This window comes from Lissotriton vulgaris, chromosome 8 (genome assembly GCF_964263255.1).
Source record: "Lissotriton vulgaris chromosome 8, aLisVul1.2, whole genome shotgun sequence".
NCBI classification, from domain to species: Eukaryota; Metazoa; Chordata; class Amphibia; order Caudata; family Salamandridae; genus Lissotriton; species Lissotriton vulgaris.
This window is the reverse complement of record NC_141696.1, coordinates 1,150,069,655-1,150,141,743: the sequence shown is the minus strand read 5'-3', so window position 1 is coordinate 1,150,141,743 and position 72,089 is coordinate 1,150,069,655.

Sequence of the window (72,089 nt, the reverse complement as noted above, 5' to 3'; positions counted from 1 at the left end):
GGAGGGCGCTCCTTTAGTGTGAGGGTGCCCCAGCTTTGGAACACTTTGCCACTGGCCTTACGCAGTACCTCTAATCTGCTGTCTTTTAGGAAAGGCTTAAAAACTTGGCTTTTTACCCTCTAGTTATGTTATCTTGCTCTTCTGAATGTCCTCATCTGCTATGTTTTCTTTTTTGAGCTGCCAATATAAAGCGCCGGGACACTCCGTTGGAGTAGCCGTGCGCTATAGAAATTAAACATAACATAACATAACATAACATAACTGTGCAGACAACTTATAAACGATTGTAATAGAAAAACATTGGGCACTGGGCCACTTTTGCACCTATTAAACTTTATACAGGAATTTGCTGTGAGCTCCCACAATGGAAGTTACATATGGCAGTTTAATGTCTGGAGGCAGTCTCACTCCTCTCTTGGGGTCCTGCATGGAGGTTTCACCCCACAATGCTGAACAAGAAATGCCCCCCAGCTCTTGGTTGTCCGGAGCCCTCCGGTCAAAGAAAACAGAGCCGCCCATGAAGGAATGAAAGACAGCTTTGTCGCTTTTCTGGGCCCAAGCCACTTCACAGGCTGTTTTTGGGTGCAGGATTGCTGTACAAGGCTAAACCACAACTTGCTAGCAAAACAGAGCTGCCTGCGAAGGAGCATGGGATGGCTTCAACCCTGTTCTGGGATGTGAACACTAGCGTGGTCAAGCTCTGGGGTTTTCTGTGGGGTGGAGGCAAGGTAGTGCTGCCGTCAGCAGGAGCTTTCCCTTGTGCCTCGGCAACTCTCTGCCCTTGGAGGATGAGGTATTATCGGGGGGGAACCAAATCACTGAGACAGCACTGATCTGGGGAAAGAAGCGAGTGCTCAACATATGCTGAGAAGCCCCAACGCGCCCATTATGCACTGATCTGGGGGAAGAACCTTAAGGGTATCCATGCACGCATGCTGACCTCTGCGATAGGTGAAGCGAGAGGCGATGATCATGCTGCAAGTGAGAATGTTGTTTCCAGACTTCACGGCAGTGCAGGCAGGAGGAATCTTTGATGGCTGTGAGACGGCACAAGAAAAAGGGGCAAGCCAACAAGCTCTTTGAGAACATCTGGAGTTTTAACAGAGCACGGAGGTAGCAGGCAGCAGGCCAGCACAACAAAGCAAGTAGCAAAGTGGCAGTCCATCCTGATTCCCTGCAAGTAGCAAGCAGCAGGCGAACACAGCAGAACAGTTAGCCGAATACAGCAGATCCTTCCGGCATTGTGCAGACGTAGAGCCAGCGTTGTCAGATTACATGTCCAAAAATTGTCTAAATGGGGTCAGCACCCCAGTACTCATACTCTGAAATGCTGTTGATGTAGGGGATGACTTCAAAGGAACCCGTAGAAGTGTGAAACAATCCCTTTCAGCCCAACCCTGGCTCCAGGCAAACAGTAGGGGGCAAACAAGCCCTTTGTGTGAGGGCAGAACACAACCTATTAAATGGTAAGTGTAAACCACCTCTCCCTGCCCAGAAAGACTATCAGTATGCAGATGTAGACCCTCTCACTCCCAGCCCTTCCTGTCTTGAGGCTGTCTAGAGAGAATGCAGAAATTGAAGCTGTCACCCAGATGTGTATTTGAGACTGACTCCAAGGCACTTACAGCCAGATTCATGAAGTTACCATTCTGCGATTAGCAAATTGCGAAAATTTGTGAATCGCAATTTGAGAATCGCAGAATGGAATTCATGTACAAATGCGAGTAAAAAATGCGATTCGCAATAGATTGCAATTGGCGATTGCGATCTTGCTGCAATCGCAAAATAATCGCAGAATCGGCAATTTCATACGCCAAAATAGCAATATCGCAAATTGCGATATCGCAAATTGCGATATCCCAAATTGCGATCTCGCTAACTGCGAGATCGCAAAATCGGGAAGTTGCATTTCGAGCCCACTGATGACATCACAACCAGGAAGTAGGCTCACCACACCCACAAACAGAACACAGAGCCAGGGAGTGGCAGCAGAAAATTGAGGAGCACCAAAACCAACACTGTGCAGCACCCCAGCCAGAAAAAAGTATCCAAAGATATCCCAGGATGCAGCAGGGAGCAGTGGGAAGGAGAGAAAGAGGAAATTAAAGTTTTCTGAATACGAATTGGAGCACCTAATTGAGGGGGTCTGCAAGGATCATGCCAGGCTCTTTGGAAAAGACTCCCGGAGGGTGCCAGAGGCAGAGAAGCGCGGGATCTGGCAGCGCATCCGCGCAAAGGTCAATTCTGTTGGTGTGACCCAGCGCTCCATTGATGACATAAAAAAGCGCTGGTACGACCTGAGAGGACGTTCTAAGGAGCGGATTGCAGAGAGGCTTGGGGAGCGACTGGCCACCGGTGGAGGGGAACCTGTAGCCACACCGAACACCCCATTGGAGGACCTGATTGAGGACACCATTGCGCCTGAAGCCTGCGTGGGGGTCCTTCAGCTGGACTCATCTCGACCCAGCCAACAACCTGAAGGTAAGTGCCATGCGACTGCGACCCAGTCCCCTAACAATGCCCTTAAGTCCTGAGCTAGCAACATGACATCCCCAACAATGCAGCCCATGCTCACCAAAAAAGCCCCATTGCATTGTGGAAGTTGTAGTGTAATCATGTACCCGCAGTTAGCCCAACACTGCCAGAGCACTCAATGCAAAGTAAATCCAAAAGCCAGTCAGGGAAAGCAAGGCTGCATGCATGTATCAACATTGCCTGCGAAAGATACATAACTTTAATCATGCACCCTTTCACATTACAGGTGAGCAACCAAGCACAGACAGCGAGGCGCTGCACATCGCATGGAGCCAGGAGGACACTGAGGGTGAGGGCCAGTCCTCCCAACGACCCAGCCCATCACAGCCACCAGCAGTGCACCCACCACCACCAACACCACCACCACCCCGTGCAGACAGGGCCACCCCTGCAGCCACAGCTGTGCAGCCAGCCCCCCAGCAAACAGCCACAGCAGTGGTACAGGCTCCACCACCAGCGCCTCGGAGGCAGACGAGGCGCACAGCTGGTGCCAGGTCACACACCAGCGCACTGAGGCGCCAGCAGCGCCAGGGCCCAGCAGGCACCTCCAGGGCACTTGAAACACCCGATCCAGGCCTGGCCATCGAACGCCGCATCCTGGCGGTGCATCGCACACAGGCGCGCCACATGGCAGCAATGCTCACACCGATGCAGGCAAACGGCTATCACATAGCCCAGATGACCGCTGCAGTCCGTGAAAACAACCAGCTGCTTGTAGCCCAGCAGGACATGACCCGTCGACGCCACCGCCAACTACTGGCCCGCCTATCGGCCTACACTAGGTCCAATCATGTAGTTGGTAATGCTACATCTCAGCTGGCACGAAGGTCACTCGCCATGCAGGCCCAGATGGTGCAGTGCTGCCAGGATGTGGCCAGGTCACTAGACCTACTCACCGCAGCAGTGCTCGGCAGACAGTCCACTGCCCATGAAGAAGCAGAGGGGGCTGACGACGCAAGTGAGGCTGCGTCAACCAACAGCAGTGCATCCTTGCCACCGATGCCTGCACATCGCCGCAGCAGCAGGCCAGCAGCAGCAAGTAGGACCACAGGATGCGGAGAGACGACTTGTGGCATCTCGTCGTCACCGTCCGTGAGGACTCTGACACTCAGAGGGAGGCCATGCAGTCAACCCCTGCAAATCCCCTACCCCAGCATGGGGAGGTATGGAGCAATACTCTCTCCATCAGACAATGGAATACTTAAAGGCCAATTTACTGTGAATTAACAATAAAGATTAATGGTCATACTTGATACACACTCATGTCATTATTACATTTGTCATGCATGGGTGCAGTGTTGTGATAGGGGAATGTGTGCACTAGAAACAGTTTGTAGTGATGTGGTTGTGGCACCTGTGTCCTTCAGCAGGGTCTTCTCCGCGTGCATGACATACATGTGGATTTGGCCGGTTGTCACCTTCAGACTCACTGCCAGATATCTCCACTGGTATCCTGCGCTTGGTAGCAATGTTGTGGAGTATTGCACACACGGCCACGATGCGGCAGCAGACCTCAGGTGTGTATTTCATGGCCCCACCAGTCTTGTGCAGTATGCGGAAACGGCTCTTCAATAGGCCAAATGTCCTCTCTATGCAATTTCTTGTCCGTATGTGTGCAGCATTGTAACGCCGTTGCTGTGGTGTAGCTGAGTTGAGGTGTGGGGTGAGGAGGTACTCACGTAGACCGTAGGCGCTGTCACCTGCAGGTAATGAGCACAGGGTGAATGCCTATTCTGCCCAGATACATGATCAAAGTGTAGTATTTGGGGACATGTGTACTTATCCAGTAGGTGTCCTTCGCCAAAGTCTCCCCTTGCCAGTCGTGTGTGAATGCCGCTGTGCCAGAAGATGAAGGAGTCATGTGTGCTGCCCGGATATTGTGCCTCTATGTCCGTGATATAATTCTTTGCGTTGCACACCATCTGGATATTGAGGGAGTGGTAGGACTTGCGGTTGCCGTACATGTATTCCGTTTGTGCTGGTGGGCAGATGTGGATATGGGTACAGTGAATGCATCCAATAACATGCGGAAAATGTGCAATGTTGTAGAATTTCAGCTTGGTGTCATTTAAGTCCTGTTGGGTGGTTGGAAATGAAATGTAGTGGTGTAGCCGGGTCAGCATTGCATCCAGAAAACTAATAAGGCAGAGGGACATGGTGGGCTGGGATATGCCCCCAGCGACAGCAACTATCCCCTGGAAGCTTCCGGAGGCCAGTAGGTGCAGGCTGCACAATACCTGTACATGGGTGGGGACGGCATTGGTTCTCCTTGTTGGATGCTGCAGCAGGGGGTCTAGGTCCTGGATCAGCTTAATGATCATTGGGCCACTTAGGCGGTACTTGGCATAGATTTGCTCCCTGGTTTGGCCCAGAAGGGTGACCCGCTGCCGGAATATCCGCTCCTGGATCCTACGCCTGTTCTGTGCTGCTCGCTGCAGCCTACGCCGCCTGACCACCATGTTGAGTCCTGGCATTGTGGGAGTCCTCAGTCTCCAGCTGCATGTCCTTTAGTGTGGTCAGGCCGGCACCTGTATGCAGTTAACTTTAATAATTTTTTAATTTTTTTGTTGCTGGTTACCACCTGGTTTGAGTTCTCCTTAAATTGCGCGTCGCTAATTGCGATTTTTGTGTTTTTCGCAATCTGCGAATTTTCATGAATGGCAATAGCGATTATTAAGCGACTTCGCTAATGATTTTGCAGAATCCTTGGTTTCTCACTATTTCCGAATCGCAAATGGACAGGTTTCAGGATTCTGCGATTTTATTTGCGAATTCACTATTTTTATTTAGCGAATACGCACTTTTGCGATTTTAAATGACATGAATAGCTTTTACTCATTTTGTGATCGCAATTGCTAATTCGCAGCAATTGCGATCGCAAACTAGCTTCATGAATCTGGCTGAAAGAGTTATAAGCACAGAGAAAGGCCCACTTTCTAAAAGTGACATTTCTAATATAGTAGTGTAAAATCTATCTTCACCAGTAAGTAGGTTTTATCACTACCATTCTAAAACATATGAAAAATGGCAACACCACTCCTTTTTGATCATCAATTACCACTTAAAAGTATGTAAGGGCCTCACAGTATGGAAAACAAAATCGACTGTCACTACCAGGACATGCAAAACATAAACATACATGTCCTTCCTTTTACTTAGACAGCACCCTGCCTGTAGGGCTACCTAGGGCCTACATCAGGGGTAAACTAGGTGTGACAGAAGGGGAGTTTAAGGCTGGGCAACTCGTTTTTTTTAAAATGACCAGTGGACATGGCAGTTAACTGCACACGCAGCCCTTGTGGCAAGCCTGAGGCAGGTTTTAAAGGCTACACCTGTGGGTATCACAATAAGTGCTGTAGGTCCCCTTCTAGCGTTTTATTTACAAGCCCTTGTAATATGGTATACCATTTTTCAAGGGTCTTACAAGCAAATCAAATATGCCAAACAGGTGTAAACCATTCATAACATGTTTAGAGGTGAGAGAACATTAGCAGTGGAAAAGTGCCCAGAACCCTAAAGCCAACAATAAAATTGTGAGAAAAATAGGCAGAGGAATGCAAAAAATGTATGGATAACCCTGCAGAAAAGGCCAGGTCCCACAGGAATCATCTTGTTTTTTAGCATTCTCCATATCAGCACAATATAGAGCCTATTGTATTGCATATATAAGCCAGTTTATATTTATATACATAAATGACTTGTATATAAAAATGAAGACCATACATTGAGTACCATTCTCTTAAAGGAGTGCCTAAATGGCCACTTTTGTAGTTATATTGAATTATTGCTGTCCTTTCCACAATGCAATACACCAATGTAGTTACTGTCAAAAGGAACAAGAAAGCTCGGGATTGCAAAAGATTCAGAAAACGTTCTGAATGAAAAAAGTGAGCAATGTTGGTTTGCGCAGTTACGCCCCATCATTGGAAATTCAACACAGATAGATGCATAATGTTGAATTATCCAGCTCCAGCAACTGATTCTCGGCGTCATGAAATAAGTGCATTAGAAGGTTACTAGTACTGGTCTGCCAATGACAGGGCACAGCAGAACTGTGCATAGTAAATCCCAGAGTGCCTTATTTATGGGTCTTTTGCAGTAGGGCAACACAGCAGACCTTGCTGCTGCTTTGCCCTACTGCAAAAGAAAAGGGCTGGAATGCGCCATATCTATTAGATATGGTGCTTTCCTGTCCTTTTCCTCTGCACTTGAGCACAATGGGCTACTGTGCGCCAATGCTGGCACCTTTGCCCCTTTGCAGAGAAGATTATTTATGTGCAGGAAAGGAAACCTTCCTGCACAAAAACAATCGCAAGAGGCTTTTTCACCTTTGTATGTGTGTTGCAGAATACAGCACACATAGAAAGATGAAAAACGAGGAGAAATGTTTACATTTTCTTGTAAATCTGGGGAAGTGTCAAAAGCCATGGATGTGCTGGGAACGCCCCTAGCAACACCCATAGAATGCTCCTTTCAAGCAGTTTTCTACATGAAAGGGCCACATATTTATAGGGCCATAAAAAGCCACATAACGTGGCTTTACGTGGCCTTATAAATATGCCAGTGGCACATTGCACCACCGGAACACACAAAAAGTGACATTCCGGCATAGCATTAGTGCCGATAGGACCTCAGAAATGAGAGCAAGAATGTCTTGCTATCGAGTGGACTGGTGTTCTCTACTTGTGGTTTTGACTACAGGTTTCAGGCAATCGCAATAATAATTCTGATTTGATCAAAATACTGTACATGTCTATGTTTGTTCGTACAATTAAATCTGCACAAATTAAATTTGCGCTGCTCTATGTGTATGTGTATCTGTTTGCACTTTTTTGAATTGTGAAATGCTGCTGTTCCATGTAAAGCGCTGTTGGGCCTTTTCTAACAAAAGTGCTAAATAAATAAATTAATATGATTTTTTTTTTATTATTATATATAGCGCAAACTAGACCCGAAGGTATCAGAGCACTTTATATGAGCACCAGTTACAATACAGACCGGCATGTTGATTTTTGTTAGGCACAAAAGATTCCAGTAATAGCTTTATAAGGCGCTAAAGTCAGACAATCACTGACAAAAGCAGAGATCAATTGATAACACAAGTGAATTGGAATTTGCAAGAAAAATACAGCTTTTTTTATATAAAGTAGACTCCACCAGGATTCATGATCAAGCAATTAATAGTCTGGTCCTAAGCACATTACAAAGGGCTATATGTAAGTCACATCATATACCATTATAACTGGGTGTTGGAAATTGTGGGTTGATATACAATAGTCTCTAAATGTAATAGAAGTATTATATTTTGAGAGGTGCTTTGCAAACCAGTCAGTCACCCAGCTAAGCATCCCTTTCCAGTGTACTGCATAAAATAGCGCCACTCAAGGTTGATCATTGATGCTAAAATAGGCCACAGATGCTCACTGTTGCAGGGGTCTTTGTCTGTGCCTGCTGATTGCTGAGTGTGCCCAAGCTGTTGCTGAAGGCGCTAAGACTGCCATAGGGTTACTTAGTCCCTTCAGACACTTGAGTACAACTATTGCCATAATGCAGTGTTCTCATTTTCAGTGGGGGGTAATGCTGCTTTGATTTTTTTAGATCTCTCTGGAGCATTCAATACTGTTAATCATGGCGTCCTTACTGATCCCTTCTTTGCCATCAGCATTGGAGGCACAGCTCCTAAACTCCTTAAATATTTTCTCTCAACTAGCGAACAGTTCGTTGATCTCAACTGGTTAAAGTTTCCCTCCTTCTCCTTTGCCTTGTGGGGTCCCTCAGGGACCACCATTGAGCTCGACCCTTTTAAATCTGTATTTAACTCCCCTGGCCAACCTCAAATAATGTTTTGGTTTTGCACTACTGTCCTATGCAGGCCACACCCAAATTGTGGTGTTGGTAGTCAGCCTCAAGATTCCATGATGTATGCTCCAAATTAGGAAGTGGATGTCCAGCAACTGTTAAAAATTGAACTTGGGAAAAGCGAGGTTCTGCTATTCGGTTCAAATACATTGTTTTATACACCCAAGTGGTGGCCGCAGGAAATGAGGGGACTACCTACTTCAGCTCCTGAAGTAAAAAATCTCAAGGTTTACTTTCACGACAAACTCTCTTTTGAAGGCCATGTTAACTCTAACACCTCTTCTGGCATTTTTATGCTTAAAACCCTCAGAAACATGTTTACCCATATTCTCCCAAAATTGGAGATGGATGTGTTCTCTGCGCTCATTTTGTCAAATCTATTACTGCAATCCTCTCTTTCCAAATATCCGGAAAAGATTATTATATAAGCTGCAGATCTCACAGAGTGCGGCCACCCAGCTGCTTCTGGACATTCCTAAGCACCATTCAGTATGGCATGTGCTTCCACATTTACACTGGGTACCTATCAAGAGAAAGAATGAATTTGGAGGCCTCTGTATTGCTTTTAAAGCACTACGGGCCATACGTATGAAGCAGTTTTGCAATCGCATACACTGCGAACCGCAATAAACGGTGTTTACGATCACAAAACGCAGCTTTGCTATGTAAGAGACGCATTCTGTACACAAAATTGCTAATCACAAAATCTGCGATTAGCAAATTTGCAATTCATAGTCCATTGCGATTTATTTGCGAAATCGCAAAATGTGACACAACAATAGCCAAACTCGCAATTGTCGAGCTCGCAATTTACGATTTCGCAAAACGGAATACATGAAAAAATCGCAAATTAAGAATTGCCGAAATTCGCAAATTAGAGAATCGCAATTACCACCAAGTCTGAGCAGGTGGTAACCAGGCGCAAACTATTTAAAGAGGCCCACAATGCAACAGATTTTTTCCACAATGGCTGGGCTGTATGTGATAGCCACACAGAGAAGGAGACGCCAGGAAAGGATCTTTCGAGCGCGTATAACCCTGTTCCAGCGGACTGAGGAGGAGATCCATACAAACTACAGGCGGGATGCAGAGAGCATCCTGGAATTAATAGCGTAGCTCAAACCTATACTTGAACACCCCACATGCAGGGCACACACCATCCCCACCCATATCCAGGTCCTGTGCTCACTGCACCTCTTGGCATCAGGTAGCTTCCAGTGGGTAATAGCCTCAGCAGGAGGGGTCTCACATAGTGCATTGTCGCGCTTTTTACACGCGTTCCTTGATGCCATTGTACAGAGGCTGCATCACCACATCCACTTCCCAAGCACACCACAGGCACTAGACCAGACCAAACAGGAGTTCTATCAAATTGCACAATTTCCCCACGTCATTGGATGCATAGATGGGACACATGTTGCCATATCCCCCCTCCCAATTCAATTCCTTTATTATGTTTTGGAACTCCGAGGAGATCCACATAAAAATCATACACAATACAAAACCCATTCAATGCAAAATAGACATCTACAATGTTTACAAAAATACAGAGTAATCAAATTTCACCAACTACAAAAGTCATCAATAAATAGCTAAAAAACATTTAAAAAAGTTAAAAATATTAAAACAGAAGATTTCATTTGGGGGATTATACAGTGCAAGTAAGAAAGAGTTAGCATTTAAGATACCCAATTGCAGACATATATATCTTAACCACTTACGCCGAAATGGGCGCAATATAGGGCATATGAAGAGAACGTGCAAGCAATCCTGGGTGGACAAGTTGCAAAAATTACAAATTGCAGGAGTACCATACCATTTTGCCAATAAATTGTTTAATGGCAACAAATCCTGTCTTAGGAGAAACCAAAATCGCCGAATGCCATGTGGTAAATTCCAGGCGACATAGGGTTGGATAGCTTTCCTCATATACGAGTCAGTAAGATGGTTAGCTCCCTTCTTAGCGTAAATAGCCTCCTTGTCCATTTTAAAGCTAAGAACCCAGGATGCCTCTTTCAGAAGTGACTTTAATTGTGCAGCAGAAATAATGAAAAGAGTGCTCTCTTCCAATTGAAGAAGGGGCACTGCCTTTCTGAAATTCTTAACAATTTGCGAGTACTCCTTTAAGCTGCCCAACAGTTCAATCTTCATAAGATCTCTTAATGAACCCTTTTCTCCTCTAGCCAAACTAGCCACCCACCGTACTACCGCTGCTAGGCCCTGCACCCGGCTACTGCGAAGGCCATATTCAAGTCTGCAGGCGGCTGCTGAGCAAGCAGTGTTAAGAGAAGATATAGATCTTAACAACTTCCCTTCTATAGAATGTAAGAAATTCCATTGCCTTACATCAACCAGTTCCATTCCATACAAAAGGGAAGATGGAATTTTTGCCCTAAACACTTCCAGTAGGCAATCGAAATGTCTTCTCCCTGTGGCTGAATATAAAGCAGTCAAGCCTTTTCCCTGGGACAAAGCTTTGCGGGAGTTGTTATCAGTGTGGCGTTTGTCGCTCAAATTATTGGAAATGATTTTTCCTAGAAAGACATATGTCTTTACCACCTCCAATTTGTGGCCACCAGCTGACCAAACAAAGTTCTTATACTTTAACTTTTTTCTCCCTGCAATACACATAATTTTGTTTTTTGTTGCATTTATCCTCAAGAAGTGGGCTTCGGAAAAAAGATCTAGTGCACGAAGACGATTGGCCAATCCTTTAGGTGTTAAATCTAATATTATAATGTCATCTGCATATAACAAACAGAAAATAGGGGTTCCCCCTACAACTGGGGCTATACCGTCACTTGAGGAGAGAGATGCAGGGAGATCCGCAATATACAGGGAAAAGAGCAGTGGAGCATGGAGACAACCCTGTTTTAATCCATTAATTGATGGAATAACTCGTGATAACCGCCTTACACCACCTTGCAGGACACGACACCATGTATCGGTATGTAAATCCTGCACCAGGTCTAGCAAATGAAGAGGCATGGCCATTGCGGATAGCTTTCTCCACAGTAAAGCGCGATCCACCTTATCGAATGCTGTGGAGAAGTCTATAAATGCCGCATACACAAAACCCCCACAGGCCTTTACATATTTATCAGAAATGATCTGTAGTGCGGTAAGATTATCTAAGGTGCCGTGCCCTTTACGGAATCCAGTCTGTTCTAGGGGTAATATGTGGTTTGCATCAACCCAATCATTAATCAAGGAAAGCAAACATTTGGTAAAAACTTTTCCAATTGCGTCAAGGAGGGCTATTTGACGATAGTTCTTCGGATTATCCCTATCTCCCTTCTTAAATAGTGGCACTAGTATGCTCCCTTTCCAAGAGGAAGGGACAATTTTCTTCATGAAGCAAAAACTGAAAACAGGAAACAGTATTTTGCTCCATAAAACTGGCTCCTGTTTCAGGACAGATATCGGGAGTTCATCAGGTCCCACGGCTCCTGAAGTACGCATGTCCTTAATCACCTGTTCAATAGTTTTTTCTGAAGGGGGCTCTATTGTGGAATCAAGCTCAATACTAAGGTCCCTAAGCTCAACCGACTGTCCATTCAAAGCGTATAAGGTGGAGATATAATTGACCCATGACGATTCAGGGATGGGAATTGGGAGGGGACCAACTCTTGCACCGCAGCCCTCCCCAATAAGAGACCAAAACTTTCTAACTTTGCCATGAACCACTGCCTCCCGTAGACTTATCCATAGGGAATCTTCTTTTTCTTTTTTTATCTTTTTCTTAATCCTACTTCTCCTTCTTTTTAAGCAATCAATTTTATGGAGTCTTTCAATTGATCTGCACAAGTATTGCTCCCGCACTAGCTTATTTATTTCCTTATTGAGGAGAATAATCGATCTTGGGAGAAGACTCTTTTTTGGTGGCAAATTTGATTTTTTAACATCCAGAATGATCTTCTCCATAAGATCCTCAAAATGGATTAATTCAAAGCCTTTCCAGTTGTTTAACTCCAATATAGTTTTATTCAAGATACGCCCCAGGCCCTTTATGGCTTTAAAGTCCCAGAAACATCTACCAGACTTCTTATGAATATTGACCGCCTCACCATTAAGTGACCAAGGGTCAGATTTAGGAGGGTGTATTGAAAGGGTTAAAGTTATCAACATATGATCACTAAATATGTTCTCTGAGACTACCAGATCTCTCAATAAATAGAAGGAGCAATGGTCTATAATTACATAATCCAAAATGGACTCACTTGTGCTGGATTTGTGGGTATAATTTGCTGGAACATCAGAAGGGAGCCTACCATTCACTATTAAGACCCTCCGTAAGAAACAATTCTTCCAGCAGGATTTTCCCTCTTTTATTAGTTTTAATTTTGTCAGGGAAGAGGGCTTGAGGAATCAAAAAAGCTTCCTCTTTAGGCTTATTTCTAAAAAGCTCTAAGCGGAAATTAGAAACTCTGCAATTGAAATCCCCCACTAACAAAACCAGGGGAGTAAGTATTGCCTCCTTAATCTTTTTAATAAAAATAAAAACCTGCTTTAGTACACTACTATAACAATCATCAGGGGGAATATAAGCATTTATTATAACCAGTGGGTTTTTATTTTCCCCATTGCCGAGGCTACTAAATGTAACCGCCTGAAAAAGGTTACTCTGATCCACATAATGAGAATAGTTCCACTTTATTCTATTAGAAAGGAGGCACGCAATTCCACCTTTTGCATGCCCTCTCTTCGAAGGGGAGGCTGCGACCTCAAGAACAAAATAGTCCTTCCCCACGTCCATTCTGTCTGTACACCAGGTCTCTTGGATACAAATCACATCAGGGTTCAGCGAGAAAAGATACTGTAAAAGCTTTGGGTTATCTTTTGATTTACTTAAAAGGCACCAGGAAGCCAATCCCATTGTTGGTTATCCTCTCTTGGGATGCTGTAAATTTTTTGCGGGGCAGGAATTACATGGGACACTAGTCGTTTAGTTTTTGATACACAAATCTTTAAATCCTCAAAAGAGAAAGGGTGACCTGATTGACTAGGTCGATTTTCACAAAATCTATCTCCACAATTCGCCAAAACAGTTAACACATCAATTCCTCCACTTTGAAAATTTTCAGCTTGATTCAAAATGAGGTTCACTATTAATTTGGAATAGAACGTTACCCTAATGTATGATATATTATTGATTCTTAACATAGAAACCAAATCAATATCATTTGATTGAATTAAGTTTAGGCTCTCTATATCTCTAAAACATTTAAGTAACAATGTTCTATTTAATGCCAGATCGTTGTCAAACAACGGTAAAAAGTCTAGGATCAGTGTATCTACAGAATCTTCCAAAATCTTTCTAAGAGGTTCTTGCGAACAAGCTGTACCTTTGACCCGGGAATGGAAAATAGGCGCAGCGGGATTGAGGACCACTGAGGCAGAAGGGCCTGACTTTGTCACTTCTGTTTTAGGAAAGAGAATCGTAGATTTCCCCACATCACGGGGGGTTCCTCCTGTAGACAAAATAGAGCAATTAGGGAGAATTTTATTGCAATCTGGTACTTGGATATCAGGGATACAAGTGTTAGACTCCTGTTTCGAGACCCCATTAACTGACTCTTCCGTACTAGGCAGATCATTTGGCTGAACTTGAGAATCCTCAAATATTATTTGTCTCAGCCTTTTTTTCTTATGTCTGCGGATTGGTTTTCTCTTTTTCCCTCTACACCTTTTGTGTTTGCCTATTATCACTTTTTCTCCTTCATCTGTCCCCTTGGATTCCGTCATGAAAATTGGGAAGAGCGCTTTATCAAGTTTACAGTCTGCAGAAACCACCTCTTCTTCTACAATTTCAAGATCAGAATCCCTTATACAATTGTAAGCAGATGATTTAGGGACAGGAGAGAGCTCGCTTCTAGCTGGAACCCCCGGAATAATTTGATCACAGTTATAGGGTATGAGCACTGGATTATTTCCAGAGGGAGATGCAACAGGGGAAACTGAATCCTGTGGTCCCACTCCAGGATTTAGTTCCAGGGTCTTCTCTGGAAATCTAAGTAATAAAACCTTTAATATCTGAGTGACAGATTCCACAACACAATAACAGTAATATCGAAGACAACAAATGCTCCAAAGCTATCAATGACTCCGAAATGGGCTTATCATGTCGATCCAAGCCTGGAGGTATAATAGGATCGATACCTGATATGTTGAGCTCAGGGCTTTTTGAAAGATTGGACTGCATAGATGAATCTTGAGATTTAAGGGAAGGGGTGCTACTATAGAGCTGCAAACCAGAAGGAGTTGCGCCCTTCGGGGTCTTAGTGGCTTCAAATAATTTTAATGAACCATCTGCTAAGTAGCGACTACACAATTCCAAGTCAATATCTAACCCTTGAGAGTCCCCATTACATATCTCCTTTTCCTGGATACATCCTAATAAATCATTAGTCAAACACATTTCAAGCTTTGGAAGGACATTATTTTGATGCACATTCTCTAATGTAGAAGTGAGCAAATTAACACTACTGGAGCCTTCCATGGGTTTTAGATTATGCCCCACACAGGATTGTAAGGCAAGAAGCGATTTTTCCACTAAGACATGCCCCTTCTTTAGAGGCGCAGGTTCTACGCCAAGTGAGGGCGTTACCCCTATGTTCTTATTTATAGTAATTTCTTCAGGGTCAGCCTCCTTCACCAAGTTTTTATCCGTTGTCTTTTCCCATAGCTGGAATAGCTGGCAATGACCCTTTAGTTGGAGATTTTTTGAATCCTTGTTTCTCAGAGGGTTGGATCTTGTCTTAACACAAGACCTTCCCCCCAAGAGTCTCCCAGAATGTAGCTTTTTAGCAGTCATCTTTAGAAACAATGAATAGCAGCTTAAAATATATAAATTAAAGCAATTGCAGAATGTAAACAGAATTCCTGTATTAGTCAACAAGCCAAAGTCGATAAGGGCATGAAAGAGTAGTAAAGATATGACAGACTAAACAAGCAAATAAAACAAAAGAAACGATAAAATGTAAATATGTGGGCCCAGCCCAGCCTACTTCAGCCACTGAGGGCCACAGAGGGCCCGCCCTTTGTCCGAGCTTAGTCCGGCGCGTCCCGCGCGCGTCCTCGCGGGATGAGGGACCTGCCGGTGCTTTATGCTCCTCCTGGCGCGCTGGATACTGGCGTCAATTCCCCCTGGAGGCTGCTGGGAAATGCAGTTCGACCGGCGGAGCCAAGCCCGGCCGGTCGATTTCGCAAAGGATATGGTGGAGCCAAGCCCGGCCGCTGGTGACAGGAATGAGGAGCCTCACAAAGTCTGGCAGCAGAGGTTAGTAGAACAATGGGGAACTCGGCCCCTGCCGGTGCTTTATGCGCCTCCTGGCGCACTGGATACTGGCGTCAAATCCCCCTGGAGGCTGCTGGGAAATGTAGTTCGACCGGCGGAGCCAAGCCCGGCCGGTCGATTTCGCAAAGGATATGGCGGAGCCAAGCACGGCCGCTGGTCACAGGAATGAGGAGCCTCACAAAGTCTGGCAGCAGAGGTTAGTAGAACAATGGGGAACTCGGCCCCTGCCGGTGCTTTATGCGCCTCCTGGCGCGCTGGATACTGGCATCAATTCCCCCTGGAGGCTGCTGGGAAATGCAGTTCGACCGGCGGAGCCAAGCCCGGCCGGTCGATTTCGCAAAGGATATGGCGGAGCCAAGCCCGGCCGCTGGTCACAGGAAGGAGGAGCCTCACAAAGTCTGGCAGCAGAGGTTAGTAGAACAATGGGGAACTCGGCCCCTGCCGGTGCTTTACGCGCCTCCTGGCGCGCTGGATACTGGCGTCAATTCCCCCTGGAGGCTGCTGGGAAATGTAGTTCGACCAGCGGAGCCAAGCCCGGCCGGTCGATTTCACAAAGGATATGGCGGAGCCAAGTCCGGCCGCTGGTCACAGGAAGGAGGAGCCTCACAAAGTCTGGCAGCAGAGGTTAGTAGAACAATGGGGAACTCGGCCCCTGCCGGGGCTATATGCGCCTCCTGGCGCGCTGGATACTGGCGTCAATTCCCCCTGGAGGCTGCAGGGAAATGTAGTTCGACCGGCGGAGCCAAGCCCGGCCGGTCGATTTCGCAAAGGATATGGCGGAGCCAAGCCCGGCCGCTGGTCACAGGAATGAGGAGCCTCACAAAGTCTGGCAGCGGAGGTTAGTAGAACCCCCTCCCAGAACAAGTATATATAGGAGCACAGCCTGTGTAGCACACAATGTTTTGTTCAATGCCCAGCATATGTTAGATTCACAGTGCAAATGAACAATCTGGACCAAGTGTCCCTGTTCACTGGGTTGATGCACCCATCTCCATGTCCAAGTCTGGGCACCCCAACTCCGGCGCTGTCGGCCCCTAGCCCCTCGCTGTGTGCCCTCTTCACCTGTCTCAGAAGCCCATCTGTGATGCACACTACGGCGCCTATCGGGGGGGGGCAGGGGTGTAATGCTGCTCCTGCCAGATTGGGCGTCCTCGTCTGTTGGAGTGAGGACTCCTGGGCCGGTAGTGCCAGCTGCCCGCAGCTGATCCACAGCACATGTAACCTGTACCAGGACCCTTGCCACGTCCTGGCTGCAGTGTGCCACCTCATGCTGCGGCTTGACAGCACATTGGTCGGTTGACCGCCCTGGTGTAGAAGTATAGGCGCTGCATCTCCCTGCGCATAGAATCACAATCCGCCCTCAGTTCAGCACAGGGTGCCTCCAGGGCACCCATCATACCCATGAAACCAACCCTGATTTGCCTCTGTATTGACCGTATATTTCTTGCCTGCAGGCGCTGGACGTCTAACATGTGGCCCTCCAGCCCTCTGAAGACTGTGTCCTCTCCTGTGACTACTGCACTGGTGGATGCATGTGCCCTGTGCCTGGATGGTATTGTCGATATTGGATCTGCACGTGCTCGAGCACGGTGTTGTGGCGCAGACTGTCCCAGGACTGGTTGGACATCGACATCGATGTCCTGAGCTTCCTCCTCCAGCGGGGGCAATGGTGGCACTGCAATACGCCTGCTGCGTTTTGGAGGGGTAACTGGGCTGCCCTCCTCCTCCATTTCCTCCTCCTCCTCTCGCTCTGTCACCTCGGGTTGGGGGATTCATCCTCGACTCCACTGACTGTTCCCTGTGTTTCTGCTGGTGCTGTGGATGTAAATGCACACATTAATTTTCTGTCCTGCCTTGCATTTGTCATGCATTAAATTTCACTGTTACATGGTTCCTGTCTGTCTGTATTTTGCCTTTCATGATGTGCTCATTCTGGTTGAGACTGGCTGAGTGTCAATGCTCCACTGTTAGGTGCATGCGACTACATCTCCCATAATGTATTGCTGTGTGTGCTAGTGTACCTGCACTGGACTTATAGTTTTGTTGTGCCCCTGGGTCTCTCCTGGGTGTGTGGGGTAAGTAGGGGGTTTCAGGGCTGTGATGGCATGCTTCTTACCTTGTCTTGGTTCTGGGGGGTCGGAGCTGTCCAGGTCTGCCACGCCCATAACACTCTCCGGAAGCAGGGTCCCCTCAACCATTTCCTCGAGTTGTGTTTAAGCGGTGGCAGTAGAGGTCCCACCACCCGTCTTCTTAGCCTGCTCCAATATGGCAGCAACCTTCTCCTTTGAGTGCTGGCGCATGTCATACCAGCTCTTACTGAGGTCTTCCTCGCTTTGTTGGGTGACGCCAATTGCGTTGACTTTACGCTGGATGTCTGCCCATATCCTTCGCTTGAGTGTCTCAGGCACACGCAGGGACTTTTTGCCAAAGAGGTGCTCATGGCTAACAACCATTTCCGGAATCAGGACCTCCAGCTCACTTTCTGAGAACGTTTGTTTCCTTTTTCAGGGTGTCTCCCCCTCCTTGCCAGCCATGTCTCCAGTCTCTGCCATTGAGTGTAGCACTGCAGTGATCCCTCACCACAACTCCTAGTCTCTCACTGTGCTTCTGATACTGGGATGCAGCATGGGTAGTCATACTTCCTGGTTGTGATGTCATCAAGCTGCACCTGAGTTTCTGATTCTCAGATTTGCGAATTCGCAATTTTGCGATTTTTTGATTAAGGAATCGCTATTTGACGCATCGCATTGGTAATAGCGATTTTTTTTACGGAATCGCTATTTTTTGCGAGTTTTTATTTACATACTGTTTTGCGATTCTCAATTTGCGATTTGCAAAAAATCGCTAATTGGGAATCGCAAAAAGGGAGTTTGATACATATGGGCCTACAATACTCAGGACCTCATTACTTGAAACAGCGTTTTCAACAAAATATTCCTAGTAGATCTCTGCGCTCCTCTACTGCAGCTAATCTTGTCATTCCCAAAGCCAGGATAGTGAACTGGGGAGGCAGAAGCTTCACCGCTTGCACGGCTAGGCTGTGCAACTCCTTGCCGCAGCACCTCCAAAATATGTCAAATTTCCTTTCTTTCGGTAAAGCTCCCAAAACGTAGCTTTTCAATCGACAGCTCTCTCCCAGCATGTATGTATATTCTGTTTACTATATTTTCTCTCTCTTCTTACTGAGCAGCAGCGTCAAGACATCCCAGGGTAGTAGTGCACTCTATAAAATAAATTTTCAGTTAATTTTCAAGCAGGCACTGTCATGCCAGTTTCTATATTGCAAAGGGCCCATGTGCTAGTTTCTGTATTGCCCAGGGCCCAGTTTTTAACACACCATTGCCAAGTAATTTTTCTGAGTTTTCTAACTATTTAAAGAACATGCCTGTTCCGACACACTCCTAATATATAACTGTTGTGGACTTTCCACAAAGCCCAACATATAAAGAAGCACTGTCATGCGATATTACGCAGCTGTGAAGAAGGAACAATGATAGGCATTATGTCCTGTACAGTATTTAAAATTGGAATTATTTCCCATAGTCCTCTATAACTTTTCGGGAATACACTACATAGTTTACATAGATGACACCACTAACAGAAATAACTAACTGTGCGAGTTAAGCGAGCCTTCTGCTGACATCTGTACACCATGCAGGACATGTGTCTTTCAAATTTCTCAAATCCTTTTGGTGCTATCTCATTCTGTTATTCTTCCATATTTGAGTAATCTTACACAGTCAATAGTAACACCTATTATGTACAGTGCTTAGAATCAAACAAAACAGTAGCATTAAGTCTTATGTAGAAAACAGGTCATTATAGGTGGTCACCTTGATTATAATGTGAAAATACTGAACATTTGTGAGAGAGCTTCAGCTCATTGGCATTGGCAGTCCTGTGTATCTTGATCAACACCGATTCATTATACTGGTGCATTTTTCCTTTGGATGTAGGGTTATGACTTTGTTTGTCCTTTTTCTACTAATGTCTTTCAAGAGGGATGTTTTATTCAGCCACTCTATGTGGTGATGAGTTAAAAAATAAAGGAACATAACATTTCAACTGCATTATGAGGAAATGTATTTATACAGTGAAAACATATAAGTGCAACAGGCTTTGAAGTTCAAATTGGAGTGAAGGTGCTTCAAATTTTTTTAACTCAACCAATAATTCAATCAGTTGATTTGTAGAGTGCTTCTTGTCACCCCTTAGGGTGTCCAGGCGCAGACAGGGTCGAGTTGATTAGTCAATTATCCAGGTCTTCAGGGACTTTTGGAACTCTGAATGAAATATAGAGGTCTGTAGATGAAAGGGTAGCTCTTTCCATGTCTTTGCTGCTCGGTAGGAGAAAGAGCGACCTCCTCATCTACTACATTGGTTAGAGAAAGAGACGTGGAGCAGAGGTGTCTGGTGGGCTGATTGAAGTTCAGAAGGTGGTTGAAGTAGGCGGATCCACAATTCTATAGGGCTTTGTATGCATGGGTCAATAGCTCGAATAGGCATCTTTTCTGTACAGGGAGCCAGTGGAGTTCTCTGAGGTAGGGGGTGATGTAGGTTCATCTAAGGAGATTTAGGACGAGCCTGACTGCAGTGTTCTATGTAGTCTGTAGCTGTCTGAGGAGGTGAGCTGCGATCCCTGAGTAGAGAGCGTTGGCATAGCCCACTCGGCTGGAGATGAGAACATGTGCGTGTTGAGCTTTGGGGTTGCCATTTCAATATCTTATTAAGAAGTAGGAGGAGGCGATGGAGGTGACCTATGTCAACATGGTTGGCTTGTTGTCCAGAATAAGGCCTAGGTTCATAACGTGGTCAGAGGGGGTAGAAGTAGGTCCGAGTTATGAGGTCCACCAGGATGCGTTCCATGGGAAGATTTAGTTTCTGAAAATCAGTACCTCTGTCATGTCCGAGTTGAGCTTCAGGCAGTTATCCTTCATCCAGATGGCAATGTCTGTCATGTAGTTGTGGAAGTTGGTCTTTGTGATGTCTTTGAAGAAGGAGAGGATGAGTTGTGTGTTGTTGACGTGGGATGCATTGCTGAGTCTGGGGTTTTGGCGATGCTGGCCAGAGGTATCATATAAATGTTGAAGAGGGTAGGGTTGAGTGAGAATTCTTGGGGCACTCCACAGATTGTTTCCTTGGGTTCGGAGGTGAAGGGGTGAAGGCTAACATTTTGCATTCTCCCAGTGAGGAAAGAGGTGATCCATCTAAGAGAGGTTCCTTGGATGCCTATTTTGTGCAGACTTGTTATGTGTGTAGTGGAAGATAGTATCGAGGGCTTCCAGGAAGGCTAGAAGGATCAGAGGTGCAGTCTCTCCTCAATCAAGTAGGACTTGGATGTCGTCAGTAGCGAAGGCTGTCTTAGTGCTGTGGTTGCTGCTGAATCTGGATTGGGAGGAATTGAGTAAGAGGTTCCTTTCCAGATGTGAGGAAGGTTGTTGGTTGATGGCTTTTTCTAATACTTTGGCCGGGAAGGGGAGCAGGGAGATCGATCAGTAGTTGGTGAGTTCACTGGGGTGTGCTGGTGGTGTCTTAAGTTGGGCAAGGACTTCTGCATAATTCCAGCCCTTGGGGAAGTTGGCTGTGGCAGTTGAGGTGTTGAACAAGGTGGCAAGTACGTGGCTGATTCTGAGTTCCCCTAGGCTGAAGATGTGGTGAGGACATGGGTCGGATGGGGCACCTGAGTGGACTGAGTTCATGATGGATATATTGTCCTGTGGGGTGAACTGGCTCCATTTGGTTAGTTGGATGTTGTGATGGTGGTCTGTTGTGTTGCTTGAAGAAGTCGGTGACCTTGGGCTGGGGTATGAAGTTTCTGTAGATGATGGCGATCTTGTCGTGGAAGAAGTTTACAAGGTTGTCACAGAGTTCCTGTGAGGGGGTAATCCTGTTTGTTGCAGCTGAGGGTTTGGAGAATTGTTTAACAATGTTGAAGAGTTTTTTGCTGTTATTGGAGCTTGATTCAAAGCATGAGGTTAGGGCCTTTTTCTTTGCTTCCCCCAACTGTCTGTGGTAGAGGTTGGGGGCTGTCTTGAAAGCGGTTCTGTTGGCTGTGTCCTTGCTGCTGCACCATCTCCATTCCAGTTTTTTCCTGTGTCGTTTAATGGTTCTGAGGTCTGCAGTGTACCAACTAGCTTGATTAGTGGACCTTCTGTGGGTATTGTTGCCAATAGAAGTGATGCTGTAAGCGCAGTTGGGGATTCAATTGTTGACATTCTGGTCTAGGTTGTTGGAGGAGATGGCGTGGGGTTGTTGAGAGCGTTAATCCATGCCTCCTTTAAGGCTTTGCTCCAGCGACACCAGGGGGCATTGGGCAGACTGGGGCGGAGGCCTATGAGCTGCTAATGTTGAAGTGGACAATAGAGTGTCCGGTCCAGGTGAGTTCCGTGGTTTGGCTGTACCTGATGCGGTGGCTGGAGGTGAAGGTGAGGTCTAGCTTGTGGCCTTCAGTGTGTGTAGGGTTGTGGACGAGATGGGTAAGTCCAATGTTGTTCATGCTGTCAAGGAGATTGGTAGTGTTGATGTCATAAAGGTCATGGAGATGGAATTGGAGGTCACTGAGGAAAATGTAGTTGTTGTGACGTTGAAGACAGCTGGGCATGGTACTAGAGGACAGTAGGCAATGGCGCCCCTGATGGTGGTTTTGCTGTCTGTTTCGAGTTGTAAATTGAGGTGTTCCATGGCTGCGGTGATGTCGTAATTTGTGGTGGTTAATGGGATAGATGCCTTTTGTATGATGATGATCCCTCTGCCAGGCTTGATGCGGTTGTGGTGGATGATCTTGTATCTTTTGAGTATTGCGGTGACGATGCCGGGTGCGGAAGTGGGGTTGAGCCAGGTCTCAGTGAGGAAGACGACGTCAGGTGTGAGGGAGGAGATGAGTTCCCAAATTTAAGTGGTGTGTTTGCATAGTGAGTAAGAACCAGAGTCTACTAAGAGTGATATTACAGGGCTGCACTGAGAAATCTGTCGCTTGCGTTGAGAAATCTGACACTCGAGGAGAATGTTTACTTGAGTAGCAGAAAGCAGCAGCATCCTGTAGGGCAGGGGTCTTCAAACTGTGGGGCTCGACCCCCAGGGGGGCCGTGGAGCGATGCAAAGGGGGTCGCGTCTTCACAGTGTCACTTCTGCCCTGGCCTCCAGGGCTTCAGCCCCCTCCTCCCCCATCCTGTGTCTCAGCCCGGGCTGCTGCAGTGCAGCTCGCGCTCCTGGGGCCTCGGCTGGGCAGTGTCTGGAGTCTTATCTCCAGCAAGTTTTTCACAGGTCTTTAAAGACCATTAGCATATTTACATGCCTTTGTTAACTGATTACCAAAGCTTAGTTTTTGTGTGGTTCCAGTACCCCCTGGGCCCCCACTCTGCCTATTCCTTACATTTGTATTTTTACACTTACTGCTGTAGTGTGACAATGCATTTAATGAAAAGAAATATAAAGCTGGGTTGCCAAAAGAAACATGCCTGCTATCTGTTTAAAGATCCTGCAGAGACCTGCTCTTGACACTAAATTGATATAAATAATAAAAGTATGTATTAATTAGTTATGTGACTTTTCTGTCTTTATTCTCTTTAATTATCAGTCATGGATCATTGAGGCATCCCTAGAACACAATTAAAAGTGCTCTATATTTATATTTGCTGTTCTAAGTATTCACAGATAAGTGAAAAATATACAGCTGTAGGTGACTGCTTATTACTGGGCCATCAAAATAATGAGCTGGTAACCCTAATAATTAGACTGGAAGTTTGTTGCAGGATCAGCACATTATTTATTTCCGCCACCCTCAAACCCTGATGAATGCCATTATAGCAATAGTTTAACTTATATCTGAAACGCTACGCTTCAAGTTTCTGGGAATGCACCATACTTTCATACTACTCACTTCTCATTCTCGCCTTCACTTTCACGCTCACCCTGCACTCACAGCGATCACAATGCACTTGTGCTGATCACAATGCACTCACAGCGATCACAATGCACTCACACTGATCAGCATGCACTCACAGCGATCGCCATGCACTCACAGCGATCGCCATGCGCTCACAGCGATCGCCATGCACTCATAGCGATCACTATGCACTCATAGCGATCACTATGCACTCATAGTGATCACAATGCACTCACACTGATCACCATGCACTCACACTGATCACCATGCACTCACACTGATCACCATGCACTCACACTGATCATCATGCACTCACACTGATCACCCTGCACTCCCACCAATCACCATGCACTCACACCAAACACCATGCACTCACACCACTCACCATGCACTCACACCGTTCACCCGCTCACCCTGCACTCACAGTGATCACAATGCACTCACAACATTCACCTGCTCACCCTGCTCTCACAGTGATCACTCTGCACTAAAAATGTGCTTGCATTGTTCACTCTGTACCTCACCCTGCAGTCACACAAGCCCACTTCTCACCATGCACTCATGTGACACTTCACTCACCTGTCCCCCCCCCCCCCTTACTGCTCAATCTGTAGCTCACTCAAACAAGGCCATCACTAACCATGCACTAATTTGTCCCACTCTATACTTACAGCCAAACCCAAATTCATATGGTCACCTCACTCACCCTGAAGTCACTCCTTTTACCCTACTCTCACACTGTTGCATTGCTCACCGTGCAGTCACATGGGCACTCTTGTCACCCACACAGTGCAGAAGGTTAAAGGGCCCGGTACAAAGAAGATGTACCATGCACATCACAGAACTGAGTGTGAGTAAACTAAGAGTAGCGCTGTAAAAAAATGAAATGTTTGTCAGACAGGTGCTATAGAGAGATGACGTGTATTGTTGATGAGTGGTAGTGAGGGAATTCATGGAGAAGGTGGAAAGACTGTTGCACCGTGTGCGACCAGTGCTTGGACAAGCCCTGGCTGGGAGTGTTAACCCCCCCCCCCCGAAGTTCGGGTCTAGTGGATCCCCTGCTTCTGCCTATTATTTACATTTGTAGTGCACTACTGTTACCAAAAGGTGTCCTGGGGCTAATAACCATCTGCCTGAAATGTGAGAGAGGGATCCGGGGTTGGGAGAGAAGAGAGGGATGGAAGGAAGGGGGTGAGAGGAAAGGGGCATGGGTAAACTGATTAACTCTGCACAAGACCGCCATGGTTTGAATGCACCCTTGCTGCTCCCGGCCATGGCCAGGTGAGCTTAATGTGGCAGCGCGTATTCCTGCGGATTGGGAGGCCCTTCACAGAGGTTGACTAGACATCTTTCTGATGTTAATTGCTGTATTTTGGTTATAAACTGGTATTGATGGGGTGAAATCTTTCCTCAGTATTACTGTGTTTAAAAAAATTCTAAATAATAAAGCAATACTACCCCAAAATACGCAGCATCACAGAACATTATTTACATTTTCTACTCACACAATTTAGTCAAGCCTGTCGCATAATTTGGTCCTCACCTTCCTCATAACCTAGAGGTTTAGAAATTTTTGTCAGGAGAGGTCCTTACGCTTAAAAATGTTGACAGGGGGTCTCGGCAGCCAAAAGTTTGAAGACCTCTGCTGTAGGGTGACCCGAAGTGCCATTCATGCTAATTTTACAGCGTGGGATAATCTCCTGGCACTACAAATCAGTGCGAGCAGCATAACTTAACCAGTTCGGTGCTTTGGACGTCCAACGTCACAGTGGGCGTGTGCGGAGGATGGCCAAGGGCCGTCCGATACACTCCCACTCATTAATTCACCGCTCTGCGGCGGAATTCACGCTGCGGTCAACAGGTTAATGGAGTTTGCCACTGGTGGAACTTCATGGAGCATGGCAGAGTTTTTTTTCTGTCACTTTGCGGAGTTCTGCAGAGTAGAACTTCGTGAACTCTGCCCAGGCTAGTTATATGCCATACATTTACTATCTCTAGGCAGCTGATAGCACACGTTATCTGATTGTGTCTTTAGTGTCTTAGTAATCAGTGCATGGAGAGAGGTACGGTGAAATGGAGCCAGATTTTCAGAGTTTCCGCCAGATTCTGCCTGCATAATTCTGATTGGTTGCAGTTGAGAAATAGCATGGCCTGGAAGAGCTTTTGTTCCCTCCTGTTGTTGAATGTGTAGGACACAAAATCGTTAACCTCTGCTTTGAATTAGGTGATGAATGAAATGGGAGGCTTCATTTGAGTAATCTGAATTGTTACACCCCACATTTAAGACTGCTTGATCTGTGGGCCTAGTTATGGTTCATAATTGACTGGAGTATTAACTTGAAAACTAGACTGGCACATTCAATGAAGCCATAAAGGAGTGTCCCTCTAGGATAAAGCAGCTGAAATCAGCTGGATCTCAGACTTTAAGATTTTAAGATTTAACTGACATCTATCATTGGATTGCATTAAATAGCAGGTGATACTTGAACTTTGTTATTCTTAAGGCTGAAAACCAATTGTGTATCATTGGTGTACATGAGTAACCTCACCACATATTAGTGGAACTTGGTTTGTATAGGTCACAATAAAAGTTGACTAAGAGGGAAACAATTAAAGTGAGTGCCTTTTGGCACAATGCACCATCCAATAGATGCAGTCACTGACTCAAAAGAAGAGACTCATCAATGGCAACCACATTTAAATAAACATACCTATACCTGTGAGTGCTCCACAATGGGTTTCTACTTTAGAAAGATAATCTCAGCATGTTAATGGTTATCAAAGATTGTTCACAAATTTGAAAGGATCAGAGCCTCGGCATCACAGACATCTGCTTCTACCCTCAATTTTCATTTATCAGTAAGATCAAGCTTCTCGTACTCCTGCTTGGTCCAAAGTTTCCTTGAACCACAATCTAGGATGGTATATTTCTCAGAATAATGCTGCAATTGTATAGTATTGTAATTGTGTTATATTGAAGTGAGATGGATTGAAGGAAGGACAGGTTGTTAGGATCCCCAGTTAGACACTGTTCTACAGAGTCATCAGCTGGGCTGACCAAGTGGTAGTACACTTATGATTAGATGCCCAGCAACCGGGGCAATGAGTTTGCCCAAAGCTGATCATTGATTGTGAGTGTCTAACTATCACTGTACAAAAGAGGAGCAAGTTGACAAAGAGGTGCCAAGAGATTGATTCAGCTCAAACTGGAAGGATAAAAAGATTCTGGGGCAGATTTACGAATATTTGGCGCAATACAATACAGCAAGACAACTTGCTGCACTGCATCAATTGGAGAGGGCAGGAATGTGCCATATCTACTAAGATATGGCACATTCTTGCTCTCCCTCTCCCTCTGCCAATACAGGCACCCTTTCGCTATGGTGCAAGGGAGCCTGCATTACAGCCAGGATTGTTTTTGCGCAGGAAGGAATACCTTCGCTCCACCCATGGAACACCTTCCAGGGCAGAGTAATGCCAGGTAGTGACTTGCACTGCCTTGCATTACCCCAGACTTACTATGCCATGCAGACCCATTCAAGGTGGCTCTGCATCGGATAGTAAAACGCTCTTTAGGGCTTGTGTTGCCCTTGTGTCACCCTATGTGATGCAAGGGCAACACAAGTCCTTGATAAATCTGATACTCAGTTTACTAAAGTTTATCAGAGGAGAAATAAGATATCCATTTGCATTGATTCAGAGAAGGAATTACATTATCTTATATCTAACCTCTGATGCTGATGATCTTTGTATTTACAAAGGTACTGAGAAACATTTCAGAAGTATATAAAATCTCAAGGGTTTTTCATACAGCATTCCAATGCCGTTTATTATAAAATGTGGGCTTTTCATATATTGTACCTTCCATTATTTCCGTATTCCCAGTGGTGCTGGCTTCTTTCCTATCTATCTTTGTGTACCATCGTAAAGTCTACTTATCATATCCCACCTCGGGCAACGTCAAATCTTCCTCATTTGCACTGTACTCAACATACCACTATGATCAAGTTATAAGATAACAACTCACTCTTCTTGCCATGAACCTGACTATCTAAATCTGATATTCTTAGGTAGGGGTGAAAGAAGCTTCTGCAGTTTCTAGATCAACCGGCTCTTCAAAAAAGGAGGAGGAAGACTTATCACATATACTTCATATACATTAACCCTTTCGATGCTGATGACGAGCTCAGCTCGTCATCACCCACGGGTGTCGTGTGCTGATGACGAGCTGAGCTCGTCATGGTGCCACTAAAATGGCATTTTCCAGCACAGGGGGGGAAAACGCCCAGCAGCCATGTGGTTAAAAAATAACCACCCTTCCTTAGACTCATGACATGACTTGAATTGTAGCCTCCATTAAATGCTTCTTATGTTCAGCACCCTCAAGCCCACACATGTCAGCCCTATCAATGTTCCTACTGATATGATGATGAAACTAGGCAGCACCCCTTTGAGTAGGCTTTCTTATTACAGAGCTACATCATACTCATCAGAGATGCAGGCTTGATGTAAATGAAACAATTACTGCCAGAGGTCCGTCACAAAGCCTATCATGTATTAGATCTTAGCTTCTAAAAACAATTAACTTGTACTTTAAGCCTAGCCCACTCATTAATGTAAAGGTACTGCATATTTATCCTTTTTAAGATGCCTTTAGAACCTAACACTAAAAGTTACATTCCAAATAAATTTCACAGGGAGGGATCTATGAACAAAAGCAAGAGCTCACTTTACCTATCCGACTAACCCTCCATAGTGAAGACTAATTTCTCATGCAACTCACCTCATACTTCAAACAATATTCAGTTTCTTTCTTTCCTTTATCACAATGTATGTCAGAGAAGTACCTGCCAAAAAAACATAAAACTACAACCAAAGAAGAAATGGATATTATGTGCAGCATTATCCAAAATAATTGAATGTTACTTTGATGCTCTACAAAACCTTTGTGGAAGCATCTTCGAGTAGAATGAGTGGTAAACATCCATTCATACTCTACATATACCCATGGTAAACATCTAAACTTAATTCTCTTGTCTACAGCCATTAACCAGTTCCCTTCTAGCATCTAACCTTCTTCATGTGGCAATGCCATCATTAACTTATTAGCCACTATACTTGCCAATTCTTTGTCAGCATTACACGCACATTACCTAGGCCATCATTCTTTAGCCAAGTTCATAACTACCTTCAACAATTGCTTCATGCCACCTATTTACAATCACACTGAGAATAGCATTCAATTTAGACTATCCTCTACAAAGCTTCGTTCTTCATCCTCCGACAGCCCTGGATCAGCCAACATCCATCCTATGAAAAACAAGAATTTAAATGTCTTATGAACAGGACCACAGTGCAGTGATGCTGAACACAGCTATATCCAACTGCATGCTTGACCTGTTTCCATTACTTGGCTCAAATTCACAAAACCTTTTCATACAATTTACTCCTTTAATCCCTACTCTCTCATTCCTCACTCAGTTTCCTTTACCTGCCTCAGACTTTGCTCATACTAAAATCTAAAAATGCAGTGATCAGGAGTACCCTTACATTATCGCTATTCAACTCACGCCTCTATTCCTGCTCACCTACTGCAACTGCTCCAAATGTTATTAAACTATCTACACTACAGAACAGAGAAGGACCACTGTCCACGAGAAATAACAAATGAATAGAAACTGTGGACCAGTTGAACCACTGAGCATATTGAATAGTGATAGGTTTATGATATAATTGGAGTACTTTCCTGATTTGTGAAAAAAGTTGACCAAAGGTTTTGCCTTACAAAACAATACAGGTTGATTGAGGATGGGTAAATCCTTGGGTACAAGCACCCGTGTTGGACTAAATAATGGCACTGAAGGGGAAGTGCGGTGAAGGTTTACCAGAGCTGTCAATTGTGACTCAATATAAATAGCCCCTCCTTATAAGAGTTCTCTGTCCGCGGTGTCTAAATCATACACTATGAACCTGGTTGAGATGATCTCATCATAGAAAAACAGATTGTGAGACACCTGTTTCTCAGATGTAGGCGCAATACGCAATACTGTCCAGGAAACAACCTGGGATTTCTCAAAACTGTTCTTTATCAAAATAGCTGATTTAATACTTTCTTGGTATTGAATGCATAGGAGGCCAAAGATGGAATTGCATAACTCTCAATAGTAGTCGCCACCATCCTAAAATACAACCGGTAATCTGGTAATTCAGGTCCAAGCAGCAACATTCCTGATGAATAAATGGTTGGCCTAAAATTCACTTGCCAGTTCTGGCTGGACTGTTCCCATGAGGCACAGGGTCAAGACTGATTTGCATATAGCTAGGGCTGAAGTGGAGTGGCAAAGTGACCTAAAAAACGATAATGGATTCAACCCAGATCTGTGACTGGGGGAGAGTTTCTCAAAGGTTTCAGCGCTCTGTCCATCATCTCCTTGTTTTGGCCTAAAATTCGTCACCATACCATATATCAATCGACCTTACCTGTTGTACTCCTATTCTGTTGTTCATGACTAACTCCTTCTGATCTCCTAGGGAGGTCGCGTGCCTCGACTTGTTATTTTATATTTATGTCATAAAGTGCTCTGATACCCTCATGGGTCCTGTTCGCGCTATACACAACTTTATAAATAAATAAATAAGCAATCTTCTTTGAATAAACCCCCAGATTCTGAAATACAGCATGTCCCCGATAGGCCAACCAAAATCTAATTTTAAAGTCTTGGCCATCAAAGACTAGCAGAATGGCAGCGCCAGCATTATGACAGCATCATGTTGTTAAATTTGAATGACTGCATTTAGTAATCACACACCAACATCTTGCTTTCTCGCTAAGAGGGAAAGCTCACATATCTCCCTCTAGCAGCACCAAAACATGCCTATCATACTTCATATAAAAGGAGCATGGAACATCCCCTGCAGAACTTAATTTCGGTGTGTGGGTGTGTCGTTTAAATTCGATTCTGTGAATTAAAATCTGTATCAACAGGCATAGGAATCATGGGAATTATATAAGACCCCTCCACCATAACAATATAAAGACACTGATAGATGTTGCAGTGGTATAAAAATGTGTGCACGGCAGTCCTTAATTCGAGCCGGTGTTTTCCGGTGCTCGGCACCAGCAATAATTTGTCAACACCGGCACATATGACAGACTGCTGTCAGTCGAATTTAAAGATAGGCACAACAATAGTTTATTAATTCAATACACAAAATTACTAATATCTACCATCCAGGCCGATTTATTTTAGCTTTGTGGGCCTGGAATTGTCCCACTTTTAAGGGTGTGATGATTAGTATTGTATTGGTGCTGTCATTGCCAGAGCTGGCAGGGGCAACAGGTGGTGCAAGCTGCAGTGACCTCCTGACAAGGGCCCTGGTACTTACATTTATGTTTTTTATAACGTAAGCACTGGTGCACTGCAGTATCAGCAATAAGCTCCATGCTTCCTTATGCTATCATCAATATGCACTTCCAGTACCATAAACTTACATTTCAACCAGTACTAGTGGTATTGCATATACTCAGCTGCTTCTAGGGATTTAAATGTTCTATCCAGGGAGCAATGTTGGGCCAATCGCATTATACTTCTGGAAAAACGCAGGAAGGTTTTTGTAAAGCTTCTTCAGTGCTTACAAATGTTATAATTTCGCATTTTTAATCCTGTTCTCGATGATTCTTAATTCATCCAATTCTAATTTGAAGGAATGTAGTGCGTCTTGGAATATGCTTGTGATGTAACAATATCACCAAAAACAATTGGTTACATGCTGACATGCCACCACTTCCTATGTCACGACATCTTCATGTTTATTCCACAACTTCTATATTTAGACATCACTAATGTTTTGTGCTTTTATCAAGTGAGTGTGATCAAAGGGATAGGTTTGTGATTGACACCCATTGCTCCTGCTGTGATGGAAAAGTCCTCCGCATGGTAATGGACATGCACCCCTGCCCTGAGTGCCCCAATTATACTGATGTTTGGATCCCTAATGCCAATTTCTGTTGTCATAAGGAAGAATGGATCATGCATGTGCGCCCTGACATAAGCCTGTCTCGTGGATTCCGGTTTTGATGGCCCAGAAGGGGCGCCCAAAGCGCTATTCTCATAGTGTTGAAAGGATACTGTCTTTACCAGGAGTTATGCAGCACAAGCACAGTGGTGGCAGCATACTGTGTAGTGCTCAGTGCGGGTGAAAAGGTCCTCTTTAACCTATGTCACTGGAGTAAGGCCTACAGGCTCACTCATTCGAAGTTTTGCTTCTCTACGCTTAACTCACCCCTTGGCCTACATCGGGTTGTTGTGAAGGGCTGCGCAGTGAATGTGTGGTGTATCTGCGCTGGATGTATATGCACCTGTGAAGGGTACACTACATGGATAATGCACTGCTGGTCAGTATATGCCTGTGACTATGCATGGTGAATGTGTGTGCTGGATGTATGTGTGTATGTGAGTGGTATAATATAGCGCTGTGCAGTGCATGCTTGGTAAATATATGTGCTGGTGTATGTGTGCCTGTGAGTGGTACAGTACATGAAAGATACAGTGATGTGGAGTGTGTGAACATTAACTGCATGAGGTGTGTATGTATGCCTGTGAATGGCACAATACATGGCAGAAAAAGGATTCCATTTTGGGAGAACCATGCCTGCATGGTGAAACATGAGGAGGCAGTGGAATACCCCGAGACAGATTTGTGTATTGCTGGACTCCTGAAAGCTGGGTGGGACACACTAGGGAAGGGAGAGATAGACTTCACCCACACACTTCAAAGAGTGCTCTTTGATTCAGAGAGAGGTCACAAAGAAGGGACCTATGTACATCTCAGTAAGGAGATGGGTCTGACAAGGGAATCATGGAGAGTAGGGTTGAGGGCCCGGATTAGCATTTTTATAACATATATCCCTCTGGCTTACATCCAGGTGTACACTCTAATCACTCGCATGCCTTTGTTTTGGGCTTTGGAGTTGCTCCTGCTGTGACAGACTGCTTTCAAAAGAAAGAGAGAACAGAGGAGTGGGCTCTTTGAAAGAAAGCTGACCACAAAAATAAATTTCAAAGCATCAAACGCTAAATCACATTTGGTGTCTGGAAATGGACTATAAGAAGGGAAGCTTGAGACCCAAAACATTGTCAACTGTCTATCACCCAGTCAGGCTGTGCGAGGAAGGGAAGCTCTACAAGACTTCTGTCTGTGACTAGGACTGGGGGCCAAGGCCTGCTAAACTCCCTGTTGGATGAGTGGATATCATCCAGGGAATCCAAGACCACCTGCTCTGGATCCTGGAACATCAGCACCTATCAGCTTACCAAGACGAGTGCGCCCCGTAAGGAAGAAGAGAGTCTTAAAGGCAGCGAGGTCCAGTGTGGAATTCTGTTGAGTAGATTCCCTGTGCGAGGTGTGAGGAATGGATATGATTGGTTCATTGTCCATGTGCAGGATGAAATCAGCAACCCTTGTATGCCAGGCGAGGGCTCCCGTTAATTGAGCTGTGGATATTGCAGTACTGATCAAGTCAGAGTCCTGGTTAAGAGAATTGTTGGTCAACCCATATTCCAGGAGGGGCAACCGCAAAGTGAACTACCCTAATAGCCGTGCTGGTCAGGCTGGAGCCCGTGTGCAGTGAGAATTCAGCGACCTCGGATTCCAGCAAGGATATCCATGGATGGATGCCATACAAGTGGGTCATAGCCCTAGCACAGTGAAGAGCCCATGACCTTTTAAGCCAGGAGGGGCTGCTGTGCAGGTATCTGCTGTATTTATCGGGTTGGCACTGGAGTGCGGCATCGTGGGATCTCCACACACCTATATGAAGATGTGTGACAAGCAGCAGCAACTTCGAATCACCTTCTCCGCGAGGGATCGACTAAAAGACTTATTTTTCTAGGAGGAGCCGCAAGGAACTCCCAGTCACTGCAGGAACGCAACCGCATGTGAGGGACTTTGGGATGGCCGAGTACAGCCAGGCTGGGCCGCTTGCATTGAAGTCATCTCAACCAGCTCTGACTCTGGGTAAAGTTGAAATAGTAATGATTCCTTTCGAGATTTAGGATCAGAACCAATCCTCTTTTGCTCATTTCTACATGTGAGATGAATCTTCAGATAGGCCACAATGTTCAATGCATGCCCATGGGCAATTTCTTTTGACTCCTATGGAGCAGTGTTCCACCTGCAGCAGTGAGATACCATTTAGGATGAAGTTTCGGCTGTATAACTGGGAAAGCTGCCCTGACTGCTTCTCCACATGTCATTGCGGCATGGAAGAAGACTGATGGGTTTCCAGTGTCATTAAGTTATGTGCCATGTGGTATTCTTGCAGCACCTCGCACACTGATACAGCTAAGTACAAGCTTTAATCTATGTTTATGGAAACCCTTCTTTTCTCAATCAAACTATGGCTCCAGATATATTTTGCAAGGTAGAGGTAGTCTTTGGGAGAGTCACATGTAACCTAGAAAACCAACATAGATGTATTGGATGTGCTACCTCGGCCTGGTGGGGGTTTGGTTGTCAGAATAAAGGAGATTTACTGGATTGAAAGTCCCAGTAGTGATCAATACACGTAATCACACAGAGATATTTCACCGGAATCAGAATTTCAGCAGGAGAGACTTCCACCGGCATCTGGGTCATTTGCATCCAAATCTGATTTATGAGTAAGCTTATAAAGTTCTGTTCCAGTAGGTTAGTGGCATACGTTTGGACTTCTACTGGACAAGCATAGACAAGCTCATTTTCAAAGATACTTTTGGCAAGTTGTGTGGTAAAGGAACGATCTACGGCTAGTGGAAGAATTGCTAAATCCTGAGGATTTCCACAATAAGCATTTCCATATTGTGGAAATCCATCCAGAATTGGGGTCCCGCCAGCAGAATCTCATCTGAATTAAGCACTTGCTTCAGAAAGTGCAAAATATTAAATTACTATTTTACTCCATTGAGAGCCCCAAGTATCTTACCAAACGGTTTGCTTTAAGAAAAACATGACCCCCAAATCCCATACAGAGATATAATTGGAAGAAAATGAATGCCAATAAAACAAAGCTATATATTTGTGAAAGATGATTCAGTCAGTATAAAATACACAGGGGAAAAGCATATCATAAACAACTTGGTATGCTGTAGCTCAATGCAGTGATGTCTGACACATTTGTATACATTTGTATGTGTAGGGTGTAAAATCAATGAAGTAAAGTGTTGAAGAGGCAGTGCATAGAAGAATAAAGTGAACATTTGGGCTAACCTGTATCAAAGATGCATTGACTACATGCCCAGGGTGAATCAGACTGAAACAGGGCACAATACATCAGTTGTCTATCCATGACCTTAGCAAGTTATTCATTTATTCAATACAATGAAATAAAAGGTAATATGTAGACCCATATTATTGAACCATTTTTTCCTTGTAAACTTTATTTCGCTTGTAAATTCAATTAATTTTCTCAATTTTTGCTCAAATCTCTGCACAGTGTGGATTGTGCAAAACCTTTTTGCTCCAAAATATCCATAATGCGTGCCACAAAAATGTCACTCCTCACAAAATATGGTGAGTGTGACCGGCTGTGCTGCTATTTAAGAATACAGGATTATTTATCCATCCAAGCAATAGATTGTTTCTGAAACTGTGAAACAGTAAAAAATTAAGGGAATACTAAAAGAAGTTGTCTTGAATCACAGCCTCATTTTGTTCTGCAAATAAGTGAATATTCTTGGAAACAAGACGGATAGAATTTATTTATGAAATGCTGACAACAAAAGCTGTCATTTGTGACAAGACAGTGTATCCAATTAATGAGCATAGTGTTTGATGTACTGTGCTAGAATTGTTATCAAGGCTGCAGAGTTAACAATGGCAAGGATTACTACTTCCGTCTCCTAATGATTACTGTGGGCCCGATTCACAGAATGAATGTAAGTCTCAATCCTAAACTTACTACTATTTTGGTATTCACAGAATGCACTAACTACTTTTGGCATTCACAGAATGAACTCACTACTTTTGGTATTCACAGAAGTTAGGATTTTGTCTTAAGTTTGTCTTAAGACAAACTTAAGACAAACTTAAGACAGACTTAAGACAGACTTAAGACAAAATCCTAACTTAAGTCTGTCTTACACAAATATCGGCGTAATTATATCGATAGCAAAAATATCGACACCCCATGTACAACATGGTAAGTACCAAAATATCGAAAAAATAATATCGATGTTAAAAATATCGTTGTTAAATATATCGATTTAAATTTAAAATAACATAAAAAATACTGTAAATAATACTTATTAATTACTTAAACATATTTAAATATATGTAATAATGGTAAAAAAATTAATAATACATATTTAATTTAAAAAATAATAATTAAAAATCATATATAATATATACTTAACAATAATTACTATTCCCACTCCAGTGGGTGCAACAGTAGGGAAAACTGACCCTAAACCCTAAAAATACCCCTTTACCCAAAAACCTAAAACTGACCCTGAACCCTAAAAATACCCCTTTACCCAAAAACTGAAAACTGACCCTGAACTCAAAAAATACCCCTTTACCCAAAAACTGAAAACTGACCCTGAACCCTAAAAATACCCCTTTACCCAAAAACTAAAAACTGACCCTGAACCCTAAAAATACCCCTTTACCCAAAAACTGAAAACTGACCCTGAACCCAAAAAATACCCCTTTACCCAAAAACTGAAAACTGACCCTGAACCCTAAAAATACCCCTTTACCCAAAAACTGAAAACTGACCCTGAACCCTAAAAATACCCCTTTACCCAAAAACCAAAAACTGACCCTGAACCCTAAAAATACCCCTTTACCCAAAAACTGAAAACTGACCCTGAACCCCAAAAATACCCCTTTACCCAAAAACTGAAAACTGACCCTGAACCCTAGAAACACCCCTTTACCCAAAAACTGAAAACTGACCCTTAACCCTAAAAATACCCCTTTACCCAAAAACTGAAAACTGACCCTGAACCCTAAAAATACCCCTTTACCCAAAAACTGAAAACTGACCCTGAATCCTAAAAATACCCCTTTACCCCAAAAACCAAAACTGACCCAGAACACAAAAAATACCCCTTTACCCAAAAACCCCAAACTGACCCTGAACACTAAAAATACTCCTTAACCCAAAATTATTTAATATTACAATTAAATTACTTCCCACCCTATTCCCCTATAAACCCACAACCCGCTCCAGTAGTAAAACATATAGTTTAGTTAAAAATAAACATAAATTATCAATTAATTATTCTATTAATCAATTAAAATAATTCATTGCCAATTAATATTTAATAGCAAAAAAATAAATCATTAAAAAATAATTATTTAATTACAAATAAATTACTTCCCACCCTTTTCCCCTATAAACCCACAACCCGCTCCAGTAGTAAAACATATAATTTAATTAAAAAAATACATAAATTATCAATTAATTAATCAATTAATCAATTAAAATAATTCATTGCCAATTAATATTGAATTGAAAAATAAATTAATCATTGAAAAATAATTATTTAATTACAAATAAATTACTTCCCACCCTATTCCCCTACAAACCCACAACCCGCTCCAGTAGTAAAACATATAATTTACTAAAAAATATACATAAATTATCAATTAATTAATCAATTAATCAAATAAAATAATTCATTGCCAATTAATATTTAATTGCAAAATAAATTAATCATTAAAAAATAATTATTTAATTACAAATAAATTACTTTCCACCCTATTCCCCTAAAAACCCACAACCCTCTCTGGTAGTAAAACATATTATTTACTTTTATATATTTTTTATTTATAAAAACATATTAAACACATATTATAAAAATTAATTTAAATACTTAACTAAAATTTCTAACACATATTAGTAAATCGAAATTACTTACATCGATATATATGCTATCGATATAAGTAATTTCGATATTACTTACCTTAGGGTCGATATTCTGGCCATCGATATTCTGGCCATCGATATTCTGTCCCATCGATATTCTGTCCCATCGATATTAGCAACTCGATATAAGTGTAAGTCGAAATTAAAAAATCGATATTTTGACTGTTTACCATTTAAACAACCCTAAAACCCAATTGATAATATTAAAACAATACAAAAACTAGTTCTCCATTTCAATAACCTGTAAGGGACATAACAACCTATAAGTGAAATAGTACGACACGGCAATCCCGTATTTGACACAGTAACATGATTAATCAATATATCCAGTGCTAATCAATCCACTAAAATGTAATAAAATTAATTCAATTTTATATTATTTAAAACAGTCAAAGTACATTTGATAACTCAATCTTAAAATCTTTAAAATCATTAAAATATCTTCAGTTTCTCCCTAAACCAACTTTTTATGGCTTTGATATAGTTCCCAATTGCAATAGAAATCTCAAGATTAGGCATCTCTGTAACTAGGACTACTGCCTGTTCTCGTGACTTTGTTTCATTTTTTAAAAAGATTAGACGTAAAATTAGTTTCAGCTGAGCTAAAACTGAAACACAATCTAATAAAATATGCAAAATGTCACATTTTGTTCCCAATATACATTTACAATTTCCATCCGGCTGAATCAATTCTGCTTTTATTTTCTCATTTATCTGCCAGGGGTTAATGCTAATCCCTAACCTTAAAATTTCACATCTAAGCCAATAGTTGGGTAATATATCAAGGTAAGGATACCAGGCTTCATTCAACCATGGGGCTCTCATACATTGCAAAGATTTTTTTATTCTCAGATACTCCATATCTACTTTTCTGGACAATTCCTGCCCTTGGGATCTGAGTGTGCTCCTAGAAAATTCTACACACAGTGTTTGCTGACAGATTCTCACTTTTAGGTTCTTATTTACATTAAGCAGTTTCTTCCTAATTTCCTTAGCCCATTTTAGGTTACTAGTCTGAATCTCCTCTCTGCACCATTGTGAGACCTTCTGCATGGCTCCAGGGTCCTGGCGTTTCCAAAACTAAAGCCATTTGTGTCTGTATACACCATGCTATTGTTCCTGATTCAACTGTAATGGCCTGGATCTTTGCTGAGGTCGGTAGTGACAGTAAGATGTTTAAACAATTCCCTTCTTCTAGGTCCCAACCGCTTTCACCACATAGGTAGAGGACTTCGGCTCTGTACAGTACTTGCGGGGTATCATTGCACTATATGCCTTTAATAACGGTCTATGGGACATATCTCCATATTCTCGATTCCATTTTTTCAGTCCACAGATAAATGTAAATGATTTCACCTACTTCTCTTCTAAGTGAGTATGCCACTTTAATGCACTATCGAACCAGACCCCAATACCTTTCAACACGTGTGTGAACACATGAGAACGCACAAGCAAACCAAATACACAGGTCAAAAGGCAGATAAAAGGGATGATTATTGGAACTATGGGCCATCTTTGAGGAAGCAGAGATGCATAGTCCTGCAATTCAAATAACAAACTCAGCATTAGCACCGCCCCCACCATATGCAGGTAAGAAGGTGCTCTCACCCGCTCTTCTAGCATTAGGGTATTCCAATCCACCAGTATAAGCAGCCGGGGGGCCTCCCACCGAACAACGAGCGGTTAGGTCCAGGCATGAAAGACTACTACTGGCCAGTAGCCCTAGCAGTCACTGACCAACACCAGTCTTCTGCAAAGGCTCTCAGAAGTTCGACCCACTGTCTGTCGCGCCCGACACATAGAACCCCAGCAGTACGGAGAACGCACACCCTCACTGATCTAGGTGAACATATACTAGTGTCAGGGAGATTTGTGTTGGTTGTAGACAGTGATAACACTTGGGGTAGCCAGGAACAGGGCCCCAGTCTTCTGGGATCCGGTGACGAGGGTGGAGCTACAGGACTTTACAAGGTAGCCGAGGAAACAACAAACAGAGAATTTGAGGGCAAAACTCGACCAGAAAGAACATCACATAGTCAAAAGCGAAGGAGGCAACCTAGGATTAAGGTGGGAGAAAGACATGAGCTAAGGAGAGAGAGGAAGAGCCCTCACCCAGGAAGCACAGCGAAGAAACATAGCAATGCGCCCCCCACATAAAGACAGCAGGGGTAGGCTCAGGGCACCATTTGGGGAAGAGTCAGAGGTAGAATTAGATGAGAGGATCCGAGCCTAACCACATTTTCAGAGTAGAAGAGGGGCTGTCTGTGAAATTAAAGACCAGGGTAGCCTGGTGCTGACCCAACCAAGAAATAGGAAAAGCAGAATGGCACATTTGCACGCACACAAGGTGAACAGCAACAAAGATGTACGCTGCTCCGCCCGAGTGGAAGTTCCGCTACGGGCAGGAATATCTAAGAAAATGGGAAAGCTATGTTAGAGAGAAACCAGCAGGGTTACCCAAAGTAAACATTTACCTACTGCTGCAGAAGGGCACGCCAGGGAGCATCTATGTATCGTGGGCTCAAATGGACATGGAAGGGTTAAGACTGAATTTACCACCATTGCTGGATGGAGCGGAGAAATGGATCTCATGCTTTAAGAAGAACACACTGGGAATAAACCTAGTGATAGGCAATATCAAAAGTCTTCTAAGTAGCTTTAGCGGAAAGCAGACTAACGCAGTATTTGCCCGAGCTCGCATCCCAGCAATCACCCTAACAAACACCAAGCATGATGGGGGCAGCATTCAATTTACACAGGCTCTGAATATGGACGGCTCTGATGAGGATGTTCCCTGACTACCCTGACATAGGAGGATTCATGGCAGAAACTATGAAGCTAGGGGAAACAATAATCGATTTTTGGGATAGAGTGAGGGAACAATAGGGACAAGAGACAGGACTGCTGTGTAAAGACACAGGCCCCCAATTTGCATTCTTTTAAAATATTGTCAAAAACAGGGAATGCCCACCGAGATACAAAGCGGATTGGACAGTGTGGTTGGGTTAGACACCAAGCCCTGGCAGGACGTACAAGCCCATATATTGCATAATCACAAAAAGAAGCTAAAGAAGGATAGAGAAAAACAAAAGCAAGTCCAGAGAGACACTGCTGAATTGGCCCAACACAAATTGAAAAGACCACCCTTGAGGGGGCCACCTTGGCCGCGAGCTTGCAAATGGCACAATTTTTCAACTCTATAGATTTTCACTGAGCGTATCGATATTCAAGCTGAGGTAGACAGGATGCGCAGAAGGTGCACCATAGGGGAGGGTACTGTTTGGCCCAGAGACTTCCTAGAGAAGAGATTTGTGCAGGTGGAAAAGCTCCCAACTGAATGCACAAACACATCTGCTCCTGCCCCCATTTGTGTCCCAAGGGTGGCCCTTAGCATATTTGGGGCAGTCTTCTTTAACAACAAGAGGATCCCAGACATGGAGCTCCTATGTAGGGCTGTCCAGCTTAACGATACGAAGGGGAATGAGTCTCGCGGGGGCAGGGTTGAACAAACGCATAGACACCCTATGTCGGGAAATCTGAGATACAGAAGTGGGTGGATACACTTGGTTATGAGGGAAGGGGAAACCACTAATTTTAAAGAAACTTACACTGTATTCCTTGTGTTTCAGAAGTAAAGGAACGCTTACATTGGGCATGAACGAAAACTGTGGCACGATCCTGCACATTCTGGATATGCAATTGGGTAACTCTACGTTGATAGATACCTACTGGCAATGCTGCGAGTTTGCCTACACTCAGCTCGTCCTTAGATTGCACAGACTTTGTTCCCTTGTCACCTTAAGCACCCCAACCTTGGTCATTTCCTTGGAAGAACTATCGGATTTGTACCAGCAACCGCTAAGGAAGAAGGCAACCATTGCAGTATCAGGCTCATGAAGAAAGAACTGCAGAGTATTTTGGCTGGGCTCAGTACAAGAACATTCCAAAAGAATTCAGACTATTCTAGGACACACAAGTAGCAGCAGGGTCCATACCTTCTACACCTTGCAGACAAAAGCAAATGCCCACTGGTTACAAATTACCAGGTGGGAATTGCTTAACCCCTTTCATGCCTTGGATATTAACAGTTCCGTCCAAGGCTGTGGCGCTCCGGTGCCAAGGACGTAACGCTCCGGTGCCAAGGACGTAACTGTTCCGTCCAAGGCACACACTTTTTAGAAATCCCTCTGCTACAAACTGCAGAGGGATTTCCTTTTCTTACAGCCTTAGGAGCTGGGAAAGAGTTTCCCCAGCTATCCTGAGGCATTTGTTTTTTTCAGTTTAGTGACGATCATGTGTGCCGACGTCGCTACACTGAAAGGGAAATGCGCTGATCAGGAGAGGTATCATTGGAAAGGGGAGAACCTGCTTATGGATTGCTGCAGGAGAGCAATCCCCAAGCAGGGATCCACCACTAGATACTTGGGGGAGGGGAGTGGCCCCTTGGGCAAGGGCCTTTGCCCTCTGTATAGTAGTTTAGCAATATTCAGTCTTTCTGCTCCCCCACCCCCACCGGGAGGCAGATGGGGGAAGTAGCCCTGGGGGGACAAAAAGCTCACTAGACACCAGGCACGGCCACTGGGCGATGACGTGGGGCGGGGGAGGGACAGGGTGGGGCATTGTAAAATGCGGGAAACGGACGTTAACAGGTAAGCAACGAAAAAAAATAATTAAAAGAAATTTGTTGCGCGCGCTGCATCACATTTGACGATGCAGCGCGCACAACGGAATTCGCTTTTATTTCCGGTACTTACCTGATATTGTCCATTTCCTGCATTTTACAACCCCCACCCTGCCCCTCCCCCACCTCACGTCACCGCCCTGTGGCTGCTACACACCAGGGATTCTTTTTTTTAAACTTAAGGTTGGGGGCTGATCTAAATGGGTATGATAATGCTCCCACCCAAAAATTTGTTCATTCTTTCTGCCCCTGCAAAAGCCCCCGATCTGCTCTCCAGGAGGGGCTGAAAGCCATCTAAGCATCGTTTTTTTTTTCTTTTTAATACTGGTTTGACAAGTTAACTTTATTAGTAAGGATTATGGCTAGCCGCAGAATTACTGCTCAGCAGGTGGTTGATATGCTTTTTGAATCTTTCTCTGACCATGATTATGAGACTGAGAGTGCGGGAGAGAAGGAAGTGCAAGATTCTGGCAGTGAGTTTTCTATCTCCGAGGAATCATCTGATTATGAAGCTACTCTCAGTGCAGATGAAGCTACTCTCAGTGCGGATGAAGTGCCTGTTTTAGAGGAGGACACTGATGTGTCGAATGTGCAGCAAAAGGAATCTGGATTGCAGCCTGGGGCTACATGGCTTCCTACTGGAAGCGCTGGACTCTGAGTTGATTCAAACATGGTGCAGCCGGAGTTGCCTACCTTTATTGGTGATGCAGGGTGTAGAGTGGATTGTAAAAATGTTTTGCCTATACGTTTTTTTCAGTTGATTATTGATGATGTATTTTTGGCTTAGATTGTTGAGCAAACTCATTTGTATGCTGAACAGTTTTTGAGGGACCACAGTGCCAGACTTAGACCCGCTCTAGAGATACCTCGTGGACTCCCACAAATCTGGATGAGATAAAGAAGTTTTTGGGTTTTACTTTTTGATAAGGAAGCCGTCCCTGGCTTTGTATTGGTCTACCAGTCCATTGATGGCCACGTCCATATTTCCTGCATTTATGAGTGGTGATCGGTATTTTCTTTTGCTTTGGATGCTGTATTTTGTTGATAATGCTTTGCTATTGCCACAAAAGCTCCCTGACTGTGACCATCTTTTTGAGATTTGGCCTCTTCTTGATCACTTTGTAGATCGATTTTCAGAGATCTATACTCCAGGGAAAGAAATAGCTGTTGATGAGTCTTTGGTCCTTTTCAAGGGCTGTTTGATTTTCAGGCAGTACATTCCTAGCAAGAGGGCACGTTGTGGAATCAAAATGTATATGTTATCTGAGAGTAACACAGGCTATGTCTATAATTTCCGGGTGTACACGATTGCACTATGACCCCCCTGGTTATCCATCCACTTTAGGTGTTTCAGGGAAAATTATCTGGGAACTTGCTAGAGGACTGTTTAACAAAGGTCACCATTTGTACCTTGATAACTTCTACATTGCTGTGCAATTGTTTAAGGAATTGTTCAAAGTGGATAATTTTGCTTGTGGCACAATTCGCTCTAACTGTGGAGGTTTCCCAAAAGCGCTTGTTTGCGAAAAGCTTCAGAGGGGACAGTGCAGTGCCTTGCGTAGTGAAGACCTGTTAGCTGTGAAATTTGTGGATAGGAGGGATATGTACATGCTGACTACCATCCATGATGACAGTACTTCACCTGTGACTGTTTGGGGTCTGGTTGCTGAATTACCCAAACCTGTGTGCTTTGTAGATTACAATACGCACATGGGTGGTGTCGATAGAATAGATCAGAGTTTGAAACCTTAAACTGCTGTTTGTAAGGCTTACTTTTGGTATAAGAAGTTGTCCATCCATCTCTTCAATTTAGCAACTTTTGATGATTTTGTTGTGTTCAAGAAGTTTTTTCCTGCATCAAATATGACTTTTGTTCAGTTTCAGGAAACTGATAAGCAACCTTGTTGTAGTGAACAGGCCTGCTTCAGATTGTGTCACATTCAAAAGAGTTTTTAGGAGCAACTATGAGTCTTATAGTGTACTTCCTGGTCTGTATGGTTTTATATAGTTGTTAAATTTCACGGTTGACATTTGAATGATGTCTTTAGTTACTGCTTGTGTGTTTGTAGTGACAGTTTTGTATCTAGTTCCAATTGGTTTGTGTTTTTTTCTTGTTAAAAAATGTCATGACAGTGTGCGTGGATTAGTGCTTGGCTGGTGGTGTATGTGGACTGGCGCTTGGCTGGCGATGTGTGTGGACTGGCGCTTGGCTGGCAATGTGTGTGGGCTGGCGCTTGGTTGACAGTGTGTGTGGGCTGGCGTTTGTCTGGCGGTATGCGTGGGCTGGTGCTTGGCTGGTGGTGTGCGTGGGCTGGCGCTTGGCTGGCGGTGTGGGTGGACTGAGGCTTGGCTGGCGGTGTAGGTGGACATGCGTTTGGCTGGTCATACCACACTGTGCTAGCCAAACGCCACTGCAAACACTATGTCAACCACCAGCCGGTGTTGTTGTTGTGTCAGTCATGTGGGCATATGAAATTGATGGGACCTTGAATGGCACTGTCTGTGGATTTTTTTTTAAACAGATTTTATTGCCAATTGGTTCACATTACCGTTATGTCATGGCATTTACGTATTCATACAGGTTAGGCTAATATTCGTGTCCTATCTGCTCGTTGCCATTCCACAATAAAGAAATCATTATGCTAAACACCCCGCTGATCACCCTCCCTTAACTTAACCCCACTACCCTCCATCAACTATGCCCCCTCCCCCTGTGCTGCTGTCTCTTGGGTGAATCACCTAGTCCGAACTACTTCTTCCCTTGTTCCGGCCCAGGCAAAATGGCCTATTCGTGGCTGCCTCCCAGCCTGTCGCAACCCTCCCCAAGTGTGGGTGTGACCCATTTCTTCCCTTTCCTTGCCCGCGACTCCCTCTTAGCCCCTCATTGTCCCCCTTGGCTATGGTGGTCTTGTTGTGACAGTCGCTCCGGTGTGGAAGCGCCCTAAACCCCATCCCCACCCTGCATGTCCTCTACCAACGCCGCCCATGCTCTGGCCATCTCCTCCCTTCCTATCCCTCTCCATGCATTCCGCATCAGGACCCTGCTATTGCACCCCACCCACATCACCAGTTCCCGTTCCCATCCACTCACACTGGGTCTGTTCGCCTTTTTCCAGTTACAAGTTATTTCTCGTTTCGCAAGTACGAAGGCGAGGTCCTGAAACCTGTCAGTAGTCTTAGTCTTAGCTGTATGCATAAACATTCTCAGTAGGGCATGTTCTAGTTTACAGGGGATTACCCTCCCAGTGGGCACTGTCTGTTGATGTGAATGTTGTAATGTGCTGAGCCTGCGGTTGGCAGTGTGAATGGTCTTGTGTGTCACGTATGTAAGTAAATACTAACAGTGCATTTCCTATTTGTGAAATCTCTTGTTAATAACATATACACTCACCCTTGAGCTAAATCCAACGAGTATGTGTGTGTACTTGAGGAACAGATGGATAGGCAGTCCTATTTGTCTTACCTGGCATTTTGTGATAGGTAATTTTGATGTCTCCTCAATAAGTTTTGGTCCCTTGCCTGTCACGGGTATTTGGCCCACCCAAATGAGGTACCATTTTTATGAGAAGACCTAGGGGAACACTGGGTGGTAGGAAATTTCTGTCAGCCCGGTGGTCCCACAACTTTCCCACACAGAAAATTGAGAAAACATTTGATTTGTTTTCAGCTAAATTTGAGGTTTGCAGGGGATTCCTGGTAGGAACACGTTGGGATGTCCATGCAAGCCATACCTCCCTGGACTCCCCTGGGTGTCTAGTTTTCTGAAATGTGTGGGTTTGATTGGTTTCCCTAGTTGGCCACCGAGCCCCGGGCCAAACACCCAGGTGATTCCCCCTGCAAAACCGGTTTGTTTTGTGATAGGTAATTTAGTGTCTCCACAATATGTTTTGAGCCCTTTCCTACGCGGGCACTTGAGTGAGGTATTATTTTTATCTGGAGACTTTGGAGAATGCATTCCGCATCAGGACCCTGCTATTGCACCCCACCCACATCACCAGTTCCCATTCCCATCCACTCACACTGGGTCTGTTCGCCTTTTTCCAGTTACAAGTTATTTCTCGTTTCGCAAGTACGAAGGCGAGGTCCTGAAACCTGTCAGTAGTCTTAGTCTTAGCTGTATGCATAAACATTCTCAGTAGGGCATGTTCTAGTTTACAGGGGATTACCCTCCCCGTGGGCACTGTCTGTTGATGTGAATGTTATAATGTGCTGGGCATGCGGTTGGCAGTGTGAATGGTCTTGTGTGTCACGTATGTAAGGTGTGTGAAAGGCCTTGAAAGAGGTTGGTGCCTTGTTGTGGCTTTACAGGTCACGAGCTGTGAGTCATTGGTTCAGGTTTTTAACCTTTTAAATACTAACAGTGCATTTCCTATTTGTGAAATCTCTTGTTAATAACATATACACTCACCCTTGAGCTAAATCCAACGAGTATGTGTGTGTACTTGAGGAACAGATGGATAGGCAGTCATATTTGTCTTACCTGCCATTTTGTGATAGGTAATTTTGATGTCTCCTCAATAAGTTTTGGTCCCTTGCCTGTCACGGGTATTTGGCCCACCCAAATGAGGTACAATTTTTATGAGAAGACCTGGGGGAACACTGGGTGGTAGGAAATTTCTGTCAGCCCGGTGGTCCCACAACTTTCCCACACAGAAAATTAAGAAAAATGTGATTTGTTTTCAGCTAAATTTGAGGTTTGCAGGGGATTCCTGGTAGGAACACGTTGGGATGTCCATGCAAGCCATACCTCCCTGGACTCCCCTGGGTGTCTAGTTTTCTGATATGTGTGAGTTTGGTTGGTTTCCCTAGTTGGCCACCGAGCCCCGGGCCAAACACCCAGGTGATTCCGCTGCAAAACCGGTTTGTTTTGTGATAGGTAATTTAGTGTCTCCACAATATGTTTTGAGCCCTTTCCTGCGCTGGCACTTGAGTGAGGTATTATTTTTATCTGGAGACTTTGGAGAATGCATTCCGCATCAGGACCCTGCTATTGCACCCCACCCACATCACCAGTTCCCATTCCCATCCACTCACACTGGGTCCGTTCACCTTTTTCCAGTTACAAGTCATTTCTCTTTTCGCAAGTACGAAGGCGAGGTCCTGAAACCTGTCAGTAGTCTTAGTCGTAGCTGTATGCATAAACATTCTCAGTAGGGCATGTTCTAGTTTACAGGGGATTACTCTCCCCGTGGGCACTGTCTGTTGATGTGAATGTTGTAATGTGCTGGGCCTGCGGTTGACAGTGTGAATGGTCTTGTGTGTCACGTATGTAAGGTGTGTGAAAGGCCTTGAAAGAGGTTGGTGCCTTGTTGTGGTTTTACAGGTCACGAGCTGTGAGTCATTGGTTCAGGTTTTTAACCTTTTAATTACTAACAGTGCATTTCCTATTTGTGAAATCTCTTGTTAATAACATATACACTCACCCTTGAGCTAAATCCAACGAGTATGTGTGTGTACTTGAGGAACAGATGGATAGGCAGTCATATTTGTCTTACCTGCCATTTTGTGATAGGTAATTTTGATGTCTCCTCCATATGTTTTGGTCCCCTGCCTGTCACGGCTATTTGGCCCACCCAAAGAGGTACCATTTTTATGAGAAGACCTGAAGGAACACTGGGTGGTAGGAAATTTCTGTCAGCCCGGTGGTCCCACAACTTTCCCACACAGAAAATTGAGAAAACATTTGATTTGTTTTCAGCTAAATTTAAGGTTTGCAGGGGATTCCTGGTAGGAACACGTTGGGATGTCCATGCAAGCCATACCTCCCTGGACTCCCCTGGGTGTCTAGTTTTCTGAAATGTGTGGGTTTGGTTGGTTTCCCTAGTTGGCCACCGAGCCCCGGGCCAAACACCCAGGTCATTCCCCCTGCAAAACCGGTTTGTTTTGTGATAGGTAATTTAGTGTCTCCACAATATGTTTTGAGCCCTTTCCTGCGCGGGCACTTGAGTGAGGTATTATTTTTATCTGGAGACTTTAGAGAATGCAGGTGGGTGGAATTGTGTGGAGCCACGCAGATTACAGAACTTTACGTCACAGAAATGTGAGGAAAATGTGTTTTTTGACAAAGTTTGAGGTTTGCAAGGGATTCTGGGTAACAGAACACAAGTTACCCCTTCTTGATTCCCCTGGTTGTCTAGTTTTCAAAAATGTATAGGTTTGCTAGGTTTCCCTTGGTGCTGGTTGTTAATAATCCACAGCTAGGCACTTTGCAAAAAAGGGTCAGTTTTCACTGTAAAAATGTGATGTGTCCATGTCGCGTTTTGGGCTGTTTGGTGTCGCGGGCAGTAGGCCTACCCACACAAGTGAGGTACCATTTTTATCGGGAGACTTTAGGGAATTAGGGATGGTTCGAATTTTGTGGATCCACACAGATTCCATAACCTTCCATTACAAAAATGTGAGGAAAATGTGTTTTCTTTTACAAAGTTTGCAAGCGATTCTGGGTAACAGAACCTGGTGAGAGCCACACACGTCACCCCCTCCAGCATTCCGCTGGGTGTCTAGCTTTCACAAATATATAGGTTTGCTAGGTTTCCCTCACTGCTAGCAGAGCTAGGGTTCAAATTTTACTGCTAGGCACTTTGCAAAAAAAGGGTCAGATTTCACAAAAAAATGTGGTGTGTCCACATTGTGTTTTGTCCCGTTTCCTGTCGCCAGCACTAGGCCTACCCACACAAGTGAGGTACCATTTTTATCGGAAGACTTATGGAAATGCGGTGTGGGTGGAATGTTGGATATCCATGCAGATTCCAGAACTTTCCATCACAGAAATGTGTATTTTTTTACAAAGTTTGAGGTTTGCAAGGGATTCTGGGTAACAGAACCTGGCGAAAGCCACTCAAAAAAGGGTCTGTTTTCACTATAAAATGTGGTGTGTCCACGTTGTGTTATGTGCTGTTTCCTGTCGGGGGCACTAGGCCTACCTACCCAAGTGAGGTACCATTTGTATCGGGAAAATTAAGGCAACACAGAATTGTAGAGCAACTGTTATTACATATTGACTTTCTATGCATTTCTACCTTCTAAATGAAAGACAATGAGTAAAAAAGAAGTCCCTTGCAAAATGTCCTATAATTCACATGCTAGTATGGGTACCCACATTTTTGGTGATGTGCAAAAAGCTACTGTTTCTAATATTTTGTACCCCGTTTCGGAAATACATAGGTGTCTTTCATATCTATTTTTCACTCTTTATATTTCACCAAATGAATTGTTATATACCCGGTATGCAATGAAAAACCATTGCAAGATGCTGCTCAGTTATTGGCTCTGGGTTCCTCAGGTTCTTGGTAAACCTACAAGTCCTATATATCCCCACAACCAGAAGAGTCCAGCAGATGTAATGGTATATTATTTTCTACAATATGTCATACTTAGAAGAAGTTACAGGTGAAAACTTAGGCACAAATGGCAGTTTTTTTTACTCATTTAAAATTTTTCATATTTTTAACTGTTAGTTTCAATAAAAAAAAACCTTGAAGGATCTACACAAAGGACCCCTTGCTGAATTCAGAATGTTGTCCACTTTTCAGAATGTATAGCTTTCTGGGATCCATTATTGCTTTTGTACCCATTTCTACTACTAACTGGAAGGAGGTTAAAAGCACGAAAAGTAGCAAAAATAGGCTATGTCCCAGTAAAAAGTCAAAACGGTGTAAAAATGTTTGATTTTCTGACAAAAGTCTGCCTGTATCTGAAAGCTGGGAAGATTGTGATTTCAACCCCACAAACCCTTTGTTGATTCCATTTTCTGCGGAAAAACACAGATGTTTTCTTCTGCAGCACTTTCCCTCCCCCATTCCCCCAAAAAACAACGTTTAGATGTATTTTGGCTATTTTTTGCGTTCCCTCCAGGGAAATCCACAAACCCTGGGTACCTTTAGAATTCTCACGGTGTTGGAAGAAAAGGACACAAATTTGGCGTGGATACCTTATGAGGACAAAATGTTACAGGGGCCTAAGAGCGAACTACCGCAAATAGCAAAAGAAAAGGCTAAGCACAGCTGGTGGGGGAGGCCTAGCAGCAAAGGAGTTAATGACCGCGATGGAGGGAGGGGTGTGTGCCAAGATTGGCGCATCTTGCTGCATGTTTACCCCAGGGAATGACCTGGATAACAAGACTTTGACTCTTGCCATCTAAGCACTACACCATTTGCAAAGAGACATGCATGAGGAGGGGGGGTCCCCTAAGAAGGAGTGGTTTTCGAAATCGGTTCTCCTGGCTCCCCCAGTGGCTTTCCTGAATGTACATGTGATGCAGCCTGCTGCACATGCTGCAATACAAAATATACACACTGCTCCTAATCCCTATGGCGGAACCTCTGACTCCTAGTCGGTCGGTCCTTGTTCCGCCATGGTGCCGAGCGCTATCTTAATGAGGCTCACAGTTATGGGCAGAATGGCACAGTGAAGGCTGGCAAACTGGGAAGTGACGGCTCTGTGCTTAAAAATTAAGTGTAAGAGTTAAAAAAATCACAAATGCATAAATAATTTATGAATAAATGTATTACTTGTCCTTTAAAATAATCTTGCCTATTGGATTTAATTGTGTTTCCTAACTTCTGTTTTTACAAGGCACACCATTTAGGACAAGTATCTCAGGAATGTTAAGTCATAAACAAGTATTTTTAAGAATATATCATTCTCATTGTTTTGGTAACAAAAACTAAGTAGCAATTACTATGTTACAGAAGCAAGATTTTCTATTCACATGATATGGTAAAAGCAACAAGCAGAACCCCAAGTCTGTGATTGCTTTTGAAACAATCATTGGTAAAGGCATTAGGTTCCCCTAAGTGATTAATAATAACCAGTTTATTTTGTTGTAAGTTGTAGCTTGTGGAGTAGTTTTATAAAATGAGTTACAGAAAGTCTGTTAAAATGGTATGATTTGTTTATGTACAAAAAGGCAAAATATTGTGCAGTTAGTAGTGGTATTTTGCAGGTAAGTAATAACGACATTTTGAAAAATGAAATGAAAGAGGTAAATAATAGTGTTAATTGATGTAATAGCAATATTATGTGTTTAGAGGAGGTTTACCATCTTTAGTGCCTGGTGCCACTGCATCTGCTGCACCATTCAAATCATGACCCGGTTCCCTGTAAGGTAACCGCACTTGTGACTGTCTGTTAAGTAGTACAATATTTCAATATTTGGTGTTTAGAGGGGTTCCTACAGCTTTGGGCCCCGGGGCCACTGCACCTGCTGCACCATTGAAATCATGACCCTAGTGCTTGCAAAGTAATTGTACTTGTGACTGCCTATCTTGTTGTTAAATATAGCAATACTTGGTTTTTAGAGGAGTTCAGACAACTTGTGGCCCCAGTGCCACTGCAACTGCAGCACCATAGAAATCATGGCCCTAGTGCCGGCTAGATAACTGCACTTGTGGCTGCCTGTTTAGTCAAATTCAGCCATATTCTTTGTTTAGTGTGGGTCCCTAGAGCTTTTGGCCCTGGTACCACTGCATCACCTCACCATTCGAAACAAGATCCTTTAACTGCAAGATAACTGCATTTGTGACTGCCTGTTTAGTAGTAAAATATAGCAATATTAGGTGTTTAGTGGAGTTCCTACAGCTGTTGGTCCTGGTCTACTGCACCTCCTGCACCCTTCAAATCATGACCTTATTGCCTGCTAGATAAATGCACTTGTGACTGTTTTGTTTAGTAATAACGTTTTGCAATAATCTGGGTTAAGTGGGGTCCCTAGAGCATTTGGGCCCAGAGCCACTGCACCTGCTGCATGATTCGAATCAAATCCCTTTTAACTGCAAGGTAACTACAATTGTGACTGCCTGTTTAGTAGTCAAATATAGCAATATTATATGTTTAGATGAGTTCTGACAACTTTTGGGCCCTGTGCTACTGCACATACTGCACCATTCAACTCATGACCGTGTTGCCTGCTAGGTAACTGCTTTTGTGGTTGCCTCTTTAGGAATAAAATATTACAATATTAGGGGCCAGATGTAGGTTACCAAATACCGGTCGGTAACGGCCGATTTCGGCCGTTACCGACCGGTATTTGGTGATTGAGATGGGGCCTAAATTTGCCAGAATCTGTAAATTTACGGAATCGGTAAATTTACTGATTCTGTAAAATACCGATTCGGTAACTTTACCGAATCGGTAAATCTATATGTAGGTGGCACTGCAAACAGTGCCACAGGCCCCTAAGAATTCGTTATTTAGCATGTAATACTATTGCATGGTAAATTACGAATTCCTGTGTACATGCACATCTGTGCATGTACACCTGTGCCATGTGGCACACAGACATGCCCTAAGGCCATGTATGTGTGTCACATGGCACACAAGCCTGAATCAGGGGTGCAACACGGTGTCAAAGTGACACCCTGTCCCCTGTGTCAATTCGGTAATTTTACCGAATCAGTATTTACCGATTCGGTAATTGCCATAGGTTCCTATGGGCCTCAAGGCCCATAGGAATCAATGGCAATTGCCGAATCAGTAAATACTGATTCGGTAATTACCAAATCATTCTGATTCAGTAAAAATTACAGAATAATTACCTACATCTTATTTACCGAATCTAAAATTCCGAATCGGTAAAATTCGGTATTTTAGAGTTTGTAAATAAGATTTGCCTACATCTGGCCCTAGGTGTTTAGTCGGGTGCCTGGAGCTTTTGGTCCCGGTGCCACTGCATCTGCCTTACTATTGAAATCATGACCCCAACGCTTGCTAGATAACTGTGCTTGTGACTGTCTGTTTAGTTGTAAAATATAACAGTATTAGATGTTTAGAAGAGTTCTGATAAATGTTGAGCCTCGAGCCACTCCCCCGGATGCACCATCCAAATAACGACCCTGTTGCCTGCAAGATGACTGCACTTGTGATTGCCTGTTTAGTAGCAAAACATATCAATATGTGTTGTTTAGTGGAATTATGAGGACTTTTGGCCCCGATGCCACTGCACCCACTGCACCATTTTAATCAAGCCCCTATAACTGTTAGGTAACTGCAATTGTGACTGCCTGCATAGAACTAAAATATAGCAATATTTGGTGTTTAGAGGAGTTCTGACAACTTTTGTTCCCAGTGCCACTGCACTTGCTGAACCATTCAAATCATGACCCTATTGTCTGCAAGGTAACTGCACTTGTGACTGCCTGTTTAATTTAAAATTTTAGCAATAATATGGATTTAGTGGGGTCGTAAGAGCTTTTGGCCCCAGTGCTACTGCACCTGCTGCACCATTCAAATCAAGTTCCTTTTAACTGCAAGGTAACTGCAATTGTGACGGCCTGTTTAGTTGTCAAACATACCAATATTATGTGTTAAGAGGAGTTCTAACAACGTTTGGGCCCAGTGCTACTGCACCTGCTGCACCATTCAAATCATGACTCTGTTGTTCGCAACGTAACTGCACTTTTGGCTGTCTGTTTAGTAATAAAATACAGCATAGCTCTTGTATATTAACTTTATTTTTACAGCGCAATGTATATTCAAACATTTAGAATTTTATCATAATGACCAAATAGATTAAGTTGGAAAAAAACAATCCTATAATGCCTACAAATTGCACAGAAAGGTACTGAGGCATGAATAGGAAAAGCCACAAACGTTGTAAGGCTAAAAGATCTGCTTTAGACAACAAAGTAATAAAAAGCAGGTGTTAGAAGCTGTCTGCTTTTTCCGTGGGTAGAAATATTATCTTGACAGTGAATGGGGTTTAAACAATGTGGGCAGCTTTAGTAGAGGTATCGTAAATGCGTGCAGCGAGGGGAAGTTAACAAAAACAAAAGTGAATTAACATAGCAATTCGGGTTTGGGTACTGAGAAGAGCCCCATTTTAAGATATATTAAATATAAGAGATTTCACAAGCACAGCGCAGGCGCTGAGCAGGAAAAACCAAATGTAGCCCATTTTCTTTAAAGGAAAACATGATGCATTTAAAAGAAAATTAAATGTTTACCTTTAATTTTCTAAAAAGCAAGCAGTGGGACCATGCCTTCTCTAAATTTTTCTTATTTTTTTTAACATTTTCAAAGTGGAAAGGGACTCATTGGGACCCCTTCCCATTTGCGAATGGCTTACCACCTCCTTTGAGGAGGTGAAAAAATATGAATGCTTTGCGACCAGAATTTGGTCACAAAACATTAGTACATACCACTGCCATTTGGTAATTGTAATGGACGCCCTAAACAAGTCATTTCCAAATACCGAATTGTGATTTGCACCATTTGCCACCTCAAAAACTATTCCTACATCTGGTCCATAGTCCCTTTGGTGGCCAAAGCATTGGATGATGAGGAAGTTTCGATTCAGTATATTGGGTAAAAAGGATTACATATTTCAGAGGATTGGTTTTGACCTGAAATTTCTGAATTAGTCTATTAATTATTTACATTGCCCAAAGCTTTTATGTTTGCAAATGGATCTCCTTCTGTATATTTCACAACTGGTAGAGGCACTACACAAGGGTGTCTGTTATTACCCATGATATTTATACTATCACTTTGACTCTTTCCAACAAGAATTTAACGAAGCAATTTAAGTAGTGGAGTCGAGAATAGAATAATCAAGTTAGGATATATGTTTAAGCACCTAATATTGTAATGCAGGTTTCCAATCTAAACAAATTGATGCCTGTGTTAATTTCTGAAGTAAATTTATTTTCACTGCTGTCCAGATATAAACTAAATATGGATACATCAAAAATGTTATCTCCTAATACATTTTGTTTAAAATCAATGTTTCTTTCTTATGGTTTACCTTGGAATGATACCCCAAAACATTTTTGGTCTATATTGATTTCCAAATCAGAGATTTATGCCATTGAATATCATTTGCATCAAAAACTGTAAAAGCTTAAATGTTTACTAGAACAATAGGTTAATTCGTTTTTATCTTGGTGAGGTTCTTTAGACTTATTTAAGATTTAGGGCCTGATGTACAGTTTCATGAATAGAATACTCCATTAAAAAAGTGTCAGACTACCCTGCCTGCCAAACCCTTGACTTGCTGGTCTCATTTAGAGTTGGGCCGACTGCTTGCTTTCCGTCAACAAGGCTCCTAATGACTATAGGAAATCTTTCTCTGATGGCCCATGGAATAGAGACAGTTGAAGGAAGGACATTACGCCACCCGCCCTATTTAGAGTGGTCGATTTAAGGTCTTTTTTTTCTCGTCGTCACTAGTAAAAGCCTGGTGGTGAGATATACCCTCGGAGCAAATGCCCAGAGTGTCGTCTGTGCCATTGTGTCTTTCGTTTTCCACAAACAACCTCCAGCTTTAGAAGTTTGTTTCTGAGAAACAAAAACATTTGAAATGCTTGGTGAATAGCTGTCATAAGCGACGGCAGGCATCCACAAAACATTTAGAACATTGAAAGGAACTGCCATGATGATGGATCCTTTCAAAGTACAGAGATTACCACTGGGTGGGAGGGTATCTCTAAATCTGGTGGATGGTAGTTTATCAGGATGATAGAGGTAATGTCCTCCGCCACCCTGATGGATGGAGTACTGTCCTTCAAGCTTTAAATCAGACATATTATATTGATCATGCTAATCCTGTATATATGTATGCATGTGGTATTCCCGTAGCACAAAGCAGCCCAGAGGCAGCAGACCACTGTATAGGATTAAATGCAAACATACAGCCTACACAGAGGTGCCGCTCCGGTTCTTTCCTAAACTGAAGCATTTTTTGTCACTATTCTGATGGATACGTTGATGTTGCTTAGATTGAGCAGGCCTCTTACCATGTTTTTGTTCTATTTTTGCACTTCTTTGCCTCCAGCCTGATGGTGTCCTCACCGTGAAAGTACCAAGAGCCTTTAAAGTCACATAGGCTGTCACACCGGTTGGTTGTGGCAGATTTATAAATGGAACAGTAGGAGGGCAAGGGGAGACAATAGAGTTCCATCAGAATAGGAGGGATGTATGACAGACCCACAACAGCATTTACAATGAATGCCTTTACAATCACTCCCGAACTACAAACATCTCTTCACCCTCTCCTGGGTATGATTGAGGCTCTGTGGTTACCTGAAGGACAGCAGACATCCAAATATTAATTCAGCTTCAGGTTCATTAACGTGCTACTTAAAAATGCCATCAGATCTGTTTTGGCTGACGTGCTGCCTTGCTCACTAATATTTGAATGTCTGCTGTCCTTGACGTAGCATCAATGTCTAAACCATTCTTGGGAGAGGGTGAAAAGAACTTAACACTGGGGTTGCTGACTCCACTTGGGCTGACGTGCCCTTCGTCAGAAGCCCGGAGTAAAATTGGGGAAACACACACACACACACACACACACACGCACACATATATATATATATATTACCTACTAGCGGTCGCCAGTAGGTAGTTATAGTTAGGATTTTTTTCAATGCAAAATCTCAACATTCTATTGGGAATAACTTTGGCGCCGGTTGAGGAATCTGCCTGAAAATTTCCTCAAATTTGCCTCGCGGCTCTCCGGTCCTTCCCTGAAAGGGGGGATTCGTCAAGCGGGGGCCGAGATAAAAGGGGGGTCCCAAAGCGTGTTTTCCCCATGTTAATTTCCATAGAGCGGTCGACCTCACTTTTAGCCCGAACGGCTGATTGGATTTCCACCAAACTTGCCAAAATTGTAGGGACTGGTAGCCCGATGTGCCTTTGCTATGTCTCAAGATATGTGCTCCAGTGGTTTTTGAGTAATTTTGGTTTAAAAAATATATATCTCTATGGCCGCGCCCCGGTACGCGCACCGGGGAGTGCACCGGGCGCGCTACGTGACTTGCGCGCGGAAAGCTGATTCGCTCTCGGGTTTCTGTAAACATTCCAAACAGTCCGGAGCGGTCGCCATCTTGTGTCTTGGTAGGATCGAGAAACAAGAGGTGGCAAAAACAAAGGGGGAATTGACCATAAGGGGGCAGAGTAGACCCCCCTGACCCCATAGGTTTGATGTGGGGGCTATAAAAGGGCCCCGCTGGGCAAAACAAATTTATTTATTTTTTTCGATTTTTGCTGGATGACAGAGTTATTTTAAAATGAAGCCTTTTTTTTATAAATTGGAGGTAGTTCTAAAAAGAACTGTTTTTTTATTCTTTTTGTTGTTTTATATTTTTTTATTGTTTTTTTAACATTTATTTCTTTTTTGGCTTTTGTGAACAGTTTTATATTTTTTTTGTATTTTTTATGGGGAGAAACAACAAAAAGGAATTGAAAATGGCTCAACTGGAGCACAAAAAAACAGGAAAAATTATGGTTTCCTCTGGCATTTGTGGTGATCCATAGCAACAGTGATTAGTGTAATGCTTTTTTTTCACCATAACTAATGGTTTTGTTACAATAAATACAAACAATTTTGTATCCCCCAAACTTTGTTTGTATATTTGGAATCACTTCACTTGCTTCTGGACCCGATGGAGTGGGTTCTTGAGTTGTAGAGGTACTGGATGATGATTGTGGTAGGTTACTGCAGACTTCCCTCACCTCTGCTGCAGAATAGTTAATAGGGTGTAAACGCTGCATGTGTCGTATCATAGTATGATTCCCAAAGGAATATTTTTTAGCAGGGTTCCCCCTGGATAGCACAGCTTTACAGATGAGACAAGTCACCTTCGCAGCGTTTACTTTTTTAAAACCCCTTGGGATTTTGAAAAACTCCCATATGAAGTGCTCTCTTGGCTTGTATGGGGGATTGTCTTCATGCAGGAACTGCCTTGTCCCTTCCTCCTCTTCCTCCTCCTCCTCCTCTTCTTCTTGACCACCAATGTGATCTTCTGGTGGTCCTTGTGGTGGTGGTGGTGGTGGGGCAGATGCGTGTGTTAGTGAGTGAATGACTGTCTCACTATTGTCTTTTTTAGTAACGACATATATTTTAATCTAGTGTATGTGAGTTTTGATGTATATAAGTGAATATATGTGAGAGTAAGAGATTGTAAGAGTTCCTTTTTAAATAAGTATGTGTTTCTATAAGTGATTGTTTAAGAGAGTAAGTATGCGTAAGTTTCCTTAGAAGTAAGGAGGTAGTGTGTGTATAGTTGTATATGCAAATAAGTGGATGTTCAATAATTTATTTGCATGTGTGAGTATGTGTGTGAGTAACTTTTGGATGACTGTCGATGTATAACAGGATGTATAGATGTATCACTACATATGATGAGTGAGTATATGTATGAGTGACTATATAGAACTGTTGGTGAATGAGTGGATGTGTATATAGATGGTGAAATTACTGAATTGGTTGTTGTAACTGGTATGGGTATCTCCCTTTTTTTGAAAATGTTATTCTCTATTTTTAAATATGTGTTTCAAGGGTTATATTACACTAAAAGGAGGTCTGTCACTCTGTCACAAGAATGCTGTCATAAGTGATGTCATGAGTGATGTCACTGACGATGTCATGAGTGATGTAATATGTGACGTCATCAGCAGTGCTTTGCAGGCGCGCAAGTTATAGTGAGTCAAACTAACTATAACGTTGGAATTTCTATGGTTTTATGTCAGTAAAATTTCCAGCTAACTATAACTGGTGTGAAACCTATGGTTTTTTCAGTGAATTTAGTAGGTTTTTTAACTGCTAATTCCTAACTATAACTGGTGTGAAACCTATGGTTTTTTCAGTGAATTTCATAGGTTTTTTAAATGCTAATTCCTAACTATATATAGGGCCTCAAACCTATGAAATTTAACAATTTTTATAATGAACCCTTTATTGTATATTTATATAATACTATTTTTTTATTTTTATTTTTTTGCCCTGGTGCGCTCCCGGTGCGCGCCCCGGTGTGCGCACTGGAAAGCGCACTTTTCCGGAGCGCCCCAGGTCATGCACCGGTGAGCGTCCCGTTAGCGCTATTGCCGCGAACGAAAACATCGTGACGTACGGCGTAAGCGCACCCGGAAGTACTCGAGCGAATACGATCGCGCAACATAAGCATCTGACGCGCTTAGGCGGCGCGCCCCCGGGAACGCCCGGGGACGCGTTGCGTAAGCGCGACGGGTCATGTGACCTGAAAATAACACTTTTCATTGGTGCAGAACAGTTTTGGTTTCCAAATGATCAAAGCCCGCGTCATGTGACCTGAAAATAACACTTTTCATTGGTTCAGGACAGTTTTTTTTCCAAATGATGAAAGCCCCCACCTTTTTTCCTTATTCTGACTTTGTCCTTTGACTGTGGAAGACCTGTTTGGAGATCTAAGAGAAATATTTTGTACTTTAAAATGACTACAGTAGCAGCAGCAGCTGGAGCAACTGCACCACCACCAGCACCACCAACACGAAGAGGACCACCACAACATCACATTGGTGGTCAAGAAGAAGAGGAGGAGGAGGAGGAGGAGGAGGAGGGGAGGAGGTGGCTGCCAGAAGACAATACCCCATAGAGGCCAAGGCAGCACATTGTATGGGAGTTTTTTTCTATCCCAGAGGGCAAGAAGAAAGTCAATGCGCCAAAGGTGTCTTGCCAAATCTGTGGCATTGAACTTTCAAGGGGGAACCCTAACAAAAAATATTCATTTGGTAACAATACCATGATTCGACACATGCAGCGCAAGCATCCCAACAACTATGCTGCGGCAGAGGTGAGAGAACTGGCCAGCAACCCTCCCCCTCCCCAATCTACACCCAGCACCTCCAAACGAAAACAGCCCACTCCATCGGGACCAGAAACAAGGGAGATGGTCCAAACATTCAATCAAAGTTTGGGCAATACAAAATCTCCTGTATTGTTTGTGGTAAGACCATCACCTATGGTGAGCAAAGCATAACGCTCATCAACCGTGCTGGTGACAACCACAAATGCCCCAAAAATCCTTAATTTTTTCCTGATATTTTTTTTGCCCCGGTTGAGCCGTTTTCAATTCCCTGTTTTTTGTTTCTCCTAATAAAAATTACAAAAAAATATAAAATAGTTCATAAAAGCCAAAAAAAGTACAAAATGTTCCAAAAACATTAAAAAAAATATAAAACAACAAAAAGAAGAAAAAAACAGTTCTTTTTAGAACTACCTCCAAATTATAAACAAAGGCTACTTTTTAAAAAAACTCTATCATTCTTTTTTCCCCATGGAACGCTTCCCGGTACGCTCCGCGGTGCGCGTACCGGGCGCTCCACCCGCGCAAATAAAAAAATTAAATTATCTTTTGCCCCGCGGGGCCCTTTTATAGCCCCCACATCAAACCTAGGGGGTCAAGGGGGTCTACTATGCCCCCTTATGGTCATTTCCCCCTTTGTTTTTTCCACCTCTTGTGTCTCGATCCTACCGAGACACAAGATGGCGGCCGCTCCGGACTGTTTGGAATGTTGACAGACACCCGAGAGCGAATCAGCTTTCCGCGCGCGAACTCGCGTATCGTGCTGGTTAGCGCCCCGGTGCGCGTACCGGAGCGCGCTGATAGATATATATATTTTTTTGAACCTAAATTACTCAAAATCCATTGGAGCACATATCTTGAGACATAGCAAAGGCACATCGGGCTACCAGTCCCTACAATTTTGACAAGCTTGCTGGAAATCCATTCAGCCGATCGGGCTAAAAGTGAGGTTGACCGCCCTATGGAAATTAACATGGGGAAAACATGTTTTGGAACCCCCCTTTTTTCTCGGCCCCCGCTTGACGAATCCCCCCAAACTTTCAGGTAAGGACCAGAACGCAATTTGAGGAAATTTTCAGGATGATTCATCAACCGGCGCCAAAGTTATTCACAATAGAATGTTGAGATTTTGTATTGAAAATAATCCTAACTATAACTACCTACTGAAAAAACCATAGGTTTCACACCAGTTATAGTTAGCAGAACATTTTACTCATACAAAACCTTTGAAATTCCCACGTTATAGTTAGTTGGACTCACTATAACTCGCGCGCCCGCAATCCACTGCTGATGATGTCACATACTATATCATTCATGACATGGTCAGTGACATCACTGATGACATCACTGATGACATCTCAAATGACATCACTGATGACATCATCTATGTGATAATATAATGCACCTCCTCACACTCTATTCTAACCTTTGATACATCCAGTGTTGAATACAGACTACCATTCCTGAAACCATTGACACACCAATACTAGTTACTACATACGCACTCACTGATTCCTAAGTCTACACACACATCCACTCATTCACCCATACAATCACTCATACATACAGTCACTCATCAATACAACACTATCATATGCACTCATACACCTACACAGACACTGACACACTGCCACTCATCCATGGAGTTACTCACAAACCTAGTTAGTCATGCAAAGAATCAATCACACTCCCATTTCCTCATCTATACAGTTATAAACAAATAACCTTACTTATTTGAACATATACTAACACATACTTACTCTCTTTTATAATCACTGATACAAGTACACATTGATCCATACAGTCACTTACGGCGGAACAGAGGAAGGGGGGGGGACAATTGTACTATTAATGGGTGACCTCAACTGCCACCTCTGTCCAAACATGTCCCCCATATCAGCAGACTGGAACACCTGTCCGTTTAAAAATGGGCCGCACTTTGAACATTGCCACAAGGGTACAGCACTAACTAAACTGATAGAAACCCACTCATTAGCACATACCATTGACTTGATAGCCCCGGAGGTAGAGGGCACATATGTCCCAACGTTTAAAGGAAGAGGTTGCTCCACCATTATAGATTACATGATGATATCTACCTTTGCTAAAAATAGAATCACAAAGGTTAAACGGAATGAAGCACCTTTAGTGATCATAACCCTGTAGTTATGGAAATAACACACACTAGCTGGGGGGGTAAGAACAATCAAGGGAACATTAGCCTGCAGTCCATAGATCAGGGGAGGCGACTAAGGTGGGCAGAAATAAACCCTCAGGAGTTTTACAAAACTCTCATCCAAAAAGGCGGAAAACAGGTTGAAGACTGTCTGGACCCCCTAATAGAAGGACCAGAGTTAGTCACAACATTTGGATCCTTGACAAAACTAGCTGACAAATTATTGGATTCAGAAAAGGGGGTGGTGATGAACAGAGTGTCTGAATTAAGCAGACCACTCTTACCCAGTCCAAAGATCAGGGCTTGATCCATCACCGTTATTTATATCACTGCACCATCCCAGTTCAGAACCTGGCTATATGCAAATCAGTCTGTCCCTGGCCCAGTGCATCATGGAAACAGGGCAGACTAAACTACCAAGCCAATTCTTCACCAGAAAGGAGACAAGCTACCGGGTACCAGTTTCTGGCATTTCAGCCGTCTTCAGCCCGGCTTGCTTGAATCCTGATGGTGCAGTGAAAAAGGGACTCATGTCTGAGTATACCCTGCCACACGTACAGTGGGCAAAAACGATTCAGAAAAGGGGGTGGTGATGAACAGAGTGTCTGAATTAAGCAGACCACTCTTACCCAGTCCAAAGATCAGGGCTTGATCCATCACCATTATTTATATCACTGCACCATCCCAGTTCAGAACCTGGCTATATGCAAATCAGTCTGTCCCTGGCCCAGTGCATCATGGGAACAGGGCAGACTAAACTACCAAGCCAATTCTTCACCAGAAAGGAGACAAGCTACCGGGGACCGGTTTCTGGCATTTCAGCCGTCTTCGGCCCGGCTTGCTTGAATCCTGATGGTGCAGTGAGAAAGGGACTCATGTCTGAGTATACCCTGCCACACCTATAGTGGCCAAAAACGATTCAGAAAAGGGGATGGTGATGAACAGAGTGTCTGAATTAAGCAGACCACTCTTACCCAGTCCAAAGATCAGGACTTCATCCATCACCGTTATTTATCTCACTGCACCATCCCAGTTCAGAACCTGGCTATATGCAAATCAGTCTGTCCCTGGCCCAGTGCATCATGGGAACAGGGCAGACTAAACTACCAAGCCAATTCTTCACCAGACAGGAGACAAGCTACCGGGGACCGGTTTCTGGCATTTCAGCCGTCTTCGGCCCGGCTTGCTTGAATCCTGATGGTGCAGTGAGAAAGGGACTCATGTCTGAGTATACCCTGCCACACCTATAGTGGCCACAAACGATTCAGAAAAGGGGGTGGTGATGAACAGAGTGTCTGAATTAAGCAGACCACTCTTACCCAGTCCAAAGATCAGGGCTTGATCCATCACCGTTATTTATCTCACTGCACCATCCCAGTTCAAGACCTGGCTATATGCAAATCAGTCTGTCCCTGGCCCAGTGCATCATGGGAACAGGGCAGACTAAACTACCAAGCCAATTCTTCACCAGAAAGAAGACAAGCTACCGGGGACCGGTTTCTGGCATTTCAGTCGTCTTCGGCCCGGCTTGCTTGAATCCTGATGGTGCAGTGAGAAAGGGACTCATGTCTGAGTATACCCAGCCACACCTATAGTGGCCAAAAACGATTCAGAAAAGGGGGTGGTGATGAACAGAGTGTCTGAATTAAGCAGACCACTCTTACCCAGTCCAAAGATCAGGGCTTGATCCATCACCGTTATTTATCTGACTGCACCATCCCAGTTCAGAACCTGGCTATATGCAAATCAGTCTGTCCCTGGCCCAGTGCATCATGGGAACAGGGCAGACTAAACTACCAAGCCAATTCTTCACCAGAAAGGAGACAAGCTACCGGGGACCGGTTTCTGGCATTTCGGCTGTCTTCGGCCCGGCTTGCTTGAATCCTGATGGTGCAGTGAGAAAGGGACTCATGTCTGAGTATACCCTGCCACACCTATAGTGGCCAAAAATGATTGAGAAAAGGGGGTGGTGATGAACAGAGTGTCTGAATTAAGCAGACCACTCTTACCCAGTCCAAAGATCAGGGCTTGATCCATCACCGTTATTTATCTCACTGCACCATCCCAGTTCAGAACCTGGCTATAAGCAAATCAGTCTGTCCCTGGCCCAGTGCATCATGGGAACAGGGCAGACTAAACTACCAAGCCAATTCTTCACCAGAAAGGAGACAAGCTACCGGGGACCGGTTTCTGGCATTTCAGCCGTCTTCGGCCCGGCTTGCTTGAATCCTGATGGTGCAGTGAGAAAGGGACTCAGTCTGAGTATACCCTGCCACACCTATAGTGGCCAAAAACGATTCAGAAAAGGGGGTCGTGATGAACAGAGTGTCTGAATTAAGCAGACCACTCTTACCCAGTCCAAAGATCAGGGCTTGATCCATCACCGTTATTTATCTCACTGCACCATCCCAGTTCAGAACCTGGCTATATGCAAATCAGTCTGTCCCTGGCCCAGTGCATCATGGGAACAGGGCAGACTAAACTACCAATCCAATTCTTCACCAGAAAGGAGACAAGCTACCGGGGACCGGTTTCTGGCATTTCAGCCGTCTTCGGCCCGGCTTGCTTTAATCCTGATGGTGCAGTGAGAAAGGGACTCATGTCTGAGTATACCCTGCCACACGTATAGTGGCCAAAAATGATTCAGAAAAGGGGGTGGTGATGAACAGAGTGTCTGAATTAAGCAGACCACTCTTACCCAGTCCAAAGATCAGGGCTTGATCCATCACTGTTATTTATCTCACTGCACCATCCCAGTTCAGAACCTGGCTATATGCAAATCAGTCTGTCCCTGGCCCAGTGCATCATGGGAACAGGGCAGACTAAACTACCAAGCCAATTCTTCACCAGAAAGGAGACAAGCTACCGGGGACTGGTTTCTGGCATTTCAGACGTCTTCGGCCCAGCTTGCTTGAATCCTGATGGTGCAGTGAGAAAGGGACTCATGTCTGAGTAAGGGCATACTCAGATGTGAGTCCCTTGCTCATTGCACCATCAGGATTCAAGCAAGCCGGGCTGACGACGGCTGAAATGCCTGAAACCGGTCCCCGGAAGCTTGTTTCCTTCCCAGTGTAAGAATTATCTTGGTAGTTTGGTTTGCCCTGTTCCCATCATGCACTGGGACAGGAACAGACTAATTTGCATATAGCCAGGTTCTGAACTGGGATGGTGCAGTGAGCTAAAAAACGGTGTTGGATCTAGCCCTGATCTCTCGACTGGGTGAGAGTATTCTGCTTAATTCAGAAACTCTGTTCATCACCACCCCTTGTTGTTAAATATTTTGTCCACCCTAAGCGTGGAAGGGTATACTCAGATGTGAGTCCCTTGCTCATTGCACCATCAGGATTCAAGCAAGCCGGGCCGACGACGGCTGAAATGCCAGAAACCGGTCCCCGGAAGCTTGTTTCCTTCCCAGTGTAAGAATTGGCTTGGTAGTTTGGTTTGCCCTGTTCCCATCATGCACTGGGACAGGAACAGACTAATTTGCATATAGCCAGGTTCTGAACTGGGATGGTGCAGTGAGCTAAAAAACGGTGTTGGATCTAGCCCTGATCTCTTGACTGGGTGAGAGTATTCTGCCTAATTCAGAAACTCTGTCCATCACCACCCCTTGTTGTTAAAAAAAAAATTCAAAATTATTGGAAGCAAGAGGCCCAAGTAAGGGTATCAAGCAACCAAGATGGTTCGATAAAAGTTGTTCCAAAGCATTAAGGAACTTAAAAGTATGCCTTAAAGCTAATCCAAGGGACAAGGTAAAAGTGGCTAACTGTAGACAAGTCTACAAATCCAAGGTAAAGGAGAGGAAGACCACCCTACAAGCAGAAGTATGGGCTGATTTGAGAGCGGCGGGAGAAAACAGGGATTTTGCCGAATTTTTGAGGATTGTAAATAGGCCCTGCTTTCAAGATAACACCACCCCGGTAATTAGCACCAATATCCTCCCAGAGCAATTGGTTGCTCACTTTGAGGGTCTTTACAATAACTCGAAGGTAGCAATCCAAGAAGGGGGCTGGGAGGGCACTCGGAGTTCTGAAATAGATTTTTCAGTAGGGGAGATAACAAAGGCGATCCAAGGTTTGACCCCGAACAAAGCTCCAGGGCCAGATGGTACTCCACAAGACTTATATAGAAGTAACGTAGACCTCTGGGCCCCAATCCTAACCAGGGTCTTATACGCCGCTATTAGATCAGGTCTACCACGCTCCTAGTCCACTGCATTGATTGTACCCATTTTTAAGAAAGGGAGTAGGGATGATCCAAAATGTTATAGGCCGATTTCACTTATTGATGTCTCTGCCAAAATACTAGGTAGAATGATTCTGAATCGGCTTATGGAGTGGACAGAGGAGCACCGCACTATAGTTGACATACAGTACGGGTTTAGAGCCGGTAAATCAACCAGCGACCAGTGTCTGAATCTGTACTTGCTAATTGCCAAATACACAAAAGCCAGTAAGGGCACAGTTTACATGGGATTTACGGACTTGACTGCGGCCTTTGACAACGTGAACAGGAATAAACTGTGGGCCATGATGCACAAGATAGGCATAGATGTGGGGCTGATAAACATCTTAAAAGAGTTGCACTGGAACACCACCGCCAGGGTCCGCTTTAGCCCAGAGGGGGGCGTACTGACCCATTTCTGTGCTCGGGAGGAGTAAGGCAAGGGTGCATTCTCGCCCCTTTCCTCTTTTCACTTTATATCAACGCCTTGGAGAGCACCCTCATCTCCATAGCTGTGGACTGCCCCAAAGTAGGATTGCGTCAAATCCCATTACTTCTGTACGCGGATTGACGCGTTCCTGCTTGCTCGAACACCAAGGAGTCTACAACAACTGGTGGACGGATTTGTCAAGTTCATGGCCAACTTAGACCTTTCTGTAAATCTGAAGAAATCCTCTGTCATGGTGGCCGGCCAAAAACCTTCCAATAAGTTTGTGTTTAAAATAGGGACACACTCCTTGGATATAGTGAACACTTTTCCCTATCTGGGCCTTTTGTTTGATGGTGAAATTCAATTCAGCCAACTGGTCGAGGTACACTGTACTAAGCTTGTCTCTTCGAACGGTGCAATACTAAGCTTTGCTCGTAGGCTGGGACGATGGTGCCCCGAACAAGTAATGACTCTATATGGTTCAATTAGTATGGCAAAGGCCCTGTACGGTGCGGAGGTGTGGGGCTTCAGGGACTGTAAACAACTACAAGTAGAGGAAGACAAATTTCTCTGCAGAATCCTGAAAATCCCACACTCCACCTCTGACGAAATTGCTCACACAGAACTTGGGATTCCATATATTTTAGACTATGTCAAGTTGAGGCCAATTATAGCATGGATCAGAATTTGGACCAACCCGGAGGCAGCATTGAGCAGGGAAATTGTCACAGACTGTTTGCAAAGGGATAAGGGGTTACCAATTCCCTGGTTAAAATACGTTAAATGCACTTTAGAGAATGTAGACCAGCATCTCCTTTTTAGTGACCCTTCCTCAATTTCTATCAGTTATAAATCAAGGGTCAAAAAGTTGCTTTTAGAAAAATTTGAAACTGTTAGACTTGGTCCTGGACCCTTAAAGAGATCAATAGCAGCTCATGGTCTAGTTAGTAATGGGGCGGGCGTGGAACCTTATCTGTTCTTGATGTACAACCAGCATGATAGATTTTTAATGTGCCATTTTAGGCTCAATCTGTTACCTAATATTTTTGCTTATCCCTCTGGTTTTACTGTAACGATTGAGCAGAAGGGTGCCTGCGGCTGCGACAATAGGTCTCCGCAGGACACCCTTCATTTTGTATTTTTATGTTCATTTTATCGAAATCCTAGGTGTAGATTTTTGGTTGACATCCTCAGGAAGCAGAAATTTCGCCATGCAAGAGCTGCACTGCTTTTCTTACAGAGAGCTAGTGATATGCACACCTTATGCTCTATTATAAGCTTTTTAAAAGTAGCAGTAAGACTGAGAAACACAAGAAATTACCCAACCTTTGTACATAATTATTATCTCTCTCTATGAATTGTACCTTCTACCCCCTGTAGTTTTAATTTGTCAAAAGTTCAGAAATGTAATTAAATGAAATTTTTATTGTGTAATGTATTTTTATGATGGTTTTTAATCGTCGAAATAAAGATTTACTGAACTGAACACTGATGACATCTCAAATTACATCACTGATGACATCATCCAGTGTCTGTGTTTTCCTGTAAAGTTAAAATGTGTTTAACATATTGAAGAATGAGTGTGTGTATGAGTGTCTGGATAATGGATTTAGTAGGTGCGTGACTGACTGTATGAGTGGGAGATTAAATGTGTCTTACTGAATGCATGGGTTAGTGACTAAACTGTCTGAATGTGTGCATCATTATGTCTGTTGTTGTGTAAGCTGCTGCATGTGTTCATCTGTAGCTATATGAGTGGTTATATGGGTTATTGATTGGTTGCGCAAGTATTTGTATGTGAGGCTGAGTGTGTGTGTGGGTGCCTGGGAGGTGTGTGACTCTGTGCATAGATGTGTGATTAGTTGATTCACTTGGTATAAGGGTTCAAGAGTGCATGTGGAAAGAGTTGTATGGGCGGTTGACTGTGTGCACGGGTGTGTTGGTGAGTGAATGGATTTCTCAGTGCTACATGTCCAAGTAAGTACATATATAAAAAAACAGTGCATGTGAGAGTTGGCATATATAAATGACTATACATGAAAGCCTGTGATTGCGTAAGTGACTGTATGGATTCATGTGTAGTTCTATCAGTGATTGATTGTAAAAGAGAGTGAGTATGTGTTAATCTATGTTTGAATAAGTAAGGTTTTGTGTGTATAACTGTATAGATGAGAAAATGGGAGTGTGATTGATTCTTTGCATGACTGACTAGGTGTGTGAGTAACTCCATGGATGAGTGACCGTGTGTGAGTGCCTGTATAGGTGTATGAGTCCATATAATATTGTTGTATTGATGACTGACTGAATGTATGAGTTATTGTATGTGTGGATGGGTGGATATGTATGTAGACTTAGGAATCAGTGAGTGCGTATGTAGTAACTGGTATTGGTGTGTCAATGGTTTTTGGAATTGTAGTCTGTATTTAACACTGGATGTATCAAAGGTTAGATTAGAGTGTGAGGAGGTGCATCGTATTGTAACACGAATGATGTCATCAGTGATGTCATCAGTGATGTCATTTGAGATGTCATCAGTGATGTCACTGACCATGTCATGAATGATGTAATATGTGACATCATCAGCAGTGGATTGCGGGCGCGCGAGTTATAGTGAGTCCAACTAACTATAACGTGGGAATCTCAATGGTTTTGTATGAGTAAAATGTTCTGCTAACTATAACTGGTGTGAAACCTATGGTTTTTTCAGTGAATTTGAAAGATTTTTTAAAAGCTAATTCCTAACTATAACGTTTGTGAAACCTATGGTTTTTTGAGTGAATTTCATAGTTTTTTTACAAGCTAATTCCTTTGTATATCGACTTTGTAACCTATGTTTTTTTTTAGCTGTTTTTATAACTATTAATAAAAAAAAATAATTATTTGTTGTTTTATCATATTTTCCTGGGGCACTCAGGGTGCGCGCACCGGTGAGCTCTTCCGAGAGCGTAGCGAGAGCGCTAATTCTGCGTTCGTAAAAAAAAAAATATGTATGAAAACTAAATAATATTGCAAGACATTCAGTACCCTACTTAAAAAAGCAGTATTTGTGATTTACGAAATGAAAATGATTTTGCATTTCTGTAAAGCTAGCAAAACGTCATTCAGGCGCGCACGTAAGCGCCCCCGGAGGCGCCTACGGTCGCGCCGCGTAAGCGCCCCCGGAAGCGCCTACGTTCGTGCCGTGTAAGCGTCCCCGGAAGCGCTTCGGTGCGTGCAGCGTAAGCGCGTCAAGTCATGTGACCTTAAAATAACACTTTTCATTGGTTGCTAACATTTTTTTTACAAAAAATTAAATCCCCACCCATTTCCTTCACTTCTTCTTTCACTTTTGTGACTGCAAGACCTGTCTTTTTGCTGCTTAATCTTTGTTGGATTATCATGGCTGCCAGTGCATCCAGAAACAGTGATGACTCAGATGGATTTATAGATGAAGAGGTTCCTCAGCCTAGAGTTAAGGACAATTTTATCTGTAATTTTTTTTCCATACCTGCGGACCAAAAAAAAGTAAATACTGCAAAGGTGGAGTGTCGAATTTGTCACACTGTTCTGTCACGGGGTGACCCTACCAAAAAATATTACTTTGGAAATTCAACCATGATCCGGGGCGTCGAGAGGAGGCACCCTCAGAACTTTGCCCGAGAGAGTGTCAGGGCTCTGGCACAAGAGGCTCCAGGGGACGGTGCTTCTACATCAACTGGAGGAGCAACTGCATCATCAGTGAGGGGGCGACCAGAACAGCTGATCCCAAATATTCAGCCTGCTTTCAATGAAGCCACAATTAAATGCAGACAATGTGCACGTACCGGTGAGCGCCCGGAGCACGCCTGTAGATATATATGCATTTTTGAAGTTAATTTTGAAAAAAAATGGAGCAATTTCCACCAAATATAGCAAAGGCACATCTGCGTACCAGTCCCTACAATTTTGCCAATTTTGGCGTAATTCCATTCAGCGGTTCGGGCTGTAGACTTGTCAGACCGTCCTATGGAAATTAACATGGGGAAACCACGTTTTGGGACCCCCCTTTTTTCTCAGCCCCCACTTCACGAATCCCCCCAAAACTTCCAGGGAAGGAGCGGAGCGGAGCTGGCCAAAATTTTGGAAAATTACACACAAATTCCTCAACCGGCGCCAGAGTTATTCCCAATAGAATGTTTCGGATTTCCTATGGTAGCCAATCCTAACTATAACTACCTACTGGCGACCGCCAGTAGGTAATATATATATATATATATATATATATATATATATATATATATATATATATATATATATATATATATATATATATATATATGTATATATATATATATATATTGTTTCACCAAACGCCCTTGCGCTCAGGAATGCACTCGACGATGTTCTGATAGTGATTGCCTCGATGCAGCGCACATTTCCTCTGTCCATAGATTAAAATCATGTCCCGACGCGTTTCGAGGCCAACGCCTCTTCTTCATGGGCTTTACACAGAGGCAAAGAAGGCTCACCTGTTGGCTTCTCAGATTTTATTACGAGAGACATCCCTTTGCGTGGGTGTGGCTTACAGTAAACGCCACATTGCATGTTGGGTGATGCAGTTCAACAGGTAAGTTCATTGTATTTCCTCTAGTAGGCTCCATGCCTCTGTGTAGATTAACAGCTTGTGAAATCCTTTGGTAGGAAAGGACGTCTGGTTGTGTGCGCTTCTTTATGCAGCAGAACATCGTGCTTTGTGGAAAAGAGCATTGTCTTCCATCGCCTTTCTCCTGACTGCATAGAAATGGTGCACCTCCTGTTACCGCGGCTCGGGCAGCCGCGTGTATTATTGTTTCACCAAACGCCCTTGCGCTCAGGAATGCACTCGACGATGTTTTGATAGTGATTGCCTCGATGCAGCGCACATTTCCTCTGTCCATAGATTAAAATCATGTCCCGACGCGTTTCGAGGCCAACGCCTCTTCTTCATGGGCTTTACACAGAGGCAAAGAAGGCTCACCTGTTGGCTTCTCAGATTTTATTACGAGAGACATCCCTTTGCGTGGGTGTGGCTTACAGTAAACGCCACATTGCATGTTGGGTGATGCAGTTCAACAGGTAAGTTCATTGTATTTCCTCTAGTAGGCTCCATGCCTCTGTGTAGATTAACAGCTTGTGAAATCCTTTGGTAGGAAAGGACGTCTGGTTGTGTGCGCTTCTTTATGCAGCAGAACATCGTGCTTTGTGGAAAAGAGCATTGTCTTCCATCGCCTTTCTCCTGACTGCATAGAAATGGTGCACTTCCTGTTACCGCGGCTCGGGCAGCCGCGTGTATTATTGTTTCACCAAACGCCCTTGCGCTCAGGAATGCACTCGACGATGTTCTGATAGTGATTGCCTCGATGCAGCGCACATTTCCTCTGTCCATAGATTAAAATCATGTCCCGACGCGTTTCGAGGCCAACGCCTCTTATTCATGGGCTTTACACAGAGGCAAAGAAGGCTCACCTGTTGGCTTCTCAGATTTTATTACGAGAGACATCCCTTTGCGTGGGTGTGGCTTACAGTAAACGC